At 38.2% G+C, this 72,089-nt stretch overlaps 1 protein-coding gene across 5 annotated transcripts in view; it reads right to left on the bottom strand.

Annotated features, from left to right (window-relative positions):
- The window catches only part of TENM2 (teneurin transmembrane protein 2), a 1,355,454-nt gene extending 1,354,061 nt beyond the window's left edge, over positions 1-1,393 (bottom strand). For all 5 annotated transcript variants that reach the window (XM_070465745.1, XM_070465746.1, XM_070465747.1 and 2 more), the window contains exon 1: positions 881-1,393. The gene's annotated coding sequence lies outside the window, so the exon portion shown is untranslated. The remainder of the gene's footprint in view (positions 1-880) is intronic.
- Between the last annotated feature and the right edge of the window lie 70,696 nt (positions 1,394-72,089).

Genomic DNA, 72,089 nt, shown 5'->3' with positions numbered 1-72,089 from the left:
AAACTGCCCTCCCCCTCCCCAACTGACAAGATGCCACTTCAAGTAAGATCTAAGAAAGGGGTGGTTTGGGGGTTAGAGATTGTTGTACATGTCTCGCAGTTTTGCATAAAACAATACCAGCAATCTCTCTCCTTCTCCACAGCCCTAAATTTATTAAGTAAATTCAGCAATAGCTCAATCACTGGAGACCAGGACAGTATGTGATACACTAAAGCACTTATATGTTTATTATCTTTGCAAGCAACATGAGTAGTGGTGTCTATAACTACCTCCTGCAAATCTGCAGCGATGTGAGGCAAAACAGCATTTTTAAGAATTTCCCTTTTGGAATGCAAATGATTCTGCCTCTAATTTTGAATATTTTAGCCAGCATGTACCATACAGTAGTTCTGGAACCACTGGCATCTGTCATGCTGTCAAAACTGAGTCAAAATGCATTGTAATCCTGAAGAACGATAACGATAAACATCAAAGCAATGTTAAAATGCATCCTAAAAAAAAATCCCTATAATTGCGATGAACATTAGAGAGAAAACGGCAGTCCTTCTGCAGGGAAATAACAGCCTGCTCTACCAATCTTTCCCCTCCCCCTTGAAACTCATGCAACTAATGATGACCTCCCGAAGTGCCGAATTTAAATGTTCCAGCATTCATCTGAGGATGAAGGGGGGAAAAAACATAGAAAACCACGAAACAAGTTGCAAACTGCACAAACGCAGAGAGAGAGAGAGAGAGAGAGAGAGAGAGAGAGAGAGAGAAGGGAACTGCAGGCTGATTCAGGAGCGATTGCAGAATGAGGAGCAACAGAAAGGAAACAGGGAAGAAAGAAAGGGGGGAAAAGCCTTAAGCATTAAAGAGTAAGAAGTGAAAAAACATTTACCAGCGGCTCGGTCAGTAGCTTCGCTCCCTGACACCATCTACATAGAGAGATAACTTAGCCTAGAGTCTTCGGTCCCAGCTCGCTTTGGAGCAAAATTCCTTCACTTCGAGGGGGTAACACACGCCCTCAAGAAAGAGAGAGAGAGGGAAAGAAGGGGAAAAATAATCCCGAAGACCAAGGCAGGCTTTCCCCTCCTCCCTCTTACCCGCCCCCCGGACTCCCCAAACGGTGCTCGCTTCTGCACAGTTCTGCCGGCTGTGCCGCCGAGCTGCTGCGATGCTGCCGCGGCGGCGGCGGCGGCTGCTGCTGCTGCTGCTGCTGCTGCTGCTTCGGAAACGATTAGGAGGAGGACGCCCAAGCACGACCTGAGCCTGCGAGCCACCCAGGACCAATGTGCAACCTGCTCTGGAAGCAAACCCATAACACACGCACGCACACCCAGTGGCTCCTGCACTGGAGCCCCCGCGCGCACACACACACGCGCCCGCCCGCGCGCAGTACAGACACACAGACACGCGCGCACGCGCGCACACACACACAGAGACACAAACACACACAGACACACGGAACGCCGCGCACCTCCCGCCCGCCGGCGCAGCCCCTGAACGGGAGTGCGAACCAATCCCTGGCCCCCGAGCGCGCGCACAGGCCGAGGCCGCCGGGGCTGGGTGGTGGCACTGGGGGGCGGCAGCTGCTGTGGCTCCCGGGTATGGGACTGGGGAAGGGCGTCACGGCCGCGAAAGAGGGGCGTTGGGGGCTCGTGCACCCCTTTGTCTGCAGAGCGATCCCCCCTCGCCCAACGCTCCCCGCAACCAGGCACAGCGCGAGCTGCGGACGGTGTAGAGTTCAGTTTCACTGTGGGGTTGGTTGCGGGAGGTTCGGTTCTCTGGCTGCGCGCATCGAGGTTCCACCTCTGCGAAACCCCAGGCACCGCAGCTGCACCCGGATCTCTGCACTCAGGGGAGTGCACCCCGAGAGTGACCCGAGCTTGCCTTGGGTTCAGATCACGCCGACTGCTCGGCTGCAACCTCAGATTCCACCTTCCAGGGTTAGGAAGCAGAGAGGGGCAGAGCGGAGCGGTGGTTTCGAGAGGGAAGGGAGACTTTGCAGAGCCTTTAGCCCCTGCTGACCAGCCTCACCTAGGCTGCTCAGTGGCCCTGAACCTGTCTAAGGTGGTGCGGTACCCGGGAAGCTAGGTTTCCACACCTCAGAGGGGAGTTGCTTTTCTTCCTTCCATAAAGGGAATTACAAAAGGAAGCAATTCCCGGCCCAGGAAAGGCTGATTCAGTTACAGAGTAATTGACAGAAAATCCAGCAGGGCCTGGCCGTGGTAATAGTAACAGCTAACAGGTATTGCTTACTTATCCTGTGCAGGCTTTGTGCTATGCAGTGGCCATGAATTAACTGATTGTATCTTGTCCAAACAGTATCTGATTAACCCTTGAAGGAAACTGAGGTCGCAGAATATTTTACCAGCTGCTAGTCAGTGATAACCAATGCATCTGGGAATCTGAACCTGCAATTTAACTCAGGCACTGGAGAGAGAATGCATTGCTTTGAAGGGCTCTAGGCATTTCCAGAAAAGTAAAGGTCTACTGGATGTTTGCATGATAACACCCTCTAGCCTTCAAGCTGTATCCAGCGTGTCTTCAGCAATCTGCAAGTCTGAAAAACTGCATATCTGCAGTTTGCTTAATGTTCTAATACTAATAATATTCAAAATACTCATTTCTTGACTATGTACTCTGAGTCACCCTTTTAATTAGGCTCAGCAGACTTGCAATCATAATCTTTAAAATAACTCTGTAAACAAGCTATCCTTACTTCCATTTTACATATGAGGAGACTGACCCAGGGATGCCTTGTGACTTTCTCAAGGTGACAGGGCCAGAATAGGGAGGGTGCGGTTTGGTCACTTCCAAGGTCCATTTTTACAATGCAGGTATCTGCCTATAATGCAGGAGATCCAGGTTCCATCCCTGGGTCGGGAAGATCTGCTGGAGAAGGGAATGACAACCCACTCCAGTATTATTGCCTGGAGAATCCCATGGATGAAGGAGCCTGGTACAGTCCACAGGGTTGCAAAGAGGTGGACATGACTAAGTGACTAAGCACGTGAGGTCCATGGTGGTTTTCCTTTTTTTTTTTAAACTGAATTATGTGTCTTCCTTAACTGTATCTTGAATAAAGTCATGAGATGAGGGCACAGCAGTTACTTTTTATTTCATTCAACAAATGCATATTGATTTCCTATTAACATTCACTCATTCAAGAAATATTTACTAAGCATTTACTTCCTTCAAGGAACTTAGAGGTGACAGAAGATCACAAAGACACATTCCAGAACTCTTTGTGTTTATAGTTTGAGAAGATAGCAATCACATGCTTATGATGCTGATGCTGAAAGCTTACTAGGAATGAATGTCCTTCCCTTCCCTATTCATCTAGCAAACTCCTAAATGTCCTTTGGTTTTCTACTCCAGTTTCACTTCTTCAGGGAAGCCATCTGTGATCTCTCTGGCTAAATTAAATCTCCCTTAATGTAAGCTTCCAAGTCATCATGTCAATTTTCTTTTTAAAAATTGTTATGGTTCCCATTTTCCATTAGTTCTGTGATTTACCTAGTATAGTCTTCCCAATCCATACAACTCTCTAGACCATAAGCCTCAACAGGAATGTGTCTTTTTATTTCCCACTAATCTCATAGTCTCTGGTAGATATTAAACTTGCTTTTTGTTTTACATGTGTGTGCACATGTGTACAAGCATACACACAACTCTTGGAATAGGAGTAATGATTCTCGAGGTAGGAACTGTTTTGTTGTGTTTTGTTTAATAATATTTTCATGTCAAAGATGAGTGACGCGAGGCTGAGAGAGGTTAGGTGGCTGTCCCCAGGTCACGCGTTCGATAAGTGGCAGAGAAGGATGCTAACAGCTCTAGCTGATGTTTAAGTCCACGTGACTCACACACAGGCTCTGCTGCTTGGCTCATGTTTTCCAGTAACCAGTCAGACTGTGCAGAAGTGGCTCATGGGAAATATAGTAGACGGATTTCTGGAGGTGGCATTACAGGGAATACAGAGATAATTTAATATTGTAGAAACTGAAAAGACCTGCAATAGGACATTAGTAATCCACTACTGAGCGCCCACCATATGTCAGCCTTCTTGTTCAGAACTTTTTTAAAGCTTAACAATTCTGGCTTCTGGCTCAATGCTATTATTCCCATTTTACAGACGAGGAAAACAAGTCTCCCCCCCCCAAAAAAAAACAACCCCTGCTAAACTGTAAACTCCAGAGGAAAAACTGAAATATCTATTTTTATTTTCCATTTTATACAACTTGTTGCTGTTGTTGTTCAGTCACCAAGTTATGTTTGAGTCTTTGCAACCCCACAGACTGAAACCCTCCAGGCTCTCTGTCCATGGAATTTCTCAGGCAAGAACACTGGAGTGGGCAGCCATTTCCTACTCCACGGAATCTTTCCAATCCAGGGATGGAACCCACATCTCCTGCATAGGCACTGAGTCACCTGGGAAGCCCACGCTATCAAACTTTAAACTGTCTCTCACTCTTTCTCTTCTCTCACTCACACACACACACACTATCAAGCAAATTGTCCAAGGTCTTACTACTAGTAAATCAGGAGCTGGGATTTGCACCTGAGTCTGTCTGACTTCAGTGTTTCAGAGCAGATTGGGACTAGAGGGTCATTATGGGGTTTGCAGCTTAACCAGGCTATTGTATCTGAGAAGGTATCTGTGTCTACCAAGAAAAGCCACTGAATGTTCTTTTCTTTCCCATTAAATCTTACAAGGAATCTGAGATTCAGAGACCGGAAGTCATTTGATCAAGGTCACAGCCAGTGTCATCATGCTAAGCTGGGTTTATACTCTGGCCTCTTTCACGACAGACTTGTGGTGCAGAGTGTCATGAGTGGCAGACAGAGTAACCAAGATTTTCAGGCGTTTCTGGCTGGGGAGGGAGGACAGGGACCTGGGAAGTCCTTGGAGGAAATGCTGCAGAGAACCAAGCGAACCTCTGACACCTCTCTTCCCATCAGTCACCATTCCTCCAGGTTCCATTTTTGTTCAAGCCTCTGCTCCTCTGCCTTTTCAGGTCTCACCTTGAACTTGATGCCTCCACCACCTCCCCATTCATTTGCAGCACCAGCAATGGCTCCAAATCACAGGAAAGTGAAAACTGCATTTCGTATGGTTGGGCTCCTAACAGACTACTGGGCTTGTTCAGTGACTAGGGGAAGCTTTGATTACAAATAGGAAGCTTTTTGTTAAACACCTTTCCATTTTGGAGTATTATAGGGGATGGTGGTGTGTAGCTCTTTGTAGAGTTTCCCAACCTATAATAATTCATACTATAAAAATGAGATGTTCAGAAACAGAAAAACATCTCCATCCCAGGCATTTTCTACCCTATCTCTAGTATTCACCTCCCTGCCCTGTCCTCCCCCTGCACAAAAAATGTACCCACAAATTGTGTCCATGTATTTACATACCTTAGAACCACAGACATATACATCTAGCTATTAATATAAATACATAGCGGTCCGTGACTGCATATAATTCTCCTGCAACTGTCTATTAATTTGCCCTACACTGAAATGTTACGAATAAAGTAAGTGAGGGGTTGCTAAGAAAATGTTAAATATTAACCCTCTTTCCTTCTCCCTAAGAATACAGTTATTCCTTGGAGAATGTTTCAGATGGCCGAAAGCTCTCTGGGATTCTCAATAACCCCCTCCTGTGTATATGCTAGGCAGTTGATTTTTCTTAGGAGAGCAGCAGAATCTTGAAGTCACGGTAAGACTTGAAGACACGTTAAGAAAGTCATGACGGCAACCTTGAAGGAAAGCTGTGTTGAAAACTTGAGATGTTAGTGAATGTTCTGCAGTGGCCCTCAGGACAGGAACTTTAAAGTTTTTTGACAAGTGTCCTAATAACTCTATTGAGAACTTCCAAAGAGACTGGCAGAGTTCTTCCCCATCACAACTTTCTGAGAAAAGTGCAGCTGTGATCCCCATTCTGTAGATGAAGAAACCAGGGCTCTGGAGGAGCAAACCATCTAAAGTGAAGTTACACAACTAGAAGGCAAGCTGAGACGCAAACACAGGTCTGTCTGGTGCCATCACCTGTCTGGTGGGCTCTGGTTCCGCCACCTTGAATTCAGGACACCCCACTGTGCGTGCAACCAGATGTGGGGAGCGCTGGTGGGCAGGGTGGAGGCTAACAGGCTTTAGGTGTGCACAATACTCCAAGGGTATTAATATCTCTATCCTCCTAGGAAACTACACACAGTTTAGACAGCCCCTTAAAGGAGTGCTGTTTAATCTGTCAAATTAGAAATCTGATATATACATCATATACCAGGGATATATGAGATACACACACACACACACCAGGGAGCTTGGTAGGAGGACTCAGTCACACGACTGTCATTGGGGAAAAGGCTTCTGCGTCCCCTTTGACAAGTCTTTCTTCCCTTGCCTTTAAACAGCACTGCAATGTGGTTGTCAACCACATCCTAGGTCAATCACTCTTAACAGACAATCTCTTAAATTTCCTAGAATCCTTACAGAGGGTATTCTGAAAAAGTCTTCCTTTCCTAAAGATGGGAAATTTAGAAGTAGAGACAACCTAAGCTTGTTAAAATCACTGCACTTCTCCATGTTGGTTTCCAGTGTCTGTAAACATCGTTTGGAAAATTCAGTAGATTTCTGCTTTCGAGAGATGTCAAGAAGGATCCTCAGAATGTGTTTCTATACAGCCAGATTAATTTGGTGCAAAGTATTGACAGTTCAGCCATGTACCAGTATTTGCATTTTTACATAGGCTACACCTTGTATAGAGAAGGATAACAGATGACCGTCTTGGTTCTATAACTTAATGCTAGAGATTGTATCTTGTACAGTAATCATTCATCTTTCCAGAAATCAGTCAGATAAAAGGAATGATGTTGTGACCTTGCATAGTTACAATAGTATCTGAATTTAAATTCTGAAACCCCCTCAAATAATAGCTTAGAGCCTACATATTTTAATTTTATGTAATATTCTAACAGGTCTGAATTTACAAGCCTATAGGGAATTAGAAGACAAGAGGTAAACTGCTCTTGTTAGAAACTTAATAATAGCAAGAAATAGAAACAAATAACCAGAGAATGAAGGAGGAGATAAAATTTAAATTTTACATAGAATGTTTGAAAAGCTTAATTTTCAGGTAAGCCTTCAAACACCACATTTCAACAGAAATTCTGTGTATCTTCAGATTATATAATTGTAGACCAGTATACGGTGTTAATGTTATTGATTCAAGTCCATACTTGATTGCTACCTGAAGCCACAAAAATAAAGCCTACATTCCTCCACCTATCACTTAAGGTTCTCCATGGTGTGGCCCAGGAGTGGCTCGTAACTTCCCCTCTGGAACAAAGGTGTTTCAAGACATCTGATTAGACATAATACTAAGTGAAGCAAGTCAGACAGAGAAAGATAAACACTCTATGATACCATATAATGGAATCTTAGATGTGGAATCTAAAATGTAGTATGAATGAACTTACTTGCAAAACAGAAACAGGCTGACAGACATAGAAAACAAACTTTCGTTACCAAATGGGAAGGGTGAGGAGGGATAAATTGGGAGTATGGGATTAACAGACAGACAATACCATATATAAAATAGATGAGCAATAAGGATTTACCGGTTAGCACAGGGAGCTATACTCAATATTTTGTAATAAATTATAGTGGAAAAGAATGGGAAAATATATAGATATACACATACACATGTATAACTGAATCATGGTGCTGTCTACCCGAAACAAACACAATATTGCAAATCAAATATATTTCAATTAGAAAAAGTGACTGCCTGGAGAGAGGTCTCAAGATGGATTTGAACACCATATTCCCATGATCTACATTGTTCTGAGTGCTGAGATGGATTATTTGATCCAGTTAGTGGGGCTGATCCAATATAGTGCTATACATGCCATGTGTTTCCCAAACATAGAACCAATTCTCCTTTCCTATATTATGTCCACTAACCTTCTCCCCCAACCTCGATTCTAGTAAAAAATTAATGATTCCCATACAACCATGCTTTCTTTGTCCATGGATTTCCTGCTTTGTTTATACTTTATCTGGAACAACATTGCCTCCTTCACCATTTCCACAAGGCAATTCCTCTTCAAACATCCCACCCAGGTGTCATCATCTATTCCTAAAAGTCTCCCCTGAGTGCCCTAGCCAGAAATCCTCTTCTCGTTTTCTAAAAGTAACTCACTGTAGGTGAACATCATGTCCCCCTTATATTAAAGTTACTCATGCTCTTGTCTTTCCTCCTGGACAACAAATTTCTTGAATGCGATAACCCTATATGGATCACTTTTTAATCCATCACCATGAGTTACACAAAGACTTTCCCTGAATAAAGTATCTGCTATAGGAGTATATATAAATGAATGGTGGATACTCAATATTTGGTGAATGAAAGAACACAAAGTTATAATTACTACTCTCCTGCTATGTCATAAAGAGATAAAGTTGCATTTTGTAGGCAAGAGAGTAGAGCTAATGCTGGGCAATTCCTATGAGGAGCTAGGCTCTAAGGATATGGCAATAAACTCTCAGCTCCCAAGGTGCTCCCAGGCCAGTACAGGAGACAGGAAAGTAGATGGACGAACAGGTGACATTGCTACTTGACACTCATCAGGAATTTTTGTTTTGACTTTGCTGGCAGGTCAGTTAAAAGCTGAGAAACAGAGTAGATAAGAGCATCTTAAATAATGTTGTACCATATTGAATGTCAAAGAGCATCATTCAGTTCAGTTCAGTCACTCAGTTGTGTCCGATTCTTTGCTACCCCATGAATCACAGCACGCCAGGCCTCCCTGTCCATTACCAACTCCCGGAGTTTACTCAAACTCATGTCTATCAAGTCAGTGATGCCATCCAATCATCTCATCCTCTGTCGTCCCCTTCTCCTCCTGCCCCCAATCCCTCCCAGCATCAAGGGTCTTTTCCAATGAGTCAACTCTTCGCATGAGGTGGCCAAAGTATTGGAGCATCATTATAAGGGAACATTTTGTGTCTATGTGTATGGGGGTGAGTGTGAGTGTGTACTTACATGCTCATGCTGGCTTGGCTGCACAGTCAGAGGGGTGTGCAGCAATTTCCCCAAATCTCCTGAAATATCTCCAAAAAAAGGAAACTGATGATTCCCTTAAGACTAAAGAGAGACACCACTGAATAAATAATACCTTTCAAGAGGCTTAATACATTGTAAAGAGTGTTTTCACTGATTGGTAGAAATTCTTTTTGATTAATTAATTAGTTAATGTTTTCAAAGCACTTTCAAGATGAAAAACATTTGATGAGGGCTACATAATTGTTATTTTTCCTGTGTACCTTGGTTTTCCACATTACTAGGTTTGTTTTGCTCTCAGATCACTCCCTGAGCCCATGTACTCTCACGGAGGCAAGGTGTGGAATACTCCAAGAGAAAAGAGACAAAGAGATGGGATACCAGGGGTGGAGGTTATAAGAAAAAAAGACTCTGAAGATCCATTTTAAAAATAGACTTGAAATATAATCATACAAGAGAATGGAGAGGAGAATCATGATAAAAACCAGTGATATCCTTTACCAGAGAAATTCCATTTGCTCCCTAGCAAAGAGCCCTAACTGCCTTGCACCATATCTGGACTAATACCTATTTATTTGAGAAGTAACAGCGACTGATTTTTTTTACTAAGCTTACTATATTCTAGGTATTCTTCAAGTACTTTGCATATACATGTTAATTCATTGTCTACTCAAAACTGCTGTTTGAGATACTTTTGCTATACACATTTTACAGACAGAGAAACTGAGGACTAGACAGGTGAGTGGCTCATCCACGGTCATGAACAGCTTGTGGCACACCTCAAAACTTGGCCATGATGCTAGGAGGGAGGACGGGGGAGAGGGCAAGAAGGGGAAAACTCTCACAGTCAAAGACAGAAACTCCACCAAAATCCTACCCCTACAATATCTGATGACCCACTAATAAGTTGACACATAGAAACTAAAGGAGACCAACATGTCCTATTGATGAAAGTGATTCAGATGGCAAGGGTGATTTAGCTTCATTTCCAAAGTGAAGATTATATTTAATACTCCCAGGATCACCTGACATTCTGCCCACAGACAAGGCCCCTAAAATCCTCATTACCATCAAAATGACAAGGCACCACGGTGAGAATGAAGTCCTGGGTCATGAACCTTCAATTTCCCTTTGACTAAAAGCATCTGTCATAAGCTTTCTTTAAAAGCATCTCCATAGAGTGAAAGAGCAAGGGCTTTGGATGATAGCATCAGATGATCTCAGTCCCTGACTAGTTGTGTGACCCCGGTCCTTATCATTTAACATCTCTGAACTTCAACCATCGTATTGATAAAATGGAGTCATAAAAGCGCTTCTTGCCTAGATCTGTTGAGACCATTATCACACGGGGAGAGGAACTGACAATGCCTAGATTGTAGTAGGTGCTACATTAAAAAAAAAAACACACAGTAATTCTAACATTCTCCCTTCTCTTCCTCCTCCTTCCTCCCTCCTCAAGCTTATGTGGCCTGACCTGTTGAAAGACGTATCACCAAATTCCCAGGCAACACAGTAGTTCTCCATATTTTTCCCCAATATCTGTGAACATCTTTTGAATGATTCATAGATGCTATGATTTGCAATAGCTTCCAGGTAACAAAAATGGCAGATGGAGCGGAGTAATGCCAGGAAAACCCACACTGTAATTCAGCTGTGTTCCCTGAGTAACGAAAAGGTCAGTGAGATGAACAAGATACACAATCTCGGAAATGGACAAGTTTATTCTGAGAACAGGTGTCCATCACCAGGATTAGAATCCAGTAAGACAGATGCGTGCAATTCACTGGTCTTACCGGCAGCAGGGTTCTCATTAACTGTGGTGTCAATCTCTTCTCAGATGTGAGACATAAAGATGCTAAAGACAGAGAGATGGTTCAAGCACATCTGATCCTCTTTTTCATCAGCTCAGTGATCTCAGGCAAATTATGCCATTTCGTTAAGCTTCAATTTTTCCATTAAAAAAACAGTGACTAACACAGTGCATGTGTATAAGCAGATGTGTGTTTTATTTTTACTTTTGTTGGAATATAGTTGCTTTACCCTGTTGTATTAGTTTCTACAGTATAACAAAGCGAATCAGCTACAGATATACATTTATCCCCACTACCCCCACCACTGCTGTTAAGATTCCTTCCCATTTGCTTCACCACAGAGCATTATGTAGAGTCCCTGTACTATACAATAGGCTCTCATTAGTTATCTGTTTTATACGTAGTACTGTTGCAGGAAGGGGAACCCCTTCCAAGGCCTGAAACTGGGCTCTTGTCTAACACTAGGAAATGAATTGTCTGGGGAGACACATGTACTGACAAAGCAAGAGATTTTATTGGGAAAGGGCACCTGGGCGGAGACCAGGAGAGTGAGGGAACCCAGGAGAACTGCTCTGCCACGTGGGTTTTATGTGTTTCGGGTTTTATGGTGATGGGATTAGTTTCCGGGTTGTCTTGAGCCAATCATTCTGACTCAGAGTCCTTCCTGGTGCTGCACGCCTTGTTCAGCCAAGATGGATGCCAGAGAGGATTCTAGGAGGTGGTCCGACATGTGGTGTCTCCTTTTGACCTTTCCTGAACTCTTCTGGTTGGTGGTGGCTTATTAGTTTCATGTTTCTTACCAGGACCTCCTGTCATAAAACAACTCATGCAAATGGTTACTATGGTGCCTGGCCAGGGTGGGCGGTTTCAGTGAGTGTGCTTCCCCTAACATATAGCGTGTGTGTGTATATATATATATCAATCCCAATCTCCAAATTCATTTAATCAGGGCTGTTGTGAATAGAAAATGGGCTAATGCACAAAAAGGATACAGACACTACCTAAGTGTCAGCAGTGGTATTGGAGGTGGTGTAAGCTCTCTCCAGGAGAAAAGAGGATTCTTAAAATAAGCTGTTTGAGGTAGGGCTGGGTAGAAGCAAGAAGGTGCAAGGGGATGGCGGCAACATCAAGAAAAACGTTTCTTACAGCTTACAGTTCTGTGAAGGGGCAGCAAAGAAAAGGTTCAGAAGCTACTCTCATTTGTACGTACTTTCAAGAGTCTTCAGGAACCTTGTTAGCTGTGGTCTGCTCACACACTCCACATCCTATGAGACCCAGTATACTGTGTGCTAGCTCAAAGAAGAGATATTGAATGGGTTGGAAATCAACTTTCTATTTTTCTTTCTTCTTCCTTCCCTAAAATCTTTGAACAGTTCCCAGCCATCAACAAACATCCTCGGAGAAGTAGAAGGTTAAGGGCACGTGAGTGCCCTGCCCAGAAACCTGTGAGGAGATGAATTAGAATAATGCTGGACACATCTTACTGACCTTATTTTCTGGTAAGGAGACAAGCTTTGCTGCCAGGCTCTCAAAAGTACTAGGAAGTGCCCTGTGATGATGGCGCAGTGACTGAGAAGGGCCCAATGTCTTCTTCAGTGCCATGATATTTGAGAAATAAGGAGTCTGGAGGGTATTTTTTGGTTTTCAGATAAAAGGGCCTGTATCCTTTCCTGCCAGCCGGAATTCCAGCCTCCACCCCCAACCAGAAACACTTCAAAGATATTCTGATAGGAAAGGTTGCCAACTAATTGTCAGAGAGGATTAGCATTATCAGTAACCAAACTGTGAGCCTTTGGTCTTCTGGCAAGCGGAGGGAAGAGAGAAGCCAGCTCCAAAAAGCAGTTTCTATGGAAAGCAGAGAAGTAGCCCTTACCCCAGGGTACCCAGACTTAGGAAGCATTTATCACCCCATATGAACAGACCACCTATTCTTAGAACAAACTAGACATAGGGCACCTTGACCTCACTTCTATTTTATGAAAAAGACCAAACACTCAAGTTAAAGGCAAGCAATAAACAAAGTAGCCATTAAAGGATTTAGATTAGGAAATGTAATTACCCCATTCCTACCCCCAACCTCATCCCAAGAGGGTTACAAACCTTTATAGAGAGTGCTAACAGTCCAGGGCACAGCCATGGTGACTGGAAGGAAAAAAGGAGAGTGGGACAAAGGCCAATAATACATCCTAAGCACATTTCAGCCAGAGAGAAGGTCCTGAGAAGGAAGCAAGAGAGAGAGCCTTTAACAAGGGGTTTAGTGTCATTCCATTCCCAGACTGTTAGGGCAAATGGTAAGAGACTGCAGCACAAACTGATTTGATAATCTAGCAGGGAAAAAAGCAGAAGTGAGAGACTGCTGGAAAATTCTTGCTGAGAATGCTTCCTCACCAAGGATTTTCTTACGAGCCATGACAAAATTGCATTCATAAATTTATTTCTAAAATGTCTTTATCCTACAAATTTTATCATGACATCTGTTTCTTAAATATCTTCAGTTGTTCCCTATCACCTAAAAAATGAGATTAAAACAAAACAGGGACGTGACTTGCCCTTGACCATCTAGTTTAAACCTACTGTCAAGTTCTGTCCCACTTCCCAATCATGGACCCCATATTTTGATCATACAGACTCACTGTCTTTTTACAAATAAATTATGCTCTATGCCATGGCATGTCTTGCTTCCTACCCTATCCATATTCTCCTTTTCATCTCCACATCTGGTGAACTATTCATCTTCAAAGCTTTGATTCTTAAAAAATATTATTCTGAAATATTCCCAGAGTTCACTAGGATGAACTCAGCATTCTCCCCTTTGAGCTGCTATATCACCTCTTATATTTAACAATTCTTTCACTACATACTTTCTGCTATCATAGTAATTGCCTTCTATGATATCTTACTAGAGTACTGAATTATTTGAGGGCTTGAGTTCATGTCTTACTTATATTGTGAATGCCTGCCAAGAAAAAAGCAATCTGTTAGTACTTTTTGTTTGTTTTGTTTTGTTCTCTTTTGTATAAATGAAAACAGGTTTGGGTATTCATAGTTTGAGTATCAGTTCACCTATTTTAGAATAGTAGCAGCGACTGAGATCATGTGATCATGAATAAAGCAAACACTACCATCTGGTGGTAACATAGACAAATTGCAGTATCAAGTTTCAAGGCATGGCTAAACTTCTGAAATTTCTATTTGCAACTTAAATTTAAAAATATGAACCATACTAAGAGTTATTAACTTGTGATCACTGTGGTAATGTATTATTATATTGATTAACATACAACTTCAAAGATATCTGTATTTGATTATTCAGTATCTTCAGTTTTCAACTTTAAAGCCTATATACTTTAAACAAATGTGTTTTATTTTACATAAATTCTATCCTGACAAAGTTGATATCTATAGCCTATTTATATAATATCTTTTCACATCAAATATTTGTATTTCTTACTTTAACAAATGAAACTACTACATGCAAAGCAATGTATTAGACGTTGTATCATAAAACATTTTCTCTTAGATTAAAAAGAATATAATGTCAATGCATGTACCCAGCACTTGACCAACTAAAAATTCTAGAAATAATCTCACTTTCATGCATCAAATGATTGCTGCTCTTTTTAATGATGATCTTTATTCACCATAGTTGCTAATGATCTTAAAGAATCTCATTTAACTATCAAATAAAAAAAATAAATTTAATGTGGGTTCAGAATTAAGTATTTTCAGCTGGTGTAATATCTAAGGATATAATTTCCCAAATATTCATAGTAACCCCTCTCACAGTCAGAACAGTTTACTAATACCCTGTTCCATGATCACATAAAAAGTGTGTAGTATAATAGTCATCACATTGCTACTGGAAAAATAGAAATGTTTTTATTTTACCATTAGAATTCTGTTCTTATTCCTCTATATACTCCTGTAATGTTGGGGGGAAAGTGTACTATGGATGAAATAACAAAGCTGTTCTATGTACACTGGCTGCCACTCAGGGTAAAATGTGGTCTCTATCTCTAGTCAGATACATAATGTAGCTCTAAAGTCAGGCTGCTGAGAAAGATAAGAATTCCTGAAAGTAAAACAATGTGTTTTGAAGATAAGAACTCGCCTACTGAATTGCACCCTGGTCTGAGTTTCACTCCTCAGATGTTTGTGAATTGAGAACTCAAACAGAGGTCTCTCTCAGTACCTCTATACCTGTGGCTCCTCCCTTTCCCTAATCTGTTCTGCAATTTGTTACCAGATTATTAGCCTAAACCTTTCTTGCACACATCGCTTTTGCTTGCAAGTTTTTCAGCTTCCAACCATTTATAGGTAAAATTTTAACTTTTTTTTTTTATCAATCAAAGCAAGCCAACAAATGTGCTCCACTCTTTACACCACCTACTGGCCCTTGGTACATCTGCAACCACCAGGTGTGGCTCTGTGGTTTCCCACCCTGAGTTTCTGCTGTTGTTCTGTCAGTGCTTCTCAAACAGCAGTGTGCACACAAATCACTTGGGGATGCAGATTTTGAATTCATGGCGTCTGGACAGCCTGGGATTTCACATTTCCAAGCAACTCCATGGTGAGGCTGAGGCTGCTGGTCCCAGGACCACAATTTGAGTAGCGAGGGATCTCTTCCATATCATAACAGGACCTTCCACTCCTATTTGTACCCCTGACATTCCTGACTTTTAAAATAGTTACTTCTTCTTGACAAATCAACTCTGAATCTCTCTTCTTCCGAACATGTTCCCTGCTCCCTCTAGCCCAGGGTTTTCAACTTGGCTGCACATGAGAATCACCTGGGGAACATTAAAAACTCCAGCTGCACAAGGGCATGCCAGGTCGATTAAGTCAAAATCTCTGGGGCTGGGACCAAGGCATCAGTAATTTTTAAGCTCCTCAGGCAACTACAACCTGCTGCCAAGGTTGAGAACCACTGCTTTTAGATAGAAACGATGTTTTTTTCTTTCAGTGCCTATAACTCTTTGCTTTCATCTGTTTTTATATTTGAATTAACTATGAACTATCCTTGTGTGCTTAAGTGGCTTCCACTACCACCATACACACTTCTTGAGGACAGGATGTTTGCCATCTCTTGGCAGGCTGAATATGTTAGCACTTAAGCAAGGGCTGTTGAGGCAGAGTTCCTGAGTTCACTTTTGAAATCTATCATGTATCTTCATGAGCTTATTTTTAAAGCTCTTTATGCCTCAGTTTTCTTCTCCATAAATTGGAAATAACACTAGCAACTACATTGTCAGGTATTTTTAATAAGTGAGATAAACATACAAGGCACTGAGCGCTGGCTCTTAGTATCTTCTCGACAAATGCTAGCCATTATTATTATTAATTAGCCTGCTTTGTCTGCCTCACATTCTATAACGTAGCAGTAAGCAGTCAATAATCATTTGCTGGATGAATAAGTCAATAAATGATGGAAAATAAATCATATTTAATTGCTCTAAAATAAGCCTGGAACACCAGCCTTCTACTAAAAACGTTCAAGTGAATGCATGCTCACTATTTATAAGGGCTTGTAGGTATCTATGATGCTACTGGCCTGAGTGAATTCAAATCCAAGAAAAGGTAGATAGCTCCTCACTATGGGAGAGACTGGGCAAAACATAATGACCATGCTCAAAAATACCTTGTCTGAAAGCTGTCAGTACCATGTGTCCACTAACATTCACCAAAGCTATTAAAACAAACATTGAAAAAAAATTGCACCAAAAATAATATTTTTTTTTTGGAGAATGCCTTTAAAACCCAACCCAAACCTCTAGCAAGCACTAAATTTCATAATCTTTCAAATGTGTGAATGATCTGTCGTCCTAGACAGGGACGCACCCTACACTGGCAGGACACTGCCTTGGGCACCACAAGTGTAAACAGCCCAGCTTTATAACCATTCTTCTGCCAACAGAACACTTCATCACTATTGAGCAGTGAAGTAGGTAGGTGACTGAAGATGCTAGTCACAATACAAAATGTGATGGAACAGGTGAAGTCAGCCTATTACCAGTGTGAATAGAGCCCTTTTGTTGGAATCCATCCTGGTGGAATGAATAGCCTCTGTTATGTTTATTGATTACACCCTAAGTATTGAAGGAGAGGTGGCTAGAGCTGCCCAGAAAAAGAGTCAGATGCCACTGTGTGCCTTTCATTTTGGCAAGGCCAGATAATCAGTCAGAATTCACTTTTAAACTCTAAACAAAATGTTCGATATTCTTACAACCCACAAGAATAAAACTAAGTGGATAAAGAAATGTCTTAAGGGACTCAGATCTGAGTACTTTTCATTCTCTGCAGCCGCCATCTACATCCAAGCCATCTACTGACCTCAAAGAACAGCTACACAGGCCTTGCTTCTACACTCTTTCTATACAGTAAATATAAGTTTAAGAATTCTGTCTGATCCTGGCACTGGTACCCTTGGTTAGTGAGCTAGTTCAGTATCTCAGTCATGTCCAAGTCTTTGCGAGCCCATGGCTTCCATGTCCATCACCAAGCTCCTGGAGAGCTTGATCAAACTCTTGTCCATCCGTGATGCTATCCACACATCTCATCCTCCATCGACCCCTTCTCCTCCTGCCTTCAACTTTTCCAAGCATCAGGGGTTTTTCCAATGAGTCAGTTCTTTGAATCATTAGCCAAAGTATTGGAGCTTCAGCTTCAGCATTAGTCATTCCAATGACTATTTAGGACTGATTTCCTTTAAGATTGACTGGTTGGATCTCCTTGCAGTCCAAGGAACTCTCAAGAGTCTTCTCCAACACCACAGTTCAAATGCGTCAATTATTTGGCACTCAGCTTTCTTTGTGGTCCAACTCTCACATCCATACATGACTACTGGAAAAACAATAGCTTTGACTAGGCAGACTTTTTGTTGGCAAAGTAATGTCCTTGCATTTCAGAATGTTGTCTAGGTTTGTCATAGCTCTTCTTCCAAGGACTAAGCATCTTTTAATTTCATGGCTGCAGTCACCATTTGCTGTGATTCTGGAGCCCAAGAAAGTAAACTCTGTCACTGTTTCCATCGTTTTCCCATCTATTTGCCATGAAATGATGTGACCAGATGCCATGACCTTAGTTTTCTGAATGTTGAGTTTTAAGCCAACTTTTTCTCTCTCCTCTTTCACTTTCATCAAGAGGTTCTTTTAGTTTCTCTTCACTTTCTGCCCTAAGGGTGGTGTCATCTACATATCTGAGGTTTTTGATATTTCTCCCATCAATCTTGATTCTAATGTGTGCTTCATTCATCCCAGCATTTCGCATGATGTACTCTGCATAGGAGTTAAATAAGCAAGGTGACAATATACAGCCTTGACATACTCCCTTGCCAATTCGGAAGCAGTCCATTGTTCCATGTCCGGTTCTAACTGTTACTTCTTGACCTGCATATAGATTCTTCAGGAGGCATGTAAGGTGGTCTGGTATTTCCACCTCTTGAAGAATTTTTGTTTGTTGTGATCCACACAGTCAAAGGGTTCAGCATAGTCAATAAAGCAGATGTTTTTCTGGAATTCTCTTGCATTTTCGATAATCCAACCAATATTGGCAACTAGACCTCTGGTTTCTCTGCCTTTTTTTAACCCAGCTTGAACATCTAGAAGTTCTTAGTTCATGTACTATTGAAGCCTAGTTTGGAGAATTTTGAGCATTACCTTGCTGGCATGTGAGATGAGTACAATTATGTGGTAGTTTGAACACTCTTTGACATTGCCTTTCTTTGGGACTGGAACAAAGACTGACCTTTTCCAGTCCTGTGGCCACTGCTGAGTTTTCCAAATTTGTTGGCATATTGAGCATAACATGTTCACAGCATCATTTTTCAGGATATGAAATAGCTCAACTGGAATTCCATCACCTTCACTAGTTTTGTTCATGGTGATGCTTATTAAGGTCCACTGACTTTGCAATCCAGGATGTCTGGCTTGAGGTAAGTGATCACACCACTGTGATTATCCGGGTCACTGAGATCTTTTCTGTATGGTTCTTCTGTGTATTCTTGCCATTTCTTCCTAGTATCTTCTGCTTCTGTTAGGCCCATACTGTTTCAGTCCTTTATTGTGCCCATCTTTGCATGAAATGTTCCCTTGGTATCTCTGATTTTCTTGGAGATTTCTAGTGTTTCACATTCTACTGTTTTCCTCTGTTTCTTTGCACTGATCACTGAGGAAGGTTTTCTTATCTCTCCTTGATATTCTTTGGAACTCTGCATTCAGATGGATATATCTTTTCTCTTCTCCTTTGCCTTTCACTTCTCTTTTTCTCTCAGCTATTTGCAAGGCATCCTCAGACAACCATTTTGCATTTTTGCATTTCTTCTTCTAGGGAATGGTTTTGATCACTGCCTCCTGTAGGATGTTATGAACCTCCATCCATAGTTCTTCAGGCAGTCTAACTATTAGATTTAATCCCTTGATTCTTCACTTCTACTGTACTAGGTCATACCTGAATGGTCTAGTGGTTTCCCCTACTTTCTTCAATTTGAGTCTGAATTTTGCAATGAGTTCATGTTCTGAGCCACAGTCAGCTCATGGTCTTGCTTTTGCTGACTGTATAGAGCTTATCCATCTTCGGCTGCAAAGAATATAATCAATCTGATTTTGGTATTGACCATCTGGTGATGTCCATGTGTAGAGTTGTCTCTTGCATTGTTGGAATAGGGTGTTTGCTATGACCACTGTGTTCTCTTGGCAAAACTCTGTTAGCCTTTGCCCGGCTTCATTTTGTACTCCAAGGCCAACCTTGCCTGTTACTCCAGGTATCTCCTGACTTTCTATTTTTACATTCCAGTCCCCTATGATGAAAAGGCTGTCTTCATTTGATGTTAGTTCCAGAAGGTCTTGTAGGCCTTCATAGAACCATTCAACTTCAGCTTCTTCGGCATTAGTGGTTGGGGCATAGACTTGGATTACTGTGATATTGAATGGTTTACTTTGGAAACGAACAGAGATCATTCTGTCATTTTTGAGATTGCACTCAACTACTGCATTTCAGACTCTTTTGTTGACTATGAGGGCTTCTTCATTTCTTCTAAGGAACTCTTGCCCACAGTACTATATACAATGGTCATCTGAATTAAATTTGCCCATTCTGGTCCATTTTAGTCCACTGATTCCTAAAATGTTGATATTCACTCTTGCCATCTCCTGTTTGACCACCTCCAATTTGCCTTCATTGGTGGACCTAACATTCCAGGTTCCTATGCAATATTGTTCTTTATAGCATCGAACTTTATTTCCACACCAGTCACATCCACAACTGGGCATAGTTTTCACTTTGGTGAAAATTCCATTCTGGTGAAAACTTCTTCATTCTTTCTGGAGCTAGTTCTTCAGAAAGCATGTCTCCAGTAGCATATTGGGCACCTACAGACCTAGGGGAGTTCATCTATCAGTGTCATATCTTTTTGCCTTTTCTTAGTGTTCATGGGGTTCTCAAGGCAAGAATACTGAGGTGGCTTGCCATTCCCTTCTCCAGTGGAGCATGTTTTGTCAGAACTCTCCACCATGACCCGTCCTTAGGTGGCCCTACATGGCATGGATCACAGTTTCTTTGAGTTAGACAAGGCTGTGATCAGTGTGATTGGTTTGGTTAGTTTTCTGTAATTGTGGTTTCCATCTACAAGTGTGGTCTGCCCTCTGATGGATAAGTATAAGGGGCTTGTAGAAGCTTCCTGATGGGAGGGACTTGCTGTGGGGAAATCTGGGTCTGGCTCTGATGAGCAGGGCCATGTTCAGTAAATCTTTAATCAAATTTTCTATTGATGGGTGGGTTGTGTTCTCTCCCTGAGACCAAACTATTGTTGGGTTAATGGGGGTAATGGTTACCTCCTTCAAAAGGACTTATGCCAGGATTGTTGTATTCAGTGCCTCTGACCCCACGGCAGGCCACTGTCAACCCATGTCTCTGCCAGAGACTCCTGGATACCCATAGGCAAAGTCTGGCTCAGTTTCTTGTGGGGTCACTGACCCTTTCTCCTGGGTCCTGGTGCACACAAGCTTTTGTTTGTGTCCTCCAAGAGTCTGTTTTCCCAGTCCTGTGGAAGTTCTGTAATCAAATCCCACAGGCCTTCAAAGTCAAATTCCCTGGGATTTCTCTGTCCCTTTGCCAGATCCCCAGGTTGGGAAATCAGTTGTGGGCCCTAGAATTTTTGCAACAGAGAACTTCTTTGCTATAATTGTCCTCTAACTTGTGGGTTGTCTGCCTGTGGCTCTGTGGCAGGGCTCACAAGTGGTGCCTCCCAGGTCTGCTGCAGCCAGAGCCCCTGTCTCCACCACAGGCCACTGCTGACCTGTGCCTCTGCAGGAGACACTCAAATACTCAAAGGCAGGTCTGGCTCAGCCTGTTGTGGGGTCCCTGGGTCCTGGTGCCCGCCAGGTTTTATTTGAGTCCTCCAAGCATCTCTGGCAGGTATGGGGTTTGATTCGAAATGCGATTTCACCCTTCCTATCCTCTTGTTGGGGTTTCTCCTTTGCCCTTGGACATGGGGTATCTTTTTTTGGTGGGATCCAATATTCTCCTGTCAACAGTTGTTCAGTGGTTAGTTGCAATTTTGAAGTTCTCACAGGAGAAGATAAGCACACATTCTTCTACTCTGCCATCTTGGGAATCTCCCCTTAGAACGCTCTATGACCTGCTATTGTGTTTTGAATAAATTCCAAACTCCCCAGTCGTCTTGTCAGAAATCAGATGGTTTGGTCTTGACTATTTATCTGACCTCCTCCCGTTCTGTGCAAATCACCACAAGGAACCAGCATAGACTTGTTGCTGCTCCTAGTGACATCGAACTCACTCCTTTTTACCTGCTGATCTTTACCATTTGTACTTACTTGGAGCTCTCTTTCCTTGGACTCTGCAGCTCCTTTCCTTCATTTAGTCCTCCTCCAGATAGTTGGAGCTAGTGGTAAGGAACCTGCCTGCCAATGCAGGAGACATAAGTGATGCATGTTCCATTCCTGGGTGGGGAAGATCCCCTGGAGGAGGGCATGGCAACCCATTCCAGTATTTTTGCCTGGAGAATCCCATGGACAGAGGAGCCTGGTGGATCCCTGTCCAGGGGATCACAAGGAGCTGGACATGACTGAAATGACATAGCAGGCACAAATGCATGCAGATACCCTCTATCTCATGACCCTCTTCTATTATATTATTTGTAGAAGTTACTCTTATCTGTAGGTATTTTGTTAATTTGTTCAGTTGCTTAGGGTCTGTTTTTGAATAAGCCTGTTCGCCATTAAAGAGCCTGAGCCTAATGTAGCACTAAACAAACTGTAAGGGTTCAATATATAGTTATGCTGAAATCAATTACTGAACTTAACAGCCCTTTACTTCACAGAAGTTATTTTTGCACAGAACATCCAGTGATATTAGTGTTTTGCCGCAAATCATAGACTTCTCCTCTTCAATAAACATTTAAAAACTCAGAGAAATTTCCCAAATTTTAATAATCTTTTCCTTTGGTAACACAATTAGGTATTACATATATTATCTTCTGAACATTGAAAAACACTAAGACTTGTTACTGATTAAAAAGCTGAAGAAAACATAGAGGCTTTATGTTTATCCTTCATAATTACACATTATATCTATATGAAATTATATGATAGTCTTTTATGATTAGTTTTTTTCACTTACCATAATATTTTCAAGGTCATCTGTGTTGTAACATGTAACATGTACTTCATTTATTTTTATTGTTGAATACTATTTCATTGAATGGATATACCACATTTTATTTATCCATCCACCAGTTGCTTGGTATCAGGATTGTTTACACTTTTTGGTTACTATAAATGCTGCTGCAATGAACCCACATGCACAAGTTTTGCACATTTATGTACAAGTTTTGTGTAGATGTGGGTTTTCATTTAGCTTGGTTATATGATAACTTGGGTCATATGATAACTCAATGTTCAGCTTTTTGAGGAACTGTTTTCTAAAATGATTGCACCAATTTGGAGTCCTACCAGCAATGTACAAGAGTTCCCATTTCTCTACATTCTCAACACTTACCATTGTCTTTTTTTAATGTATCAATACTATAGGGTGTGTAGTACTATATCATTATGCCTTTTTTTGTATTTCTCTAGTGACTATTGATGTTGAGTATCTTTTAATGTGCATATTTGTTATTTTACATAGTCTTTGAAGACATGTCTTTTCTGATCCTCTGCTCATTCTTTAATGGGATTGTTATTCTATTTATCAAATTCTTAAAGTTCTTTACGTATTCAAGATAAGTCACCAGACATATGACTTGCAAGTATTTCTTTCATTCTGTGGATTGTTTTTTCACTTTTTCTACTGTGTTTTCTAAAGCATAAAATATTTTACTTCAATGATGCTTACTTTTTTTTTTTTTTCTCCAGGTCAGTTTAGTTCAGTCCAGTTGCTCAGTCATGTCTGACTCTTTGTGACCCCATGGACTGCAGCATGCCAGGCTTCCCTGTCCATCACCAACTCCTGGAGCTTGCTCAAACTCATGTCTATTGAGTTGGTGATACAATACAACCATATCATCCTCTGTTGTCCCCTTCACCTCCTGTCTTCAATCTTTCCCAGCATCAGGGTCTTTTCTAAGGAGTCAGTTCTTCACATCAGATGGCCAAAGTATTGGAGTTTCAGCTTCAGCATCAGTCCTTCCAATGAACACCCAGGACTGATCTCCTTTAGGATGGACTGCTTTGATCTCCTTGCAGTCCAAGGGACTCTCAAGAGTCTTCTCCAACACCACAGTTCAAAAGCATAAAATCTTCGGCATTCAGCTTTCTTTAGTTCCTCTTCACTTTCTGCCATAAGGGTGGTGTGATCATCTGCATATCTTAGTTTATTGATATTTCTCCCATCAATCTTGATTCCAGTTTGTGCTTCATCCAGTCCAGCATTTCATGTGATGTACTCTACATAGAAGTTAAATAAGCAAGGTGACAATATACAGTTGTGACGTACTCCTTTACCAATCTGGAACCAGTCCATTGTTCCATGTCTGGTTCTTTTAACTTCTTGACCTACATATAGATTCTTCAAGAGGCATGTGAGGTGGTCTGGTATTCCCACCTCTTGAAGAATTTTCCACAGTTTGTTGTGAACCACACAAAGACTTTAGCAAAGTCAATGAAGCAGACATTTCCCTGGAACTCTCTTGCTTTTTCGATGATCCAATGGATGCTGGCAATTTGATCTCTGGTGTCTCTGCCTTTTCTATGTCCAGCTTGAACTTCTGGAAGTTCTCAGTTCACATACTGTTGAAGCCTCGCTTGGAGAATTTTGAGCATTATTTTACTAGAGTGTGAGACGAGTACAATTGTGTGGTAGTTTGAACATTCTTTGGAATTTCCTTTCTTTTGGATTGAAATGAAAACTGACCTTTTCCAGTCTTGTGGCCACTGCTCAGTTTTCCAAATTTGCTGGCATATTGAGCACAGTACTTTCACACCATTGTCTTTTAGTATCATCTTTTCTTTCATCATTTTTTTTTTTTTTACTGTTTGTCAAATCAAAAACCCCCAAACATGCCTACCCCAAGGTCATAAAGACTTACTCCTATGTGTTCTAGTATTTTAAAAGTCTTAACTCTTACATTTAGGTCTAGAATTAATTTTGAGTTAATTTTTTCATATATGGTGTGAGGTAGGAATCTAAGTTCATTTTTTTTTTGTATGTATGTGGATAACCAGTTGTCCAACACCATCTGTTAAAAAGACCATTCTTTCTTTATAAAATTGACTTGCCATATGGAAGAAAATCGATTAGCCATAAATGTAAGGTGAACTTCTAGAATCTCAATTCTATTCCATTGATCTATACATCTATCCTGGATGCAGTTATGACACTGTTTAGAGTATTACAGCTTTTTGATAAGTTTTTAAATCAGGAAATGTGAGTTTTCCAGTGTTGTTCTTCTTTTATAAAAATTGTTTTGGATATTCTGGGTACCTCCCTTGCATTTCCATATGAATTTTTGGATTAGTTGTGCAATTTCTACAAAAAAAAAAAAACTAGCTGAAATTTTGATAGGGATTGTTTTAAATCTGTAGATCAATTTGAGGAATATTGCCATCTTGACAATATTAAGTCTTCTGATTCACGGTCACTGATGTCTTTCTATTTATTTAGATCTTCTTTAATTTCTTCCAAAAGTGTTGTAGCTTTCCCTGAACATGTCTCATACTCCATAATTATTTTATTCTTCTTATAAATGGGATTATTTTCTTAATATCATTTTCATATATACTCTAAAAGTTAATGCACTAGACATAAATGAGGGCTTCCCTGATGGCTCAGTGGTAAAGAATCTATGTGCAGCAGTCATGGGTTTGATCCCTGATCTGGGAAGGTCCCATACGCCACAGAGAAACAAGGGCCAAGCACCACATCTATTGATCTTGAGCCCCAGAGCACAGGAGCTGGGACTTGTGAGCCCATGTGTTGCAACTACTGAAGCCCACGCACCCTAGAGCCTGTGCTCTGCAATAAGGGAAGCCACGGCAGTGAGAATCCAGTGCACCACAGCCACAGAGCAGCCTCCACTGGACATAACCATAGGAAAGCCCATGCGGCAATGAAGACCCAGAATGTTCAAAAATAAATTAATAAATAAAATCATTTTAAAAATAAGTGATTAAAGCAGTTGTCCTGCAAGGGAATATGCCACACTGCTGTTTTATACAAAGTTGTATAATACCAAGAATGTTTTCCATTTTAAATTTATACCATTGTATGCCTATTGCAATATAAGAAAATTAGGCAAAAACACCTGAAGAAGTTAAATTAGGAACATTTCTCCCACAGGCAGTAAAATACCAAATGTTCAAAGAGGATGCTAAAAATGATGAGGGTTAAACTCACTTCTCCCTTCATTTCAGGTGGCTTCTCTCTCTGGAAGCATACTCTCATATTAGGTCCTAATATGCACAATTTTCAGTACAAAATTCCTGAATTAGAAAAGCAAAGAGATCTTTAAAAATTGAAGTAAATCCTACAGAAAATGTAAACACAAATTTAACCCTGGATGTTTAGATCAAGGCATGTCTATGCATAGCACAATTTGAAGCACAACACATTCTTGCTTATACTATGTTCAGTGATGCTATTTGTTATAATCACTGTGCTTCATGATACTGCTTCCTAGAGATATATTTTATATATCTTACTGACAAAAGTATTGTATCCTTATAGCTTTAAAACATAGGAGCAACCAATCAAGGCTTTTATTTTTAATTGATATTAATGATTTAGCCATAATACTTTTTAAGGATACCAATGAAAAGATATCTACAGATAAGGTTCCCAGGCATGGTCTGCTCTTTCTGGTCATTGTTTTCCACCCTTTCTCCTTAAATTATAAAAGGAGAGCCAGATGTGTTGGGGCTGTACAGCTGTGTTATTTCTTGAAACAGCTGGTACCAACTTGTCAAAAGAAAAGATCTCCTTTCCAAATATGTGCACACCTTGTGTAAGTAGATATAACGTAAGCCTGGTACCCACAGTTATTGATTCTGTTCATTGACAGCTGAGGTATTTAATACATTCGTCCTGTTTGCAATGCCATTTTCAAACTCCGAGGATTCGGAAGGTTGTTTGTCTCAAAGGCACTCTTGAGAGAGCAAAGGCTAACCAGCCCTGTAGTTGCGAGGGCTCTGACAGAAACCTGAGTGAAGAAAATGGAGTGGAGAAGCCAGCAGATATGTTCTAACCTGCCACAAATAATGATTTTTAAAAAGCCCCAGAAGAATGTGCTTTGCTGCTTTACATAATGCTATAATGCATTAACTCATGTAATATGAGTAGCAAAAGTTTATTTATTCATTTATTTCTGCTGCAGGCAAATACTGGATAAATGCTTACAATAGCAGGTTAGCAGGTGTTTCAGCTACAGCCATTAGTACCTCCTTGATGTACAGTAACTCTTCAACAGCTTGCCTAGTTTTAGCCCACATGGAAATTGTCAAAGCCTTTAGTGATTTGCAGAAAATAAAAAAAGGCTGAGATTTTTAAACTGTAGTATTTAAATCAATAGAGGGTTGAGTACATTCAGGCTTGGATAATTAGTTCACAATAGATAAGGCCATAGTTGTAGTCTATGTAATCTATACATCAAGAACTTTGTCATCATTTTCACTGACCACCCATCTTCTCATTTACTTATTTATTTGGAAAAATATCTGGGGATGCTGTTCAACAGCTTCCCTAATGCACGCTGTGCTAATAAATTTTAGATACTTCTTCAGCAGTTCACTCTTATTATCTGGTGTAATATACCTTCAGGCTACTGAGTGCATCTATAGGTTTCCTTCTCTCCATAACACACTGTCCTGTCTACTGAGCAGCTCACTGAACTGAACTGATGTAAATGAGGCTTGAAATGTTAAACACAACTTGTAATATCAAAGGTTTTCATATCAAATAATTTTGTTCCTAGAGAATCCTAGGGAGATTAAGGATGCACATGGTGTCTAAAATGTCCACCAGTTACATGAAATATCCCAGCAGTAGATGGATAATTACCAGCTCACACTAGGAATACAAAGAAGGCACAGTCAGTTTTTCCTGTCCATGTAAACAGACTGGGGAGTTTTTCTGGGAATTAGGTCCATATAAAACTTACTGAATACAGAACCCAAAATAACTGCAGACATCTGGCTGATAGAAGCTTTTATGACTGGGCCTTGAGGTAGTATTTTGCTTACAACTACAGTCACCACAATTTTCTAAGCCCAGCTGAGAAGCAAAATGTGTAAGGCTGAGCTTTCAAACTAGCCTCTGTCAACTTATCTCAGAACCCTGTGAAATAAGTTCTTCGTAACCTGTAAAGCTAAACTGATTTTCAGGGTATGCTTACACTGCTGTTCGGTACTCAGTGTGGGAAGATTCCTGACTCTGGGTTGACGGGAGGAGGTAGTAAAGGCCACACATCATTCAAACTGACTTGAAGGTTTCCAGAACCAAGACATGGGTTTCCTAGTTAGTGAGACTCAAATGGGAATAATGTACCCCAAACTCACTGCCAAAGGAGATGCTCCTGGAGACAAGTATGTAGTGTTGAGATGCAGAATTGAGATGGCTGGCCACCAGCAAAGCAAAGAGCAATGGTTTCCAAGTGGGGACAGTTTTGATGCTCAGGGAACATATGTCACAGTCTGGAGACCATTTTGGTTTCTACAACTAGGGGGTGGAGTGGGTGGGTGCTACTGGCATCTGGAAAACAAGGATGATGCTACACATCCCACCATATACAAGATGGCCCCAACAGCAAAGAATTTCCCAAACGTTAATACCACTGAGCTTGGGAAACCCTGATATGGAGCATTGAGGCAACTATCTCATTGACTCAAAGTGAAAGGAGATTTGGGACTGAATTGTCCAAATAATTACCCTAAACTCTCCACTCGGCTCTGTCCATGGGGGACTGGTCTGAGGCCACAAATAAAGATGCCTGTGCTTGAGTTAATCAGTATAAACATCCAAAGGTTATGAAGGTTCTTTCAGAGTGCAGGACAGGATCAGCCAATCAATTGTATCTGGTTTTTATCCATCATGAGGGGCAACTGTTCCCACAGGTACAGACCCAGTGAGGTGATGTATCTGAGCTCTATCATTACAGCAAGGGACATGCTAATTCACCGGTGTTGCAACCTCATTCCAGCAAGAAACATTATTTAGTTAAGATTTATAAAGTGATGTGAAGAGAGACAATGCTATATAAATGCTAAGTATCATTATTATCGTTATCTTTCTGTGGAACTCCTTCTGTGAGTAACGTTACAAGTAAAACACACAGACATCACTTTGTACCCATTTGTGGTTTTGAGGCAAGGTTACTATAATGAGTAATTCACATTGTGTCATCTCCTTTACACTCCAAGTTAAAACAAATTAAATAAAGCTTAATTAGAAAGTGTTTTATGCACTATGAAAATGCAGCTGATTGATATTCTGAGTAAATGCAGGTTAGTTACTAAAGAAATAATACTGAAAAGCCTCCAGAATCATAAAATCAAGGGTGGAGTTCCATGATCTTAAACTTATGGTTAAAACAGATAAAATCCCTCAATATGTTTTGACTTTTTTCAATTGTCTATTTTGTTGGTGTTACATTGAAAACAATACATTTTAAGATTTTCCCATTTTTAGTGAATGTATGCCATCTGAGCATTTTCATGTCACTAAAATTTCATTTTAATTTCAGCAGTATAGAGAAGAGTCTCTTTGTGAGAGAATAAAATAACAATCAATAACCAGGTATAAACCTTTTTAATAAAGCCTAAAACATGCTAATGGAGTGACTGCTTAAAATATAGTATACTTGTAAATTATTTTACATTGGATTTTGCAGTGGTACTTACCTTCTAAAATGGAAAGCTTGTCTTAGGATTCTGACTCAGGTGGAAACTGTCAAACTGTCAATGAGTATAGTAGTCACATTGTGACTGTCATGCCCAAGGCAGTGCTGAAGACACTGATAACAATATGGCACTGCTAATGATTCAATCATTAGGAGAACATGGGCAGACACGGTTTATGCTTGCATGTGTATGCTGATGTGTGTTTCTATTAGACTCTTTTCATTTTTACAGAAATATACAAGAAAACCAGTCTTATCAATTTAAAACATTACTGCTACTTTTTGCCTATATCAAACTCTTTGATCCACTCCTCCCCTCCCCGTTACATAAAGCGTCTTTTACACTGTCAGAGCCAGGAAGATTTTAAATTAAGGATTTATGGCAGAAACAAGTTAATTTCTAAAAGAAAAGAAAGAAAATGCCATCTATACACATCTATGAAATGCTAAAAACTATAGCATAGTTACACTCTTGCATTTCTATATATGCTAATTTTTCTACTCAGAGCCAAAGCAAGATGTATCTTGATGCTCAGCATCTGCCTTCACACACTTTTCATGCTAGGCCAATGCACAGGCAAATGAAAGAATACTTAAGGCACTGGCATCATTGTAGACTATGTCATTTGATCAAAAAGAAGAGAAAGGAGAGAGAAGGCAGTTCTGATGAACTTATCTAGAGTTCTGCAAACAAAAATGTTGGAAAGCCATTTTAATTTCCACATTTATGTAAATTTTGAGTTAAATTTTGTTTTCTCTTATTTTGATTCATGTGGTCAATTCACTTTTTTTCATAGCTGGTGGCAATGAAGTCAATTCCCTGATTAGAACCAATAAGGTCTTAAACTTTTCTTGCCTTTATCTTCAGCATTCAAACATGGTCAAGGGAAAAGTGGACCAAGTGTAAGTGACTAGGGATGGAGATCAAATGTGGTATGGATAATCATGGCAGGAAGAACTGGAAATAGAATGAACTGAAATTCAACATTCACATTATTTCATTTCTATGTCTAACCAAGATAGAGCTGAAAGGGACTCCATTTCTCAAAGAGGAGATCTACAAAGAAATGTTTGAGACTAGTGGGAACATGTACACTTTTTGAACTACAGTTGAAATGATCAAATGTCTATACTTATACTTACTTACACATACCTAAACAAGATTACCTGTTTTTAAACACTTCCATATGTTCACATATTGTACCAATCACCAACTGTACTTTTATTTTTTCCAATTGTACTTTTAAAGAGTACAATTCAATGCTTTTTAGTGTATTCAGAGTTTCCTTAGGAAGCTTGAATGCTTTGGCTATCAACTCCTTATCAGCCTATCACTTTCTTCAGTGAAAAACCAGTAATAGGCTTTCTCTCACCAAAAATTTCCCTTTTTTGGTAATTTTGTAGGGAAGGAATCATATAATTTATGGTCTTTTGTAACTGGCTTATTTTACTTAGCATAGTGTTTCCAATCTTCATCAATATTGTAGCACATATACACTCTCCATTCTTTTTTTAGGGCTAAATAGTATTTCATTGTATGGATAGACCACTATTGATTATTACTCAGCTGGTGGATATATACATTCTTTCTACCTTTTAGCTATTACGTATAATGCTGCTATAAAACATTCATGTTGAGGGTTTATTTGAACATATACCTAGAATCAGATATTTTAAAATCATTAATTCAGGAATATTTTCATATATTCACATTTCCTGAAATAATTTTGTTCAAACTCTTGATGGGCATTTTCAATATCAATCTTCATAACCAATAAAGTTGCTTTTGACTTAACGGTTTTCCAGATCACATAATTTCCATTTTGTTCTAACTCTTTTGGAAACATAATTTTTGTTTGTTTTTTGGCTATTCCATACACCTTGGAGGATCACAGTTCCCTGATCAGGAATGGAAACAGAGACCTTTTAAAATCCATGTATGATGATCTTGATTGAAAGTTTACCTAATCCACAAGAGCTCTTTCATATAACATTTGAACACTGTTTGCTGTTCCCACTCTTATGGGAATTTCACACATATGATCTCTGAAATGTAATCCACCTACTTGACTGCTGTTAAGAGGAATTTCTCAGTGTTTGCTTACAATGGCATCCCAGTGTGAGGTCAGACCATAAGAATTTGTGTTAATTTGGGTTAAATTTCTTTATTTTCTTATTATCCTGGTTCCATCCATTGATTTCTTTAAGAATCCAAAGGAGATGCTTTGGCAAAGAATGTGTGCCAGTTGATCCACAGTGTATGAGAGTTCTAGGTGATCCACTTTCTTGCCAGACTTTCATATCATCAGGCTTTTTTATTTTTAGCCATTCTGCGGGGTGTTTAATCATATCACATTGTGGTTTTAATCTGCATAACTGATAACTAATGAGGCTAATACCATTAACACATGTATGTGCTGTGCTGTGCTTAGTCCTAACTTTTTGCGACTCTATGGACTGTGAAAGTGAAAGTCACTCAGTCACATCCATCTCTTTGGGATCCCATGGGATCCCATGGACTATACAGTCCATGAAATTCTCCAGGCCAGAATACTGGAGGGGGTAGGCTTTCCCTTCTCCAGAGGATCTTCCAAACCCAGGGATTGAATCCAGGTCTCCTGCATTGCAGGCAGATTCTTTACCAGCTGAGCCACTGTGGTGTTGGAGAAGATTCTTGAGAGTCCCTTGGACTGCAAGGAGATCCAACCAGTCCATCCTAAAGGAAATCAGTCCTGAAGGACTGATGCTGAAGCTGAAACTCCAATACTTTGGCCACCTGATGCAAAGAACTGATTCATTGGAAAAGACCCTGATGCTGGCAAAGATTGAAAGCATGAGGAGAAGGGGACAACAGAGGATGAGATGGTTGGATGGCATCACCAATGCAATGGACATGAGTATGAGTAGGCTCCGGGAGTTGGTGATGGACAGGGAAAACTGGCGTGCTGTAGTCCATGGGGTCACAAAGAGTCAGACACGACTGAGTGACTGAACTGATGGACCATAGCCCTCCAGGTTCCTATGTTCATGGGATTCTCCAGGCAAGAATATTAGAGTGGGTTGCCATGCCCTCCTCGAGGGGATCTTCCCAACCCAGGGAACCCTGGTCTCCTGTATTATAAGCAGATTCTTTACTATCTGAGCCACCAGGGAAGCCCAAGCATATTGGAGCGGGTAGCCTATCCCGTCTCCAGGGGATTTTCCCAATCAAGGAACCAAACCCAGGTCTCCTGCATTGCAGGCAGATTCCTCACCAGCTGAGCTATCAGGAAATCCCAACAAATGTATATCAGGCATCTTTTATGAAATGACTGTTCAAATACTTGATCCATTTTTTTTCTATTGTGCTAGCTCTCTTTTCCTAATTGATTTGTAGGAAATGTCTATGTATTTTGGTTTAAAACCATTTGCGTGTAATATGTAGCAAAACTATATTCTCCCGCTCTGCTTAACTTTTCACCCTGTTAATCTGTGCTTTAGTTCATCAATGTTTCTAATATAAATGCAACTAATTACCATCTTTCTTTATGTTTATGACTACTATAATACTTAAATATTTTCCCTATGTCAAATAATATGTTCTAAAAAGGTTGTTTTATTTTGCATAACTTAACTTACAATTCACCTGGAATTAATTTCTATGCAAGATATGAAGTGGAGTCACTTTTTTTCTGTATGTATTTCCAAATGAATCAGAAGCATTTGTTGCAAAAGACTGTACTTGGCCCATGCTGCAGTACCAACTTTGTCATAAATCAATTATCAGTACATGGGTGAAATTGTTTATGGAATTTTTGTTTCATCACTCAGTTTGTCTACATTTACAGCAATACCATTTTATCTTAATTATCATAGCTTTATAATAAAGTCTTGATACTGGGTAGAATAAGTTCTCTAATTTTGTCTTCTCTAGATTATACTGTTTATTTTCAGGCATTTCCATATGCATTTACCATCAACTGTCAAGTTCATCAATGTGTCAATATACACCAATCAGAAGAAAAAAATTAAAGCCTCCACTTGATTTATTTAGATCATCTTTATCTTCTCTCAACATTGTATTATTTCATTTGTAGAGAAAGCATGGCTTTTTTTAGATTTGTCCTTGGGTGGTTTGTTTTTCTGACACCTTCATAAATGATGTGGTTCTATAAAATTCATTTTCTAATTGCTTGTTTAGTGCAATCCATACAGTAGATTTTATATACTGACCTTAATAATTCCAACATTATAAAGTCAGGTTTTTTTGGACTTTTCATGTAGATTTGTCTGAAAATTAACCATTTTATTTCTTGGTTCCCAATTGTTACTTGATTATTTTTTTCCTTGATATATTATATTGGTTCCAACATTTAGTGCAATATTGAATTGAAGTTATATTACTAGGCATAGTGGCCTTACACTCAATCATGTGGAGAAATCTTGCAATATTTTACATTAAATATAAAGTTGGATGTAGTTTATTTTTTAATCTTTGAATTTGTAAGTTTTAAAATTAAGAAAGCTTTCTTTTCAGTTTGATAAGCTTACCAATAAGAATATTATAGTTTATTAAAATTTTCAGTATCTCCTGTGATAATTATATGATAGTTTTCCTTTTCTCAATATGTTACATTACACAGATTTTCAAATATTAAATAAACCTTACACTCAAAGCATAAGGCTATTCACGATGGATGCATTATTCCAGTTGGAATTGCTGGATTTGGTTTGTCAGCAATTTGCTAACATCATAAACATCATCTATGTTCATGATGATACTGGCCATTAATTTGCCTTTCCTTATAATGACAGTTTTAGGTTTCTTAACATCAATATTATGTATGTTGAACTCATAAAATGGGTGGTTCCTCCTTTTTCTAGGTTTTGAGGGCATTTGTGCTAGATTAACATCTTTTCTTCCAAAAATGTTTCCTAAAATTTCCTGGGCCTGAAATTTTATTTTTTTGAAGATTTTAATTTATAAATTAAATTTCTTTAATAATTATAGTTATGCTTAGATTTAAAATTAATTTTTATGTAATTTTTGTGGATTTTTCTAATGTAAATAGACATGTTGATTGGCATAAAGTTGTCGTATCTTTATCTTTTCAAGAATTGTAGATATGTAGTATGGACATCCTTTTTTCATTCCTGACACTGGTAGATTTTCTCATTATCTATTTTATGTCTTTTATACTTTCTTGTGAATTTCCACAATTCTATGATTTATTTTGGACATTTTCTTATTTATCTTCCAGCTCACTGTCTTTCTTTGTGTCTAACTGGCTGACAGATTTAGCTACTGAGTTCTTGGTTTTGGTTACTGTATTTCTTTTAGTTCTCAAATATTTATTTTTATCTTATTTCTACTTTTCCCCATTATTATATTTTGTTTTCTTGATCATAGAAATTATGGTTATTTAAAAAATCTATATTCTGTAACTTTAATATCTGAAGTCTCTGTGAAACTGTGTTTATTCTCTTTTGTTTCTGTTGGCATTAATTCATATTATAAGTTATTTGTACTGGTTTTTAAGTTATCTTGTAACTTTGCATGCTTATTTTAAAAAATGTATACTAAGCATTTAAACAAATGTAGAAATAGTGTGAAGTCTTGGATAATGTTATTTTTTCTCTTGATAAAAAATACTATTTGTTTTAGTAAGACACCCAGGAGCACAATTAATCTATGATCCTGCAATCCAATTTCCAATTTATGCTAGTTTAAAAGTGATCTGCAGTCCCTGCGGGAATTTACCTAGTTTCTGGTACTCTAAAGATCCAGTCCTACAGAGTAACAAACTGAAGTGATCAGAGTTTGACAACAGCCTCTTTTCCTTCCCCTGCGGTCTCTGATTTTCTGTTAATTTTGGTCCATGAGCTATTTAATAGTGCTGCATAATCTTCAGTCTCTCAGGTGATTAGCTTAATGATCAGAAAATATTCCAGGACAAACAGCCCTAAGAATAGGATTCTTTTCTTGGCCTCCACCATCTTATAGATCCTGGGCTAGTAACATTATTTGTTCTCCAAAGGTATCAAACAGGAATTTTTACATTTTGTCTAAGTTTTTAACTGTCTTTATAAAAACTTTGGTCCAAATTACTTAGTAATTCATTACTAGAAGCTGAAGTCTAAATAATCTTTACAATAATATAAAATACTGAATAATAATATTTTTAATAATATAAAAGCTTACGTGATTTAGAGCAAAACCTAAAATACTTAGTATTTACATTTTCTTTACTAAGCAAGTTGATTAAAAAGTAATATTGCATATTACTAAACGATCAGAGTATAAGAAAAGGTAAAGGAAATTTTAGAACAGTATTAATATTACTAAAATTGACTGAGAAAATAGCTAGTACTGTTAAACAGTATAGAAAACCAGTATTTATTAACAATTATGGTCCATCAGCCAAGAATGCGTGTGTGTACCTAATATATATGTATTATATATTTTATATATATATATAAAACTTCAGATATATATCTATTTCTCCCACTGGTTGATTCCAAGTTTACAAGCCATGCTGAAAGCTAATGAACCCACCATGCGCTCTGTTGAGTGTTTTTGCTCTCTTTTGCTCTATTAGTAGAGCAAGTAATTCATTACTTCTGCCCACAATTAAAATGTAACTATCTTTGAAGTCAATGGCAAAAAAAAAAAAAAACCTCAAACACTACATATTCATTCTCTGGAACATGTAATTCTAACAGGCTATAAACATTATTATTTTCCCATCCTTCCAGTCACTCAATCCCATCTTCTCAAATACTACTAAAAACAAACACTATTTACTAGCCTCTGGTTTAAAAACTCACAAAACTTAATGGAAAATAAAATTGAGACAGGGCTGGAATGAAGTAGGGTAAAATTCAGAAACCATGAGTTTTACTATCCAGTGGCAACAGCAGATAATTAACTGAAAGCTAATTTAAGCATACATAGCTAGTCTGGGTTGAAATCTACAGAAGAGAGCTTCCAAAGAGATTCATGAGGCTGAGGGAAATTAGTTCAACTTTAAGGCTTTGATAGGGACCGGTTTTCCTTTCTATTCCTTATTAGCTATGTAATCTATTAGAACTTATTTACTTTTCTGTAAAGTAAGGATGATAATAATTCTACTTGGTGGGGTTGTTATGAAGATTGATTAACACACATCAAAGTTTAGAACAATGAAGAGACCATAGTAAAGTTTATATATTGTTATTAGCATCATAACCACTAAAAGTTAGACAACTTGAAGATTTCATCATGGCTTCAGGAAATCTGAGAAGGGAGAAATATAAGAGGAGTCTACTTTACATGAACATCACACAAAATATACACCACCTACCCCCAGAAGAAAATGGATAAGTTCCCTCCCTCTTTATTGTGAAAAGTCATTTTTGTGACCTCTATAGACCTCCTTTGAAACACGCTAGACATGTTACACTGCTCAGTCCCAAAGAAATTGGTTGGCTTCATAAAAATAAAGCACAATGAACAGGGTTTGTTTTGATCTTCTTCAGGTAACTTTGGGACCCACAGGAGTTCTTAAAATATGGGCAAACCAATATTTTTTAAATATCCATAGTTTGGTCTATCAACACAATATGAACTATATATTATAACTTAGAAAGTCATATTATGAGTTAGTGAACATGAGTGAGTGAGAAGTGACTCATAAATGAATTTGGGACCACGTTTGTTTCAGAAATTAGATTCTCTATATAAAAATATATACTTGAAATGATTTTTCATCTTTAGTAGCCTCTTTATTGCTTCAATGAGTATAGTCTGACATTTCTCATGGATTCAACTTGTCACCTTTAGTAAAGCAAGTAATTAACAAATATTTTCCATAAAAGGTTAGAGAGTAAATACTTTAACTTTTTCTGACCATGTGGTCTCTGTTGAGAAGTCCAGTGTTGAAGCAGAAAAGAGGCTATAGGCAAGGTGTAAACAAATGGACATTGCAATGCTACAATAAAACTTTATTAACAAAAACAGAATGGTAACTGAATTTGAACTATGGGACATAGTTTACCAGCCCCTGGAAAGGAACCAAAAGGTCAATGATTTCTAGCATAGTCTAGGAACTTCCCCGGTTTTAACACTGTTCTCATTTACAACTATGGCTTGGGAAAAGGGACATCCATTTAGTCTTTGTAAAATTACACCCGAATCCCAAACACTCCTACAAAGGGAATGCCTTGTTTTGGTTAACCGTAGCCTGAAATCTTCATGTGGCTTTCTTTTATGGCTAGCTTGTGAGGTATTTATTATTTATTTAAAGAATGCAATCTTGCAATAAAAGAAGGTATGCATTATTCAAACTTGTAGTAAGTTTTTTTTTAGTCTCCAGTACATAGATACTTTGAGTGTAAATGTATTTGAAAATAATTCTTTCTCTCACATTGTTATGCAGACATCCTTGAGCTATAACAAATAGTTTGCACATCTGATTCTTTTCAGTATTTTCTCACTAACACTTTTATGAAAAATACTTTGTTATTTTAGAGATAATTTGAAAACTACCAGACTTCATATTGTAGAGACTACAGTTTGAACTTTTCAGGACTATAAAGCTATTTTATAAAAAGGGAGACAGGGAAAGCACTACTCTTTTTTGTTTTCTTTCCTTTTTTTTTTTTCTTTTTTTTTTCTAGAGAAAAGCACAGAGGAATTCTTGAAAAATTGAAATCATCCTTCCAACTTTAGCTCTCTACTTTGTGATTTTCTTTTTCCTTTTCTTGAAAGGCATGATTTCTTAGCATTTGATGATACTGAGGTAGGTATCATTTATTTAATGACTGGAACAAGTCCTGAAGCCAAATTCTTAAGTATACTTTAAATTTTGACACTGACTTATCTAAACTGGAAAAAATAGCTTTCTCCTTAACCTCTATTTACTATCTTGTTGCAATATAGTGAAAATTAATCAGTGTTAATGAAACACTTGGAAGATGAGAATGCCTTATAAGTGTTAGATATCATTCAAGAGGTCCCTGTTGGAATGAATGACTCCTGCCAAAATACTTTGAGAAAGAATACTGCCTTACATTTAAAACCCTAATTTAATTTTTGGGAAAATGTTATTGCTTTTTTTGTTAAATAGATTGAATAACCATAAAGTCTTTGATCAAATAAATGTTGCCATGGATGGATTATTGTCACATTTTGGTTGGAAGAAGCACTACATATTGATCTTAGTGATGTTTTATTCATATTAGAAATTATGTCAATACAAGTGATTTGGACAGATGGAGAGTCATACACTTAACTACAGAATTTAACTACCTGCGCTTGTTGTCTTAATTTTCCAAATTCATTAAAGCACCATGTTTATTAGTGAATCCAAGAATTAATGAGCTTGATGCTAGCTTACATCATTGGGCTTTCTAGTGACATTTTCTATATCACCTGCAGATTAGCCTTTTGGGTACACAAATTCATTCTCTTTCTCTCCCCTGAATCTTTACATGAAAGCTTCTTTGACATTACTAACAGCAGGCCAGAATTTAATGATTTTTCAAGTAAAATGCTCCTGGTAAATATAACTGCATAGACTGCCTCAAATTTGTGAATAGTGCTAAAATAAACATTAGTATAATTAATGGAGTGTGGTTTTACTACCTTTCCTTCAGATAAATCCTGCCTCATATCTGTTAAAAATAAAGATGGTTCAATTGGTATGTTGTAACTGACTTTCACTGCTTTTAATATGCAAAGTGATAAAACAAATTCTCTATGAACTTAACTATTTTTAGTTTGGGTTTTGTGTTTGTTCAATCATCTGAAAATTAGTGGCTAAAATTGAGAATACACCCCCTCACCCCCTAAGAAAGTATACAGCATATAAATTGCTTCGGTAGCATTTAGATGTATAATCCTGTTTTTTTAATGCTATCTTGTTCTAGTTTTGAGACCCTGGCTAGAAACCACTTAATTCCTCTTCTTGAGCAGCTAAATCCATGCCCCAAATATCTCCCATATTAGGCTCTCACATCCCTGGTCACTATAGCCCCTCCCCAAGGCTGGACACTAAATGAGGTACAAGCCCTGTGCCCCAGAGCCCCCTGAAATCGTTCAAACCAGGCAGTCCTAATCCTTGTACCCTGATGTGCCATTTCTCCCCTTGGAAACCAAAGTAAAGATAATGCTTGCATGCAGTCCTTCTCTTCCTCTGCCCTGACAGACCCCAGAGATCTCCTGAGTGCCAGGTACCAGCCCCAAGTGGGATACATCTGCTCAACTATGAGCAGAATGATCTTTTCAATGGCAGCATCTCCTTGTAAACTAACCTTATCATACACCTAAATAATAAAACCTGTTCAAATAAGGTGGGATTATTTTGTTTTGCCTTATTATTTTCCCCCTTTTTCCTCCTCCCTTTCCCCTTTCCTTTGTTCCTCCCTTCCTTCATTCCGCTCTTCCTTTCTCCCTCCCTCCCTTCTTTCTTTCTCTTTATATCCCTTCATTTTTTTCTTTTCTTTTTCCCCTCTCTCCCTTCTTTCCTTCCACCAAGCTCAAGAAGACACCTTTGCTCTCAGGCATGAGGAAACTTCCTTACAATTTGTAATTTTTGACACATTTTGAACCAAAAAACCGAGTAATAAGTGAAATGTCAAGCCATGTGCTCCATCGAGGATTTAGCAGGCATTGTTATGGTACCAAAAAAGGGTCATGTGAAAGGGATTTTTATCTAACTGGGCAGTGAAGGATTCACCGGCTCAATTAAGCCATCTCAAGTGGATTCACAAACACTGTTGGTGACTTGCCTTGTATTTTTCCAGGTGTTTCCTGAAGCCTCCTGTACTACCATACCCGGGCTTCCAATAACGCCTTTCATGAAGCACACAAAGGAAATGTAATTGCATCACTGTGATAAGCAGGTCTCATCCATGCAAAATGGGGGAAAAGATTCGTTGACCCCATTGTAAAAGGAATTTAATTTGTGGGGATAGCATTCAACATTCAGTGCTTAGCTCAAATGCTATTTTCTCAGGAAGACTTTCCCCAGCTTCTCCAATGAAAAGATGGCTCTCACCACTTTAGTGGAGGAGATACAGAGGAACGTGCCATTTTCATCATGTCATAGCAAAGATGGCTTATCATCTTTGATGCTTTGACACTTTAATCACCTGATTGAAGCAGAGTTTATCAGATTTCTTTACTATTAAATTACTTTTTTCCCTCTTTTCAGATTGTATTCTTTGTGGAAGTCACTACGCAGAACTCACACTTTAGGAGTGGGGAGTTACATTCCTAGCTCCTTAAGAGTAAACTATCTACAAAAAATATTTAGAATTATTCTGTTTAAATTTATTTCTTCTCATCCATTCATTTATTTATTTAATATTTGTATCAGTATAAACCTACAATATGCAGACATTTATACTTTAGGTCATATCTTAATTTATGTTTTATGTTATGCTTAAATAGTTTCATCTTTGACCATTGAGTATTCTGACTACTATGTCCCTTTAAATATACCCCTATCATTGTGTTTTGTCTTGTTTTTAGCGTTGTCTTACCCTCTTGCACAATGAGATGCTCATCTTGTACCTTTTCTGCCCCAATTCTAGAACCAGTCATTTCACCAAGAAGCCCTACCACCACTGAAAAATGGTGATAGAAACAAAAATCTGAGTACCAGGTGTGCTCACACCTATTGAGATGTCATTGATTCTAAGCTTAACAGAGCAATTAAATACACGTGAGTATGCTAACTAGAGAAGACAGATATATATAATATTTCCATATTTAGCTATCTGTAACTACATTAAGCTAAACATGAGCTCATGTTGGTGTCTCCAGCTCTAATCCATTCCCACCTGGATTCTTCAAGACTTTCCCCTTTGCTTCCCCATTAATTCCCACCTCAAGAGTGAGAAAACTGGCTCCCACCATTTGCCATTTGCCATTCATTTACTTAATTTTGGATAGTAGTTTCAGAATTGTTAACTCATAAATCTGTGAGAATCAACTTCATCAACTAAAGAAGAGTGCTTATGTATAGTTTGCTTTCATTTTAATCTTCCAGACTCTGCTCATGTCCAATGTTAAGGACCACAGTCATTTTAAATTTCTCTGACTGATAATGTCAAAATCTTTGTCATATCTAGATCTGGTTCACATCTTTTCTTTGCCACTTAGGATGATGTTTTTACTAAAGATGCTTGATCCTTGGAAGGAAAGTTATGACCAACCTAGATAGCATATTAAAAAGCAGAGACATTACTTTGCCAACAAAGGTCCATCTTGTCAAGGCTATGATTTTTCCAGTGGTCATGTATGGATGTGAGAGTTGGACTATAAAGAAAGCTGAGCACCGAAGAATTGATGCTTTTGAACTGTGGTGTTGGAGAAGACTCTCGAGAGTCCCTTGGAATGCAAGGAGATCCAACCAATCCATCCTAAAGGAGATCAGTCCTGGGTGTGCACTGGAGGGACTGATGTTGAAGCTGAAACTCCAATACTTTGGCCACCTGATGCAGAGAGCTGACTCACTGGAAAAGACCCCGATGCTGGGAGGGGTTGGGGGCAGGAGCAGAAGGGGACGACAGAGGAAGAGATGGTTGGATGGCATCACCGACACAATGGACATGGGCTTGGGTGGACTCCGGGAGTTGGTGATGGACAGGGAGGCCTGGTGTGCTGCGGTTCATGGGGTCGCCAAGAGTCGGACACGACTGAGTGACTGAACTGAACTGAACAAGAACCAAGATAAATGGACCTTTAGTTTAAGATTTTACATTAATACGGCTTGGAGGTGGTTCTCTGCTTTACCTCTGATAGCTGCAGGTGTCAAAGGCTTCAAAATTCTCCAGAAGTCTGGATTTTGATACCCATGATTCTTTGGACTTTCCTAAGAACTCCTCCTCAGATTAAGTCTGTGTTTTGTGGTTCTTTTATCTTAACTACATTAGAAATGTGATCATGTGGTGATAAAATACAGGACATGAGGAAGCATTCCATATTCATACAATTATGTCTCAATCATTCAGTGGTCATGTGTCCCTGGCCTCTAAGCATCACAAAGTATCTCTTGGATCCTTATCCTCACACCTCCAGGTGACGTTTCTTCAATTTGGATAAGATTTTGATAAAGTATTTTCTGGAGACCAAACATTAATTATGAAGAAGCTATTGTGCATTACCCTAATAAAGCTTGCACATTCACAATGCTTCCCCTTCCCCTTCCCAGGGGATCTTTCCTGGCTTTTGGCCATGAAAACCTGGTGGTGTCTGTGGAGGTAAAGCCCTCTAACGTGTGCTGAACCTCTGAGACCGTGGTCCACCAGGAGTGTCTCCCTCTTAAGGAGACCCACACACAGGCTCCAGCAAACTGTTACAATTATCACTTAAGTGTTCCTACCAGGCCATGGCTCCGGCAGCTCCTGCTCCAGTATGCAGCTCTTGGCTCTGTCTCTCTGAATTCTCCTTTCCCTCTAGAATTTTCAGTGGCAATTTGCCTTGCAACTTCAGTTCACTGATGGATTCAAAACAATAATAATAATAATAATGGCTTTCAGTTTATTCAGTTTTTCTTTTAAGTATATGAGTGATAACTTCCAACATCTGAACATATTGGAGCCAAATCTTGGAGCAAAACAACATATTTATGATGTATTATTAAGTAAAAGAGAAGCATCTTTTAAAACATGATACAAAGTATGCTATTTATATTTACATTTGTGTATGTATAATAAAAACATAACACCAAATTATTAATAGTTCTTATTTCAGAGTACTGGGATGAAAGGTTATTTTATTTTCATCTACTTGCTTCGCTGCACTTTCTAAACTTTATACAATGAACTACATCATTTTGAAAACATTATTTTTATGTTTCTATTATGAAATATTTTAAACATATATTTTAAAAAGTAATAAACAACTAACTCTCCTTCTTCAGAGTATGTGTCATGGTATTTCCTAAGCAAGTTATATATTTCCAGTTGACATGCATGTACATAAAGTCTTTGTGCTTTAAAAATTTACAAAAACAGTATTGACTGTATATATCTTCCTGCAACTTGCATATTTCAATTGAAGATATATGCCTATGACCCAGGACTTTCTCTTCTACATAAATGCCCTAAAGATATTCCCTCAAGGTTGCATAATGAACACATTTAAAATAAAATTTACTTTTGCACTATTATGTCAGGACCCACCAAAAAATCAAAAACCTAAATTTTCATCAGGTAGAGAGTAAACAATAAATTAGTGTATTAGTACAAATTAATAGTACAGAAAAACTAAAATAGATGGGTTACATCTACATGCTATTAATATAGTTAAATCTCAAATAACATTATATTGACTAAAATTATAAATATTTAGATAAAAGCAGCATCCAATCTTTATTCTTGATCCTAAATTAATAGTAATATCCTATTTTTAATAATTCAGTAACTATTCTGTTCTTCTCACTTCATTACTTCCATCATCCTTAGCTATTTCAACAATAACATTTGTGATATCATTCCATACTTGGATTTCAAATTATTCTTTCACACTTTAATGATCATTTTCACTCATTTTGCCTATCTTTCAACACTTGATTTAATACTGAACTCATCAATAAGCAATGTCTAAGATGATAATCTCCAAAATTCCAGCGTACCATCACCTTCGTTTTATTTCTTCTATATTACATTCTTGCTGAAAAATGCTACTTTTTCTTTTTGATAATCTGCATATTTCCAACTTCTTACTATTTTCCCTTTCCATGAGATTTTGGAGGATCTCATTTCCCTATTTACTCAGCCTTGATATCAGATTTAGCTATTTCATTGATGTTCTCATAGATGCACGTCTCCCTCCTCTTTTCTTTTCTGACTTAACAACTCTGTTGATTTTTCACTCTTGAGTCAGTCTCCCCTCTCCCAATTCATTTTTATATTCCTTAGCTACCAAACACTGCTGGATGAAGTTACTGACACTAGTTCCTGACACAATTATGATTATAAAGCTGCTTGGTAACTATTGATATTATGTGTTTGTCAGTTTCTTATTATATACCTGCAGAGGTTTCAGATCTTCTCCCGTCTTCTCAAATTACCAAAACCCCTGACTATTTTACCGACTAGAATTAGTCTTGATATCCCATTGTCTTCAGCTTTACTGAGAATATTGTTTGCTTAATTTCTCTTTATCTTTCTCTTCTATATCTCAGTATTACTCTGTATCTTCAACCAATATTTACTTCCTCCTTGTAGAAGAAATATGACTTCATTCTGTCAAAACTAACAACTATCTGTGTGCCTTTGTTTTGACATTCTACGTGTGTCATCATGATTTTACTCTTTTACCTTTTATATTGTCTATTTCCCCTTTCTTCAAAACTTCTCTCTTGCTTACAACTATACTCAGAGCTCCCCTCTCCAAATAGAATTTTATATTTTTCTCACTGTTTGCCTTGTTATCATCTAATCTCTCTTTTAATCACCTTTCTTTTTTATTCTTACTTGCCAAAATATTAGTTTAATATTTAAAATTTTTAAATTTAGAATTAAAACAGAAAATAATATAAAACTGCTACTCTCAAGTGAGATTTAGTAAATAATACTAGTTATCATACTTACTTAAATACTTTAACAGAAACTAATAAATTATAATACTAAAGCCTTACTGTCCAAACCTTCCCTTACTCCCTCCTTAGAGGTTGCCACTCTCTTAAAGTCAACATTGCCATTCTTATGCATTTTAAAAATTTTGTATTTTTTAAAATACAAAATTTTTGTATTTGTGTGTATACACACACACACACACACACATACAAAATATAAGACACAAAATACAAGAGTGTATATACAAGAGTGTATTTTGCATCTTTAAAAATTCAAATAGAGTATATGGTGTATATATTCTTTAATTTGCTTGCAGTATTGCTTTATGTTTATTAAATTAAAGTAAAATAAAGCAGTTTATTGCTTTACGATAAACCAATACTATTGGTTTATCTTACTGAAGGATTCATATGGCTTTCCCTTTGTTACTAGAAAAGTGCTACCAACAGCTCCTTGTCCATGTGGGAGAGTATTTGGGGAAAGTATCTAGAAGTGAAGGTACTGGTTCAAAGAGCTTGGATAATTTTATTCATCATTACTAAAGTGAATTCCAAGATGACTGCTCAAATTTACATTCAAATCAGACTCTGTATCACTGCTTGTTTCCATAAATCCTCACCAATACTTCATGCTATCAGACTTAATTTGTTTTGCCAATCAGATGAAAAGACAAGGCTATCTTCATTTAGTTTTTTCATTTTGTCATTTATTACCTATAAAGCAGCTTTTCCTGTGTTGACTGATTGTCTTCAGCTCAGCTAACTGTCTCTTTAAAGCTACTTTCTAGCTTTTTAAAAAAATTTTTCATTAATTCATTTATTTAACAAGCACCAATTGAACATCCGCACTTTCTAGGTACTCTATTACATGTTGGAGAAAAATCAATGAACAAAACCAAAGTAGTTACCCATTGGGAGTTTCCATTCTTGAAGGGGTTAAAATAAAGAATGTGAAAAATAAGCAAAATATATATTATGTTGCAAGGTGATATGTAAAATAGAAAGAAAAATAGAGCACAGTAATGGTAATTGTGCAAGTTGCAGTATGTAATACTGTAGTCAGAGAAGTCCTCGTTGAGGGGAGATTTGATCAGACTTGAAATTGTCAGGGAAGTTTGCAAAATGATTTAGTGCAGAATAAAGCAGTTCCGACAGAAGAGTGAACTATAACAAAGTCCATAAGGTAGGTGCATGGTAATTATGTCTTACGAACAGACAGGATACTGGTGTGTGACTGGACCAGAACGAATGACAGAAGAAGTTAGAGCGGAGAATAGAGAATCACTGTAAGGTTCTGAACTATGATCCACCCTCAGAATTTAGAAGATCATGGGGCTGCTGTGTAAGAATAGGATAAAAACAGGGAAACCAATCAGAAGGCTGTCACCATAATATTGGCAAGTGATGATGATGATGGTTTGAACCAGGATGGCAGCAATGTACATTATGAAAGGTGGCCAGATTGTGGACAAATTTTGAAAACTGAGATGGATTGGATGTGAAGCGTTAAAGGAAAGATGAGTTAAGAATTGGTCTAGGCTAGACTTTGACTTGAGACACTGCAAAGATGCAGATGCCTTAAATGAAACGGGGAAGACTAGGAGTGTATTATACTTTGAGATGGTAGGTAGTCGTCAAAGGTACAGGTGGCACAAACAATGGATAAAATTAGTAAGGGAATAAACTAGAAGGAGAAGACAACCAAGGGCTTGGCTCTGTGATGGTCTGACTAAGTATAATACGTATGAGGATTACAATCCTTTCAGAATTACATGGGTGGCAAAATTGTCTCAGGATGAGTCTCCCCACTTCACTGTGTTCATGATGTACCCTGTACATTCTGTAATGTACATTCTGTACATTCTGTACATTCTGTAATTACATTCTGTAATACAGAATTTCTAAATCATAATATAATTAGATTTATAAATAATTTTATCATCTGAATTTTGGGGGTGTTATATTTTTTTCATAAAATTAAGACAATTTTTGCTACATTTATTTCTAGTTACCTCACAGATTTAAAAGGTGTCTTCTCTAAAATTTCATTTCTGTTTATTGCTGAAGTATAGGGATTAGATTAGATTAGGTTATTACATTTTTGTATATAGTTCTCTGGGCTCCAAAAATTTCTCTTTAGAGTATCCTGAGAATAATAAATATATTGGTTATTTATTTCTGTTCCCCATATATTTTTAAAATTTTTTGAGCTAATTAGGGTCATTATAAAATATGGAATAGAAAGGAGAAAAGAGGACACCACTGACTTTGACTTCAACATGAGTATTTTTACTTTTTATTATTAAGATGCTGGCTGTAAGTTTTTGGTAGTTACCTTCATATTAAGAATATCAGATTCCATGGATTCTATTTTTTAATTGGAAATGGGTGAATAATTTTATCAAATTATTTTATTTTGTATCCTTTGAGATGACCATCTAATTCTTCTTCCTTTTACCTATTAACATATTTAAGTACATTAATAATTTTTATAATGCTAAATCATCCATGAATTCTTGAGAGAAACCCTATTTGGTCACAAAATATTTCTTATTCTTTATTCAGCATGCTAAAATTCTATCTAGGATTTTTATATATAGACTTTTAATTTAGTCAGGCCAGTTTTTTCTTTTCTCATACTTGTTTCATTTGGGTATTGGGGTTATATATTAGCTTTAAATTAAAGTTGCAAAGTATTCCATCTTTTTATCTCTCTTGAACAGCATGGAAAAGCCAAAGATTTCATGCTTGTGGAAGTTGTGGTTAAATTCATCTCTAAAATGATCAGAATCCAATGAGGTCTTTTCTACTCACCTGTATACTGCATATTTCTATTGCATATGTGCTGAACCACTGTGGCATCCTCTAACTACTCTCACAACATCCTCCATTGCCAGGATGATCTTTGTAAACTCTCAAGTCATGTCACTTTTAAATAATTTCTTATGACCTGTAAATCCTGAGTAACCTGGCCCCATCTCCCTTTCTGACCTCATTCATCACCATTCTCTCCCTAACCCAGTACCATGGTTCTTATTCTATTCTTGGAGCTTACCCACTTCTTCCTCAGCGCAGGTCCCTCGCACTTTGATGTGCCATCTGCTCAGAATGCTCTTTCCTTAGATCTGAGTTTGACTGCCTTAATCTCATCATTCACATCCTTGTTTAGACAGCACCTTTCAGAAAGGCTTTTAACCTGGCTTCCTTCACTCAGTATGGCAAACTCTAGGGTCATGCATGTTTGTTGTAAATGGTATTATTCCATTATTTTTAAGGGTTGAATAATATTTCATTGCACCATACCTTCTTTATCCATTCTTCTGTTGCTTCCATGTCTGGATTATTGTAAACAGTACTGCAATGAATATTGGGGTGCATGTATACTTTCAGTCCATAGGTTTTTTTTTTGGATTGTATGAAAAGGAGTGCAATTGCAGGGTCAACAACCACAACATTGTTAATTGGCTATATGCTAAAACAAAATACATTTTTTTAAAAAGTACTTGCAACACTTTTCAGACAAAAAAGAGAAACACTTCATCTGATTTCTCTGTGTAAAAGATCAACCCTTCCTCTAGTCCCCCTCTACTTATTACCTGCTTCTGGACACTGTTTTTGTTGTTTGTTTTTACTAACAGTTACCAATATCTAAACTTTTTTGTTCTAAGAGATATCAACCTCTGAACTTAGTGTTTTTATTGCTTGTTACTTTTCTGGGGGGGGGGGGCGGGGGGGACATTGTGTTAGTTCACTGTATTTTCTTCCCTACCACATGAAAGTTTCATGAAAGCAGGAACTATTTCTCTATTCTCCACTAGAAGTGACAAAGTGTCAGTTGCTCAGTCTTGTCTGACTCTTTGAAATACTATGGACTGTAGCCTGCCAGGCTTCTCTGTCCATGGGATTCTCTAGGCAAGAATACTGGAGTGGGCTGCTATTTCCTATTTCAGGGTCTTCTCGACCCAGGGACCAAACCCACGTCTCCTGCATTGCAGATAGATTCTTTACCATCTGAGACAATGAGAAGTCCAACACCACTAAAGTTCCCACGAAAATGTCTCCAATCCCTAGAACAAGGGGAGTACCTGGTACATGGTCTTTCAAAAATATTGAATGTTTAAATCAGTGATGGATAAAAGAACCAATATCACTTTTCACAAACAGTAAAGGCCATAATATCCTAATATGTAGTCTCATCAATCTCTCATTCAACAGGTACTTACTAATCACTGACTTTGTATCAGACATTGTCCAGGACACTATATAGACAGTGGTGAACAAAATAAGCTCCTTTCTCTCAAGCTTATACCCTGGTAGTGGACAACAGTAAGCACATAAACAAGTAAACATGTCTTCTGGTATTTTGGCAAACCAGAAAATAAAAACTCTGGGTAGTAGCATTTGCCAATGTCCATGGTGTAAATATAGCCACCCTGGTCAATTTCAACCTTTCAGTGTTTTAATACAGTTTCAGAAAATCTATAAATTGGCTCCCGTGGACAGGTATTATTTTGTCAGGTAGAATTAAGTGTTACTGAGGAATATAATGCAGGGGGAGGGATATGAGGAGATTCTGAAGGAAGTGACATTTGAGCAGAGGCCTGAATTTGAGCAGAGACAGATTGGTGAATATCTGGAGAAGTATAACATGAAGCAGAAGGAACAGAAAATATGAAGGCCCAAGGTTAGGAGCCATGCCTGGAGGAGCAACAAGGATACTGTGACTGGGGCCAAGTGAGCAAGCAAAGGGAGCAGTGAGGTCAGATGAAATCAGAGGGCCTTATAGCTTATTTCAAAGCCATTTACTTTTATTCTGAATAAGATGGACACCACTAGATTGGAGCAAAGGAATAACAAGATTTAAAATACACAGTCATTGTAAATTATGAAGAAAACTATTGTCATGTTCTGCCTTTGAAATAAATAAGAAACCCAACAATACAGTATAGAATAACATGTAAGTCACTACTAACTCAAGTGTGTACACAGCAGAATCTTTTTATAAACCTGCAGTGAAGTTTTTTCCTTTATTGAATGTAAGTTACAGATGCATGAGCAGCAAATTTTTTGTGTGGATAACTTAAAGCACTTGTTTGTAGTTCTACCAATGACTTGCAAATCCAGCAAATGCAAGTGACTGGCAATTGCTGGCCTGTAATTTAGGGCAAATATTAATCCGTCTGTATTGCAAGTTTCTTTTGGTTTCTCTGGCATTATTTTATGATACTCATCTGGTTTTTCAGGGGACATTCCAAGCTCAGTAACAGCCTAAAAGATAGTCTCAGGTTTTTATAAGAAACTGATTTTTAATGTTAAGACTAGTTTTAATACTAGTGATTTTTGTGCAATAGCTTTTTAAAGTGCCACTTAAGTGAATATGATAGCTAAAGAAGTGGGTAACATTGCAAGAAATAATACTGCATTTTGAATCCATAAAACTCTGGTTTTGGTTTGTGAATTCCACTAATGAGGTCTATATATGAAATAGTTAATACTTACTTAGCCCTCTCACAAATGCATGCCCTGACAAAGAGAGGGCTCTAGAAAAGAGTATGAATTTTTCTGTACAAACCCATAAGAAGCATCAGAAAAAAAAAAAATAAAATAGTTGTTTCTTATTGAACACTTACTATTTGCCCTGCATAATCCTTAGAGCTTTGTTTACATTATCTCCATAATTTCCTTTGAGCTAAGTACTATGTACAGGTCAGGTTCAAAGACTTTAAGTGAGTCACACAAGTCATGTTAAGTTGTAAATGGCAGTCTTAGGACTTGACCCAACAGTACTGTGTTCCCTCCTGCAGAATCAGAAGGAATAATGCCATGTATGAATAGCATGTGTGTGTGTGGTCTCTCAGTCATGTCCAACTCTTTGCAACCCCATGGACTGTGGCCCATCAGGTTCCTTTGTCCACGGAATTCTCCAGGCAAGAATACTGGAGCAAGTTGCCATTTCCTACTCCAGGGGATCTTCCTGACCCAAGGATTGAACTCATGTCTCCTGCATTGGCAGGTGGAGTCTTTACCACTGCACCAGCTGGGAATAGCATATGTTACCCCAAAGATGTTACCCCTTCAAAATTTTATAAATTACAAGTCTTTAGAGGTTATGAGAGCTATATCCATACACAAAAACTACTTTTTTAAAGCTCTTTGACTGGCATCTCCAAGGATATTCCATGGACCACTAATTCCATGGATTTTTCATAATGTTGCCTGGCCAAATTAGTCTGGGATACACTGGGTAAATGACGTGATATAGATTGTTGCTGCTGCTTCTTTATTTGTTTTTAAGGGCCTCTGGGATTCTGTAATAATGGTCTTTGCAAAGTTCTAAGAGGTCAAGTAATTCATTTTATTTTCTAAACATATGTGATCAAGGAACGTTTTCTTCCTGCATAGTAACCCATGGAATGAATGCTTTGCAAGAACATTTCTTTGAGGGAGGGGACCTCTTATAAATTATCCTTTAGTTCTGATTTATAATACAAATAGAAGCATCATCTCCTCAGGACAGTGTCTATCCAAGAGTTTAGTACTATTTCTGAAAAGGAAGAATTAGAGCCACACAATTGTTTGTTTCTGTTTTAAAGACTCTGGCACTTGTTCAGCTTCTGACAGAGATGTGTAGATCTCGCTAAAATCAAAGAACAAAATTGTATTCCTTGAAGATAACTCTTATCACATTTTTCGACACCACAGGGGTATTTTCTTTGTAACTGGTAAGATATTGAACATCACCCAAAAACAAGCTTGCTTGGTTATAGACACTGACCGGAGGCAAAAGCCTAGATCCTTCTGTCTTCCACGTTTCATTTTCCCATTTGCAGCATATGTGTATACATATATTTGTGCGTGTGTGTGCACATGTGTGTGTGCGTGTTTCTGGCAGACACCTTTGGGCAAGTTTTGGTCTTGTCAAAATAACAGAATCATCAGACTTCAGTCATCTAATCTGCCTGATTCCCTAGGAGATACAGCAAATTGCTCCCTAGAACCAGAAAAAAAAAAAAAGGGAGGGGAGAGAATCTTGTGACTGACTGAAGACTTTGCCTCACTTGTGTGTTTCTTCTTGTCTGAATACATTTTTCTCTGAGCTGTGGATCAGAAAAATCTAACCATCATGTACTAAGTGAGGAAGGCATTGCTACAGAGAGGGTAGGTTTCCGTCAGTAAGGGCTGAATGCAATCACACCTCTATCCATTAACTTCCAGGATGAATTTTAGTGTATTTAGATGCTTTTTAAAAAAACCAACCATGCATTTATTCAGCAAACGACTGTTGAATGCATATTATATTTCCAGACCGTGTTCTTATTCTATGTTCACAAGATCAAACAATGCAGATAAGTTTTTGAGTCTCACTTTTTTCAAGTATAAGTTGAGAATTTGTAGTATTGGTGGTGAGAATTCAATGAAATATGAATATAAAGAATTTAATATGGTCCACGCCACATAAGAGATGTTTAATAAATTGTAATGATCACAAAAACTTAGGATGACAACTGCTGATGCACAGCCCAATAAACTGAAGATTTTATATAATCAAGGATATTCCCTTTGATAGGAGGAAAAAAAGCAGCTGCTTAAATTGTATGTTTTTCCCCTAGTAAATAGCTATAATTTTCAAAGTATTTACTCCTTGAAGTCTAGATAATAAAGATTGCTTTAAAGAAAAGATGCTGTCTTAGAGAGGTGTCATTGTAAGCCACATTTACTATGAATGCTCCAATTCATACTGGTTTATCAGATTAGTTTACAAAATTACCTGGCAGGTACCTGAAAGAGTAGGAAGTTGAAACATGCATTTTTTTAGTGGAGATCATAAAATATCTTAGGAAAATGGACTATTAGGAGAGCTATAATAGTAGAAAATTGTCAAAGACAAGTGAACAGAAGTTCTAAGAAAGAGGGAAGGAAGAAAACCTTCAGATGAACCTACTAAAACTCTGTAGTCAGTTCACTTCAGATTGAAAATACAATTTCAATTAAGACTTCCAAGAACTTACATGAGCCAGAAGCCTCTGTCTGGTTCTCCTGCTAAAAATGATCTTACATTGTGGTCTTGTTGTTCATTATACTCCAGCCACACAGATCTCCCTATTCATTAAACTCCAAATATGCCCCCATATTCACTTTATAGCCTTGAGGTTCACATTTGCCAGAACCCTTCTCATTGTATTGATGTTCCTGACATTTTCCCATGGTTGGCTCAAAAGTCTCAGACCATTAGAGAGATCTTCCTTGACCACTCGACTTAAAGGAGCCCTGGATTCTCTTTAACATTTCTAATTTATGATTGTTATTACATTTACTTTAATTCAGAATTTTCTTCTTCATTATTTACTTTTTTAGTTCAGTCTGATTTCACCCTGGTTTCTAGACTGTAAACTCCATCTACACAGAGTGCTTGACTATTTTTTTTAATTGCTGTATCTCGAGCACAGAGAATTGTGCCTGCCATCTAGTAGGCTCTCAATAAAAAATTGGTGAATGAATAAATCATTGAATCTGGCATAAATAAAGTCCTTCAAAGGGATGTTGAGAAATGGCAAAGAATAACTTCACCAAATTGACAATTTTGCCTAGGGTCAAAGCTGAACATAACATTAATGATGTTCATTGATATTTGCTGGACTAACTTTGACATCTCTAATGAAAGAACTGCTCTTTCATGCATGCAATTCTGGGAAATCAGTTATTATTCTAAATCAATGTCTTGCTAATTTGAACAGTGGTTATTTTAGATCACCATAAAGGTGCACCTGACCATGTGTCACAGGCATAAGTTTATATCTTTACATTTCTATCATAAAGGAGAGATGACTTTTAATTTATGCACAGAGGAATAATAGTTATGCAGATACTGGTGTATTACATACTGTCCATAAGAACAATAACAGCTTTTATTTAAATGGGTGCTTGACGCTACCTTTATTCTACCCCTCAAAAACATATAATCTTGTTTCATTTTCTTCATGACAAATTTCATTAAAGACATTTTTTAAATCCCACAATTTCCATATTTGCTATAATATCACTTCTAATAATGTCAAACTCCTGCTAACCCACAAATAAGATACTCAGTGCTAGTATGTCAAACACAAGTTCTTACCTAGAGCTCAAAAGCATCTTGTGCTACAAACAGAATGGCAATTACAATGCAAAAAACGTATAGCTCCCTCAAGGCTTTTCAGAAATCTTGATTATTTAATCAGTGTTCCTGATTTGTAAGGCTAGGTAGTTGATGGCTCCCAAAATGTGTCACGTTGGACATTATCCAGATGGAGTGCCAGTTTTCATTTGAGATTAAAGAGGTAAAACCCAACTAGAAAGGTTTTCTACCATCTCGGACTATAGCTCAACTTATATCAGATGACAAATAAAACTTGGCAGTCTGCTTTGCCCATGATTTTAAAACAGAAACTTCATTGAACTGTCAGTTACCAAATGAGGTGATTAACTCTGATGTTGATTAAAGTTTTATACCATGTTTTTACTACTGACAAGTTTCTTTTTTCTTCTCTCTTTTTGGGGGTCTAGTTCTTTCAATATAACTCTCACCTCCTGTGTAAGATTTCATTGTGTCATTTAGGTTTTGATATACATACTTACAGCTGCTGTTCTCAAGGACTTGCTATTGTATGCTTGCAGAATTAATGTACAATAGGCATTGCATAAAAGAAAACTAAATCATGCATATTCTTTTCATAGTTATACACAGGAATATCATAGTGACATTCAACTTAACTCTTCCCAGATATGCCTCTCTCTCTTTTTAGTCCTTTCATTTTATATGCACAGAGTTTGGATATTTAACAACTGGGCTCCAAATTTCCACCAAAGTCATCCTTGAGATTGACAGCTATACTAAAGAATAAGCAACAGATAATAGAAAAGTCAGAAAAGGATTAGGCAATAGCAAGTAGTCAGACCTCGCCCCGCCCCCAAAAAATGTTTATTAATATTACTGCTAAGTAACACACAAGAGGTTCAAGGTCCAGAGGATTGTTGAGGAAGTAGTCACTTCAGATACTCAGGCTAGAGAGGAAATAAAGGGTACCCACGATGAGGTATATGAACTGAATGACGTCGACAGCCTAGTCTGACCGAAGATGGAATGAGCCTCTGTTGGAAGTATCCTTTTACACATTTCCCTTTCTTTTAACTTCAGTCCTAGGAAACTTCTTTCAGTTTCCTTAATAGAGCTTGCTCACTCTCGTTGTGAGGTATTTATATTAATTTTCCTTCTTCTTAAGGACTATATTTTTTTCCTTTTTCTCCCCCCCTTCCCCTATATTTCCACAGCTATAATGTTGCCTCTTTCTCAGTTTTCATTGAGATATCACTTCTAGCAGAAAGACTTTGGTGACTATGCATGTACATATTGTGTTCCCCTACGGTCCTATATATTTTCCATCAGAGCACTTGAGCACCCCCCTTTTCATGATTTTCCATTGGTATTTGCATCACTATTGAAATCATCTTATGGAGGCCATACATACACTTATCCCTTTCCACAATTTAAGTTAATGGATTCTGGAGGTGGGGAACACTTGAAATAAGATTTATTTTTACCACTTTAAATCATGAGAAAATTGAGTATCAGAAATATTAATCAGCTACGAAGTAGAAGACTTGGGATTCAGACCTTGACAACTGAAAGCCTGTGCTGTTTTACAACATCTCGTAACATAAAAGCTTGTATACATGGTTGGGTCAGAGATGAGGTATGAGTAGGTGGTGTAATTTACAGAGGACAGCAGAGTCCTAGGATACAATTGATTATTAATACATGTTTGTGGAGGGCTTCCCAGGTGGCACAAGTGGCTAAAAAACCCACCACCAAGGCCAGAGATGTAAGAAATGCAGGTTCTATCCCTGAATGAGAAAGATCCCCTGGAGAAGGTCTTGACAACTCACTCCAATGTTCTTGTCTAGAGAATCCCATGGAGAGTCCACAGGGTCACGAAAAGTGAGACATGACTAAAGCAACTTAGCATGCATACATGCACATGTTTGTGGAATAAATAATAGAAAGAAATTAAACTTCCTCCCAAGATCCTAGGAAACTGAAGTTAAGAGTCCAGCATTTGTGACCAGCTCAAGGTCACAGAGGATGAACTAATGTCAAATTCATTGCTATGACTCTTAGACACAGACACTTTTAAGGGCATCTGGATGTCCTCCCAAGAAGGGAAAGTAGAGATACACTGAAGAGTCATCTCAGCCTCACCCTCACATCCCTTCAAGGCATACAAGTCTACTTTTATTTTTTCTCATTTAAATGTATATAGAAAGTGTATACAAAGGTTAACACACTGAGAAATTAATTACAAATCTGCTTAAATTAAGGAAAAATCTAGATAGCCACGAAAATAGCCAACAAATGTGTATTAATTTGATTTACCAATATCTTCAAATATCTTTAGGGCCATTAAACACAGTGCTTTAGAAGTGATCTTTCAACACATCAGCAGCACGAGTGCATGGTTAAATGAAAAAAAAAAAAAAAGGCAGGTTCAATCCCTGGATAATACGTAGGTCTGGTCTTGGTCATGTTTTGTGAAATAAATAAATAAATAAATAAATAAATAAACCACATAAAACTCCAGAAGGATACATCCAGAGAGTAGCAGTGGTTTATCTCTCAAATGTGGGGATCTGGGCATCTTTCTTTTGTTTATCTACATTTTCTGAATCTTCTGCATTATCCTTGTAATGAGAACAACAAAAGTTATTTTTAATCTGGAAAAAAAATTAAAACAGATGCCTCTTGGGAAAGAAAGGGTTTTGAACCACTGGAATCATAAACTAGGCACCAGCTGCCACCTGAAAAATCTCAGTTTTAGAGTAAGCCACAGACTCCTGAACATCCCCACGCACGTGTTCTCCCTCCCTCCTCACACATACTGTTCTCTGACATAGGAAATCAAATGATTCATTCTGTTCCCCTCTACCTTACCCTGACATAGCAAAGATGGAATGTGCACTATTTCCAAATCAAAATAGGCACGCTGCAGCAAGAGGCACTTCCAAATGATGAAATTAGATTAGAAGTTAAGACAAAATACATTTAACTGGCTTTTAAAGAAATTTGGTGGAACACATTACTATAAACAGTACATTCGGGCTGCCAAACAAACTTTGCCCAGACAAAATCAATTTTTCTCCCCAAACAATGAGAAAAATTACTTTAGATTCAACATTAAATATTGTTGTAAGTATTTTAAAGAAGCATTTCTATAACTCTGTGTAGAAATAGGAGTCAAAGGATGCTTTTGTTACCATGGTAACAGCCTCCCTCAGAAGAGCGAAGGATGAAGCAGCATACATTGGTCCTGCATATATTTGGCCAATCAATAAACAAAGGACTTAATCTGCGTGCATCACATTAGGAAAGTGGTCAAGGTGTCCATGATTAATAAAAGGGTAGGTAGGATTCAGGTATTCTGGGTTCAATCATACAGCCTAATTTTCAACTGAGTGATGTTAACACTTTCTTCATTAGAAACCCATTATGAAGATAAACTATTGCTAAAATGCCTGGTGATCCTTGAAAAATGGAAATCTTCATTACAGAATTTTACCACATAACATGCAAGATGATGATAAACTACGATTAGAGGTGTAGAGAAAATGTGTGCTACAGTGAGAAACAAATGCACCTTGAAATTCCAGGAGTAAAGGGAATAATAATAATAGCTAATATTTCCTGAACATTTTCTATGAGCCCAACAGGAGTCAAGTGTTTTTCATGAATTTTTTCACTGAATCTTTCAAACAACCTTGAGAGTTACAACAATGAGTTTTTATTTTCATTTTACAAATGATGTGAGAGCAATGGTTTTTCCTATTTTGCTGATGAGAGAATTCACACTTAAGAGACTGAATTAAGTAGATCAAAGGTTTCCATCTTGGGGGTGTTGGAGCCTGGGTTCACATCACAAGCAGTGGGCTAGGGAGGGGTGCTCTCTCCACTACACCTGACTGCTTGCGTGGCCAGTAACGACAGCCTTACGAGAGCAACTTCACTTCTCAAACGTCTGTGGGATCACAATGAAATAATGTATGCCAAGAGAAAACACACAGGGGCTTCCCTGGTGGTCCAGTGGCTGACTCTGTGCTCTCAGCGCAGGGGCCCGGGTTCAATCTCTAGTGGGGAACGAGATCGCACATGTTGCAACCAAGAGTTCATGTGACTCAGCTGAAGATCCTGCATGCTGCACCAAAGACTCGGTGCCACCAAGTAAGTAATAGTAAATAGTAAAAGAGAGAAAGCACATAATAGGCACTCAGTAAATGCTACTTCCTTCCTCTTGAAAACCTTCAGAACCAATATAGGTTATTGTGAGACAGTAACAGCTTTTGTCTTATTCAGCATGAGAAACAGTCGAGAATTACTAGAATACTACAATCTCTTCTACTCCCTGGGTGTGATTTCCTCCTTGAACATATCAACAGAGTTCCAACAAATAGTATTTGCATGTGCATACACACACACACTGTTTCACAGGTTTCTTCTCACAGTTTCTTACCCCAATCATATGAAACAGCCACAAGAAATAGGACAGAAGGAATGGCCGCAGAGGGAAAAAGAATAGTCACCGTAAAACAGGCTCTGCCACTTCGGGACCTTCTAGGGTATCCCCTTGCCAGACTTTGATTTCCTCTGTTGGGACGGGGAGGAGTGGAAGGTTACTTCTTCTAAAGAACCTTCCAGGAGCGATGTGATGGTCGCCATGAACCGTGTGGGACTTGTCTATCTGGCCCTTCTCTACCCTTTGGAGGGCTTCCCTGGTGGCTCAGATGGTAAAAGAATCTGCCTGCAACGCAGGAGGCTTGAGTTTGATCCCTGAGTCAGGAAGACCTTCTGGAAGACAAAATGGCAATCCACTGCAGTGTGGTTGCCTGGAGAATCCCATGGGCAGAGAGGCCTGGTGGGCTACAGTCCATGGGGTCACAAACAGTCAGATATGACCGAGCAACTAGCACACACACACAATACCCTTTTTATACCTTTTTAGGGTTTCCATACCTGGTTATTGGGCTTCCCAAGTAGTGTTAGTGGTAAAGAACATGTCTGCCAATGCAGGAGACACAAGAGACACAGGTTCAATCCTTGGGTCGGGAAGATCCTCTGAAGGAGGGCATGGCAACCCACTCCAGTATTCTTGCCTAGAAAATCCCATGGACAGAGGACCTTGGCAGGCTACAGTTCACGGGGTCACAAAGAGTCAGAAATGACTGAAGAGACTTAGCATGCATACGCAGAGGGAATGACTCATTTTTAACTTGGATGCATGTTTCCTGCCTTCCAGGTAGTTTACCAGACCCTTCATTGTCTATTTTCATAACAAAGACCTCTAGAGTTTATAACGAAAACTCAGTGAGTTGCTTATTCAGTGTTTTCAGTGAAATACTTATCCTCAGTCTTATTATATACAAATTATTACCTCGGGATAAGGACCCTAAATTGGGGAGAGGACAGCAAATATTTGCTTACATGATCCAAATGTCCCCTATTTTTCAAAAAATTGACAGACGTATTGATATAAAGAAAACCAGGGAAGCTCGTTGGAGGACCAATTATTTAGGAGCAGAGGTATGGAACTGTTTCATTCTTCTAAATTTGAACATTAAGTGGATTTTTCTGTCACCTGTACCTTGATTCATTTTAAGTGGGTTTTCTGATATATTTTCATTAGTAATATATACTTGGAAAAGAGTATTTAGCATCTGTTTTTGACGATGCATTTCCTCAGGTCAAATCATAAATATGTTCCCTGAATTTCACACCTACCTGAGCATAAAATGAAGCTCATATTTAAACCATCTATAGGGAATGTTTCCTTCCAAATTTGACATGTGAGTACATGGAGTCTGTCTTCTCTTTGGTCATGTGGAGATACAAGCTCTGTGCCTTAAAAGGTACAGCCCAAAATGTCAACTGCCTGGCTCTTTAAGAGGCAGGCCCACTGCTGTCTCGAATAACAGCTGCAGTTTGAGTTCATCTGCAACGATGTTTCTGAGAAGTCCTTTTCAGTGTTGGAGAGGGTAGGCTTGGACTCTGAGAAATGTTTCCATGTTGGAACTGAGACTCAAGACTTTCCTCTTCCCATCCCTCCTCAGTGGAATTTGTGAACTGCTGGCCCCTGGGTTAGCCCCAGAAGAGATTATATAGGCTGCAGTGGGGGGTGAAATAGTGTTTTACATTTGAATTAATTGCCAATGTTTAAACATCATTAGATTTCACTGCTTCTCCTGCAAAAGCTGGCAACTCCGGGCCTGCACTCCCACATGGCGACCATCTGCCGGATCTGGTGGGGGCTGCTCGTGCCTGCAGGGACGCCTGCTCTTCGTGCCCCACCGTCCCCGCCTCTCCTGAGCGCTCACTCTTCAGTCGGGCCCCATGTCACAGTCCCGGGGCGCCTCACCCCTGGTCCACTTCGCCCAGTCATCTCCCTGCCATCGTGACTATGTAACAGCAGGTGTGGCTTGGGGCCACCGCGCCGGGAATTATTGCCGCCCTGGCTGCGCACGGAGAGGCAGGGTCCTGGGGGCCCTGCTCCGCTGCAAGCTCACCCTTCTGTTGTGGGACTGAGTGCCTCGGTGAGAGCGGACCGAGCCAATCACCCGGGACACCTAGGGCAGCTTGGCGCTCCCTGGGGAGTTTGAGGCAGCAACTATTTTTGAACTGTTGTGAAGGAACCCAGACTTGCTGCTGAATACCCTGCCTTAAACATTAAACTTGAGACCCTAGCTCTAAAGTTAAGTTCGCTTTCCTGAGCAGACAGGGATATAAACAGATCACGCATGAGAGGATGACTCTCTAGTGGAATATCGTGCCGATCTATGTGGCCCATTTTCCCTGGAATTACAACTATACCTCCAATTTTTTAAAAAAGTGGCTTCCCAAGGAGAATGCTAAGTGGTACATAAAGGACTTGAAAGACAATTAGTCCTTCAAGCAGGGAAACACATACTTACTGAGTGAGAAAACAAGGTAACACAGACTTTCATTCCCATCTTCCATGTGAAGGCCACAGAGTGATTTGTTCATGAGTCGCCCCACTCGATGATGTTTTAATTTAAAATATTAAACAACTCTCCATAACTTACGACAGCGCCACTTGGAAACTCAGAGGTGTCATAAACGGTGTATATCAGAATTTCTCAGACTCCTCACTGCTGACGTTTAAGACCAGATCGTTTTTGGGTGGTGGTGGGAGGGTCTGTCCTATGCATTGTAACATTTTTGTGGCATCCTTGGTCTCTACCTATTAGATGCCAGCAAGAATCCCCAGTCATGATAACCCCAAGTTGCTACAAGTCTTCTGGAAGGCAAATGACTCTTAGTTGAGAGCCACTGGCCTATATTTCCACAACCCAAAAGGATTATGTGGCCAATAACCGATTACTTACAACCCAAAGCGTAATATAATACATCATCAGGAACACAATGATGACTTATTTCTATACTACAAGAAAGAGAGATTTGCTAATTTGTGAAGTTGCTTAACCTGACCTTTCAATCACGCTTTGGGGGGGAATATTTGGAAAAGGATAGTTTTAAACAGTCAAGTGGTATCTCCAAACTTTTTTTTTTTTTGAAAGGAGGGATATGAGAAAAAGTACATATAGCTTTCTTTATGTTCCCTGATCTCATCAAAATCCTCACTAACTTTTCTATCCTCTGGAACATGTGGGATGATTTCAAGGTCTTCCCCCACCCTCCAGAATAATTACTGTGAATGATTTTTAAAATACATATGTGCTCAGTTACTAATTTTCCTGCAAATCCTAGACTGTAAGGAAGAATCAGTTAAGTGACAACTGTTAAGTGACTTCTCTATAACCAAAGATTGTTCACAGGCTTGATCCTTACCCCATCTTTATCCTTACCCCATCTGATCTTCCCAGAACCAAGAATCTCATGCATCATTTGCAGAAGCAATGCAAATTAAATCGTTTTTCTTACTCCCTGGGAGGTTCAAGAGGGAGAGGACATATGTATATCTACGGCTGATTCATGTTGACGCTTTCAGAAACCAACAAAATTCTGTAAGGCAATTATTTTTCCATTAAAAAAATTAATATAAAATAAAAAAGAAATAAAGAAATAAAAAAATAGATTTTCACACTTCCTGTTCAGTGTATTTTCCACAGCATTACAATAAACTCAAATCACTGACAGGGAATATTACTAAATCCTGAAAGTGTCTTTGAATCCAGCAAAAATGATTAAATCCAGAGCAGTTTGAATATTTAATAATACCACCACTGACCTGGCTAGAGCTTCTCATGCTACACTGGATGTCTCCCTTTCATCAGCCCTGTGGAACCTGTCTTAGAAATGAGGTTGAAACTTTTTCCTTCCTCACAACTACCCTTCCAAGCTCACCTGGACCCTTGCTGTAAGCACCCTGTACCACCGCAGTGGCCTACAACTGGAGCCCTGCTTTCTCAAATCATCTACCATCTTGATGCTATGATTACTGTTTTAAAAGTTAGATCTGATTTTAACTTCTTTAGTTGAAAATCTCTAATCACTTCCCATTGCTTATAAGTCAAAGGCCACATCCTATATGAGACAAACATATGTATCTTTCTGATCTTAGATTCTGTTACTTCCCACGAAGTGCTAATTCTTGAGCTCACAGGCCATTTCAAAAAAGAGTTCCTAGGTGCTCTTTCATTTCTGTATCCCTGTGGTTTGTGATATTCATACCTGGGAAGGTTTAACTTCTTTTAAATTCAACTAGAATGCTGCCTTTCCGGTGTTTTCACTCTTTCTTTGAGGACTTAATCTCCTTTGCTGTTCCAAATCTTCTACAGAGCATTTTATAATGTGGTTTTGGGATTAATTGAGCATCTGTTTCATCCACTGAATGGTGAATTCTCATAAGGTGAGGAACTATGTTTGACTATCTTTTAATAAGTATATTTTTCACTTGGTAAAGGGTCCTTCAAAGGGAAAGATTTTTTTAAAAAATAGTCATTTTATTCAATTTAAAAAGGTCCTGAATATCTGACTTGTTTATAAACTGATAATTATTTAAGCAATTTCTTCAAGAAATATTCAGTAAATGCTTTCTGTATTCTAGCTCCTATTCCAGGAAATTTAAGTCATCAATATGCATTCATTCATACAGAAAATAAAGAAGTCTATAAAGTTCATTAGTGTTTATAAAGGGGAAAAGTTTCTCAGAGATAGAATCAGAGAGGTTTCTTTTCAGTTAGTTTTTTCATACATACAGATCCAAGTTAGAGTCTATTATTTAAAATTTATAATACTGTTATCATCAACCCTAGCATTTAGTAAAGGTAACTAGAAGTAACATTTTTATTGTTGTTACTATCTATTCGAGGAAATATCTCAAACTGAAAAAAAATCCGGATAATGTGGGATACAAAGAAGCTGTAAAGATCAAAATCTTTGATCTCTAAACAAAATATTTTTCTACACTTCAATTTATTTTTAACTCTATAAATATTTATCAAGTACAATTTAACTAGAAACAAATAGGAATAAACAAAGCAAAATATGCTATATATAAATAGACATGACATTACTGCTGAAATTCAAATATTTCCACTTAAAACAGAAATGAATAAGAAATTAAACAGCAAAATAAAAGATTTAATTTAAATGGTGCATATCTATACAATATAGGTAGTATCTTTCTATTGATTAGAATATCTGACTCAGTAGACTGCTAGTATTACTAACTATGTAGCTGAAGATCCTATAAACAAAGAGTGAAGTGAAGTGGAAGTCGCTCAGTCGTGTCTGACTCTTTGTGACCCCATGCAATGTAATCCATGGAATCCTCTAGGCCAGAATACTGGAATGGATAGCCTTTCCCTTCTCCAGGGGATCTTCCCAACCCAGGGATTGAAATCAGGTCTCTCGCATTGCAGGTGAATTTTTTTACCAGCTGAGCCGCAAGGAAAGCCAGTAAACAAAGAGCGGACACCACTTATCACTTACAATAGGCAAATTAATGTGACATAACCCCTTTCTGCACTTGGGTCTTCTCATTTTATGCCACAACGTGGTGATGGATTCACTTATTAGTGAATATCCCCTTTATAAGACATCATATTTATTCAGGGAAACTCTATTGCCTATGGACAATAAAGTTTTGTGTTTATTTTTGGAGACTTAGGCAAATTTTTATTTTAAAAGTTTAGTTTAAATTGACAAATAGTTAAAAGATATAATTGTACCTGTTCTTATATTTTTAACATTGGAATTGTATTGTCCAGTATTGTAACGACTAGGCAACATATGACTTTTGAACTATTCTGAATTTAAGTATGCCCTAAGAGCTGAAAGACAGTATAAAATTTAATATAAACAGTGGAGTAGAAAATGGCTACCCATTCCAATTTCTTGCCTGGGAAATTACACGGACAGAGGAGCATGGTGGGTTACAGTCCATGGAGTCGCAAAAAGTCGGATATGACTTAGCATAGAACTTAAACAGGTCGTACATGAAATAAATTATATAATCATGTTTGTATAAATATGTGTGTGTGTATATATATATGCTTGTTTAAATGTGTACTACATATCTGTGTACATATATGATAACATGCTAAAATAATACTTTGTATATATTGGGCTAAATAAAATAGCACATGGTTGGAGAGCATCATAAGCAAACTCCGGGAGATAGTGGAGGTCATGGAAATTTGGCCTGCTGCAGTCTTATGAGGTCACTAAGAGTCAGACACAACTTAGTGATTGAACAACCAACACCACAAAATAGCAACATTAATACCACCGTTTCTTTTCTAATGTGGCCTTTAGAGAATTTTAGACTTCCCTGGTGGCTCAGATGGTAAAGCGTCTGTCTACAATGCGGGAGATCCAGGTTCAAATCCCTGGGTTGGGAAGACCCCCTGGAGAAGGCAATGGCACCCCACCCCAGTACTCCTGCCTGGAGAATCCCATGGACGGAGGAGCGTGGCAGGCTACAGTCCATGGGGTCGCAGAGTCAGACACGACTGAGCGACTTCACTCCAGAGAATTTTAAATTGCATATATGGATCACCTTATATTTCTATTGGACAGTGCTGGACTAGACAGTCTGTTCCTAAAATTAGTCATATCTTTGTTTTCCTTTTTATTGTGTTAAATACTATTGAAAGAGAATTATAGGATTAAGTGCTCTAGTAACCAAATTTTACAGATGAGGAAGATAGAGGCTCAGAGATATGCTTGCCTAGGGTCCTAAGGTTAACTAGAGACACAGCAGAACTGGAACACGAATTTCTAGGCTTGCATTTCTGAGTCACACTGTTGGCAAAGAAGCAGGTAACAGTGACCAGCTGTTGGAAGAACAAATGGATGGGTAATGTGTCCATGCTGCACTGCATTTACTGGAGATTCTGACATGAATGTTCCCCATGGGCAGTGGGGAAAACAGCAAAGCAACTGTGTTCAATAATAATGGTGATAAAGTTAACTTCATAAAAAACCTAATAAATTCCAATATGGGGCCCTTAAGCAGTAAGAGATATGCCTGATGAAATGAACCTGTTAAAATCTTCCTGACCACTCCTATAGTTCGGTGACTTGCTTTCCAAAGTAGGAAGAGTAAGACTGTGTCAATGCAGGAAAAATAAAACCTACATTTCTTGGGAAGGAGGCATCCGTCTTTTTCTATTTGTAAATGCTGACGAGCAGAGTTTAAGGAGGGCTAATGTCACCCATTCATCTTAATTAAAGAGTTAATTGCTCGTGTATCCTGATTTAGTTAGCCGAGCCTGGTAGCGTGGGAAGCCTTTCCCTCTATGTATTTTATTGACCGATGTAATGACATCATCAGTAAGTCTCAGGATTTATTCATGTTTCAGCCTATCCTCATAATGTTAATAGCCTTGTACATGATAAAACTTTCAAGAGGGAAAGAGCCCTTGTGCCTGGCACAGAATACAAAAAGGACGGTAACCGCTAAATGCTTTGCTTCAGCTGTCATTGAAGCGTTCCTGCAAAGTCTAGAGTCATGAAAATAGCAGAAAGTCATTTTAAATGCTAGTTTTCATAAAATGTTTGCCTGTGGAATCACGTAGCAGGTTTTTACAATTGCATGTTAAATATTTGAAAGTTCGCCATTTTTATTCTTCCAGACCCTAGGCAGCCGAGCGTGTATTATAGGGAGAGTGAGATCCTGCTGTTACTGTGTTTAAGACAACTGCTTTAGAGTGAGAATTGTTAAAAAAAAAGGATCTTTAAAACACACGGACTCACACATTCTCAGGAAAAAATCGAGATCAAATAATGACCCATAAATTGGATAAAGGGATTCCTAAAAACAGGGTTTTTCAACATTTAAAATAGAATTTTCCTCAAAATTTTCTACTGTTTCTCTAGAAATAATATGTTTAGATCAACTAAAAGGCTACAGTGGATGCATGACTAATTTTAGATTCAGATCCTTTGCTAATACATTTTAAAAAAATGGGAAAAAAAGAGGCAAAAATCAAAGAACAGCAGGGAAAAAGTACTATCTTGAGGGCATACAGAAGCAAAAACACAGAAATGATGTTCAGAGTTAATGGGCCTTTTTGTGTCTCTTTTCACATGGAGCTGTAAGCAGTCCTAGTTAAAGTTAATTAAAGTTAGTGCCTTGCTTCTATAAACAGAACTGGTTCAAGAATCATATTCTGTTTTTGAGCTGCTGATTACATATTTAATGTCATATTATGGTCAAGGTAAGAACAGTGTGGTTATAATAAGAAAAATGAATAACAACACAAGGTTAGAAGTCAGAAGTGCATGTATGTGTATATGTATATATGTATATGTATATGTATATGTATATATAAGTTTCCCTGGTGGCTCAGCGGTAGAGAATCTGCCTGCAATGCAGCAGACACAGGTTTGATCCCTCATTGGAAAGATCACTTGGAAGAGGGCACAGCAACCCACTCCAGTATTCTTGCCTAAAGAATCCAATGACAGAGGAGGCTGGTGGGCTACAGTCCACTGGGTCCCAGAGTCAGACATGACTTAGCAACTGAGCTCTTATGCATGCACACACACACAAACACATACGGTTATACATGTGTATATGTCTACAGCATTAGTTCTAACTACATAATATAATAATAACATGCAATATAATATATATAGTGTAGTGCTCTCTTACAGGCTGTGTGTGTGTTAGTCGCTCGGTCGTGTCTGACTCTTGGAGACCCCATGGACTGCAGCCTGCAAGGTTCCTCTGTCCATGGGATTCTCCAGGAAAGAATACTGGAGTGGGTTGCCATTTCCTTTTCCAATCTTATAAGCTGAGGCAACCCAATAGCCTTAGATTGATCATTTAACTCGTGTGCTCCTCAGTTTGCACATCTTTAAAATGGTGACAATTACAATATTTATCCCATGGAGTTATTGTGAGGGTGAAACAAGCCTATAACACTTAGAACACTACCTGGCGTGTGGTAAACACCATCCATCAAGGTGTGAATCCATAATTATTCTTATGAGTACGTCTCCCCTTGTAAGATCATGATTCACCAGCATCTCCTTAAGAGAGAGTTTTAGTCTTAGAAATTTCATTTTTCCATTTTGTCTAAAAGTTTTAATAGTTATATGTATATATGAAAAACTAATTTTGTTGTGATTATACACAGCAGCATCTATGTACAAAGAGGCAGCATTGGGTTGTAGTTAACATTGAAAACTCTAAAGAGAAGCAAACCTGGACTCATACTCACTTTCTACCTCTTTCTAGCTTTGTGACCTTGGGAAACTGGCCTAACATATCTAAGCTTTGGGTTTCTTTTCTATTAAATGAGGATAAGCATAAGATACTCCTACAGCAGTTGTGAAGATTGCAGAATACAATAGTTGTAAAATTACAAAATTATATCTGGCACCTAATAAAGTAATCATAGCATTTCTACTTCTGCTTTTAATTATGAGAAGGATGGTGATACATAAGAGAGGGGGAAAAAACGTTAAACCTATACTACTGAATGTTAACAGTTATTGTCCCTGGAGGTAATATAATGAGTCATTTTTTCCTTTTGTTTTCTGCATTGTTCATTTTCCCAAAGTTTGCATGGTGGAGATAAGTGATGAGAGTGTGCTAGAAACCAAGGGATGTGGTTCAGAGGAAGGAGACCTTATTTCGAGCTGTGGGCGATCAACTCAATGGGTACCATACAGATAAGGATGCTCTAGGTGGAAATGGAGGGAGATTATTGTAGACATAGGGGATTGGGGCAAATTTCCAACATGGAAGCAGTCTGTAGGGAAAAATGAACATCCCTGATGTGATACTTCTGAGGTTCTGTGGAATAATAGATGTGGTTGAAGAATTGAGTAAGGGATTAAAGAATTTGAAATGTATTCTGTAGTTGCTGTTGTTGTTTAGTCACTAAGTCTTGTCCAACTCTTTTGTGAACCCATGGACTATAACCTGCCTAGCTCCTCGGTCCATGGGATTCTCCAGGCAAGAATACTGAAGTGGGTTGTCATTCCTTCCTCCGGGGGATCTTCCCAACCCAGGGATCGAAACTGGGTCTCCTGCATTGGCAGCTGGATTCTCTACCACTGAGCCCGTTCTGTAGTTAGTAAATGACTCCCTAGCTAGGCAAGAAGGGCGAGCATGTAGTCCCAAATTAAGCAGTGTTTAGCAGCATGTAAAGCAAAAATCAGAGATGGGAAAAATTCATCATGAAATCATTTAAATCTCTCATAACCTACAGCATGGTGAAGATTCACCTCATATGACAGTTATGCAAACAACCAGAAAGACTACATTTTTTAATGGACAAAGTTCTTAGAACTACAGAGGTAGACTTAGGAAGGGACAAAAGAAAGGTAGGTGTTTGCAGGATTCCAAAATATTTCATCTTTAAGAGAAGTATTTAATGAATCCCTCATAGTGAAAATAAGTGGGGATCATGTTGTGTTTCTGAGCCCCTGCTGGCTTTAGGCCACTCTGTGCTAATAATAAACAGCTTTAATTTTTATACATGCTAATAGATTTGTTTGTGAAGTGCTTTATCTGAAAGCACTTTCCAGAGTTTTTACTGGTACCGAAGTAATCAGAATGTCAACGTGCACACATAAGATTGTCAGTCAAGGATATAAAAGTAGAAATCAAAAGAGTTAGAAAACAAGGTCATAGAGACATTGAAAGATAGAATAAGGATGACTTAAAGGACTTAGTAAGATATTGGGACCACTGACATAGACGATAAAATACAGTTAGGGGACTACTTTAGGTGAGTGGTTAGAAGGGATGGAGATGTTTTGACTTGTTGAAGTTGAGGTGAGGTGTATATCAAGTACAGGGTATTATTCAACCAGAAGGAAAACATTCAAGGACATCAGGATGAGTGATAAATGTTTTGAACGTAGATGGAGTTGACTGCAAAGACAATACTTTCACAATCAGAATTTTGTTCTCTTTTCATAAAACACTGACTTATGAGAATTGGATTCTTTTTTGGGTCATGCTCGTAACTCCTAATCATAACTGAAATTATTGAGGAGGCCATCTGCAGAGGACTTCATAAGGACTGAGGAAATGAGTCTTATCTTTAGCATTAACAACTCTATGAGGTTATGTAAACTCCTGTTTCATTAGATTTCTTATACCAGTTCTTAACGTGCCTTAATAAAGGGTTTATTCAGACTTTCCTTAATAATGACTTTCACTAGTTTGTGATGATATAATTCAGAAATAGTTAACCATTTTTAAGCTTTTTCCCTGAAGACAAAATCAACTTTTTACTTACAGCCGTCAAATCATCTCTAGGTTGTTATGTATTTTTTTTTTCCTGTTAAGACAAGTATGTATTCAAATTTTAATTATAAAATAAGGAATACTTTATAAGAAGAAAACAAATGTTCTCAAATTGCAGAGGTAGGAGAAAAGTAGTCATGGCTACTTTTGGAAATGATTTAAAATTTAAAAAAGACTAGAAATGTTAAGATCTTATATAAAATAACAACAATGGCTATAAATTACTGAGCACCTTATATGTTAGCCCCTGAATTAAAATGTTTATCTATGATATAACATTTAGTCTTCCAACTATTCACAGAGCAGATACAATTACCCCAGTTTTAAGAAAAAAGAGAAATCAGAGATGAGAAATATAATTTGCCCAAAGGCCACAATCTTGGAAAAGTTGAAACCAGGATTCAAACTCAAATCTGCTTAACTTCAAAGCTCAACGCTGTCTGCCACTTCCAACTGGTGGCCCAATTTTATCTACTCTATTCACTCAAGTTAAATGTCTACCACAAAATGACTTCTGTCTGTAGTTGTTATCCTTTTTAATCCTTTTTAATTTTTAAAATATTTATCAAAACTTTAAATAACTCCATGTGAAGTAAAAACTAAAAAAAAAAAAAAAATCCATTGTAGATTGCCAAAAACCCCAGGAAGTTTTCATAAAACTGAGTCCTATTTTGAGATACAGTTTCTTTTTGATGGAAGCACTTTTTTAATAAATGAAACTCTGGACAAGCCTAGTGTAAGAATGGAACCTCTTCCAATACTATCTATTTACTAATAAACATGTGCAGAGAGCGGAACAGAGCATAGGACTTATAATTTTTCGACTGTATCTGGTAGCAACAACTTCTGATAGCGTCATGTAAAAAATTGAAGAATAAAACCATCCAACAAGCTGGAGTAGGAAAACAGGACAAACTAAAAGATAGGTAGAGAACAGGCCATCAAAAACTTTAACAACACAGAACCACGAACACAAGAAAGAAAATAAAAATGTCTGAGAGAAAATGTTCAGGAGACTTCAGAGGCAAAAAATAAAGATGTTAATCTCATGATAAACATAACAGTTTGAAGGAGAAAAAGTCAGCACAATCTCATTCCACCAAACTGAAACGATTCAGTAGGGAGAAATAAACTTTTTAAAGATTCAAAAGAAAAGGGATCAGAGAAATAAAGTAAAAGACAATCCAATACAAAAATAAATGACAAAGCAGGCAGAGAAATATTGTATTGACCAGAGAGATTGATTGTCCACATCAGAATGACAGAACCTGGGGAAAAAGAGGGGTTTCTTATTTCCAAATAAGAGTGATTAAGGGGAAAGGAAGCAATTAAGGAAAAGTTAAAAATCAAGTGAAAAGTGAAAAATATTAGAATCCAGAGCACTTATGTAGCATGAGAGGAAAATGCTATCACAATTAGGATTGAAGTCACACAGAAATGCATAAAGAGGTGCTGCTAGATTGTCCAAAATATTCAGCTTTACAATTAATAAATATAAGTGTTTAGTTCATTCATTTATACTGGTATTGAAGGCAATCAATAACTTGTAAGAAACCTCTGCAAAAGGGTAGAGATGTATTTATTAGGATCATAATTAGTTGTGCAAAGTTTAGCTCACAGTGGTGGGGAGAGAGCTTGGACTTGCATTCAGCAAACTGGAAGCCAAATCTCGGGTCTGCTTTTAGAGGGAGTTGAGTTGGGTCAGGTCATTTAGCTCTAGTTTCCCTTTCTACTAAACAGGAAAAAGCCATCAGCCCTGCTGAACTCACAGTGTACTGAAAAGAAAGCAAGGCTTCTTCTGAATGAATAAGGTATATATTTACGTATTTCAAGCCCCAACTCTTAACCACTTTAGAAAGGTATTCTGGTAAAATGGGAGAAGTGTGGACTTGGGAGTGAGACAAATCCGGATCAGAATCCAGACTCTGGTACCCATCATTTGTGGAACCCACCAGGACTAATAAACTCCCCTGACTCTCAGTTTCTTCATCTACAGAATAAGGAGAGTAATGTGCATTTCAAAAAAATGGTATGAAGATTGAATGAGCTAATGCTCTGTCACATTGTAGACATTGATTAAAAAGGATCCCCTTTCCCTTAATATCAAATATTATTAGTACCATCACCACTCTTTCTCTGGTGCTAAGACTGATATACTGATAACCTTTTTCTTTTAAATTACTGAAATTTTAAGCTCCATTTCTGCTTACGTAGCATTTGAACTTGGTTCTCTAGTTCCTGCAAAAAATTCTGTTAAGTGTCCCAGTACCTTTTACATGAATTCTTTTTGTTACCATTGCTCCTTAAAATAACCAGAAACTTTTTCTTGACACCAACTAAAAATCTGGAAATACATAAAGAATAACAAACACACTGTTTAGGAAGTCAGACAAACTAGATTCGTTCAATCTCACCTCTATTGTACACATCCATTCATGTATCAATTAAGAGCTAGTATCCACTGAGCCCACACTAACTCCCATGGAGATTTCATTCAACCTTAAGGCTTTTTGATATAATTTTTATAGCAATGACACTGTATCTATTTATATAACTCAAGCCCCA

The sequence above is a fragment of the Odocoileus virginianus genome, chromosome 3 (assembly GCF_023699985.2).
Source record: "Odocoileus virginianus isolate 20LAN1187 ecotype Illinois chromosome 3, Ovbor_1.2, whole genome shotgun sequence".
Taxonomy (NCBI): Eukaryota; Metazoa; Chordata; class Mammalia; order Artiodactyla; family Cervidae; genus Odocoileus; species Odocoileus virginianus.
The sequence above is the reverse complement of the archived record's forward strand: the minus strand, read 5'-3'. Positions and strand labels throughout refer to the sequence as shown.